We start from the raw sequence: 70383 nt of genomic DNA, 5'->3' as shown, positions 1-70383 counted from the left end.
GGCCATCTGGTTCAATGATATAAATGTGATGCTCGGTTTTCTTCACTAGCCACCTGTCCTTTGGTGTTTAAACTTGGAATGTAGTGAACACTTAGCTTGTCTGAACTTAAAATGTTTCAGCCATACAGTATGTCTAATGGCAGACCGCAGAACCAGAACAAGGAATTAAACTTGTCTTAAAACATGCTTAAAGAGGCCTGAGTTGTGGCTGTTAGCTTAATAATAAGCAGCATTTTGACTGTGTTCAGAACTGCCTACTAACGTACTATCCATTCTAAGTATGACGTCAAAATGAGTGTGTAGTAGGCAGTATTTTCCTTGGTTAATCTCCATGGTGATGGCCCATGGCGCTTTAGGTTAACCGTTCACCTGCACAGTATATTGTAAATCCAACAGCTAAAGATGCTGCGATATAGACTGCATTTTGAATGTGTGGTAAATTTTGAGATTGCGCTGGAATGGAAGTCCAAAACATTCATGGGTGTAGTGCAAACAGGACGATTCCAGCTAGACTAAAAAAGGGCTAAAGTATAACAGTTACCGTTAAGCTAGCAGTAATGGTAGTTAGATTTTGGTGCAAAACCCTGCTGCACAAAGTGACTAATTGAGAATAGAAAGAAGGCTTGTAACTACTTCCAAACTGGGTCCGCTAAAAGACGACAAAGTTGGCGGACAGGAGAGAGCCGAGCAAAGTCAGTGGAGTGTTTGTGGGAAGTCTCACGCCCGGTGTGGAAACTTAACATTGTTTGTGAACATTTGCCGCCATGACTGGGGACAGCGGACTAAAGATACCGGTAGCTGAGACACTTTCTTTCCTGGAGGCATACTGTCTCGTTTTAATTAACATAATTTTGCTCTGCTGGCCTGGTTATTTTTGCTTGTAATGTGTAAAATATAAGGTACTTAATGTATTTTGTTTGTGTTATACTATTGACAGGGTAAACGAAGTTTGACCTTGTCATACTGTCCACAATCTCACATTTTGCACCATGTAGAGGGCCTGCCAGGGCTTGGGCAAATATGCAGTTCATCAATTTCACGTTTATTAGATGTCACATCTTGAGCCTTGTGTTATTTATTTTAACCTGTAATAGTATAGTATAGTATAGTATAATAGCCCCCTGCTGGAATAGCTTATTTGGTTTGAAGTTTAAAGACCTGCAGAATAATTTACTTAGTATGCATTATTTTTATATTACATAGATAGGAGGGGTGTGTAAGTCATGTAATTGATACATGCACTGATGTATTTTGAAGTGAACATAACACTTACTGCGGACTTTATTGGGACCATCATACTAATACTGGGTAGAGCCTCCCTTTACTCTCTCTTTCTGTTTTCTGTTTTTCATTCTGTCAATTTCTTTAGATTTGTCAGCATATACTAAACTTTTTATTTGAGAAGGAAAGAAACTTTGCAGACTAGCCTTGCAATTTTTTAATTTTCATTTGACCATGAATAAATAATAGTCATCCAGCAATTGAGAAACTCAAATATGTGGTCTATGTGAGAGTATTAATTAATTTTCTGAATAATATAAGCAGTGCAACAAATAATTATTTTCATTATTTATTAATCTGCTGATTATTGTCTTGATTTTATCGATAATAATAATAATAACAATTATTATTGTTATTATTATTATTATCATTTAGTCAATAAAATGTAAGAAAATCGTGAAACAAATACCATTTCTAATTTCCCTAAGCCCACGGCCATGTCTTCAGTTTGCTTGTTTTGTCTAACCAACAGCACAGAACCCAAAGATATTCATTTTGTATATGGACAATTGTTATATAGTTTCGGAACTTTTTTAATGTTCGGAAGGGGGAAATTTGTTTCCTCAGTGTGCGCAATGTCTGTGCCTCAAAGACTGAGTCATCACAGTGCACATAGTGCAGGCACCCACATAGACACAGTGTGAACCGATACATAAGATACGCACATTTGAAGATAGAGTTGCTGTAATCAGTTGGGGGTTGTGTTCAGAGTCGCCATGCCAGACGGCCAAGATTTTTACAATAACGTGTAAATTAGGTCTGTACAACTCAAATATTTACCCTCTTCATTGGAAAAGTGCATGACTAAGTCCACATTTTTGGAACCTACTAGATTGTACACTCATGCTTATCTAATATAATATCTAATAAAGTGTGGTGGCTGTCAGCTTAATAAATTTAGATCGGTCTGAAAAGGTTACTTCATGTAGTAGATGCATAGTGACCACGCCAGGGAGTTTTAAGTGACAGGGTAATTGAATTACATTCTGGCAGCAACTCCATTGTAGATCTTCTGGAAATAGGCCCTCCAGCCATTATAGAAATTGTTTGATTTGTGTGCTTTGCTGGGTTTTCTGACTCAGAGGTATTGCTGGCAAAAACTGACATTGTATCAAATTAATAAACTCTCCTGAGGAACATGCTTACTTGATAAGCTTTGGTCTTTGGGCCTGCATGTCCACAGAGTATTTTGTATGATATGAAGATGCTATATCACAAAGATACTAGAAAATGACTCTATAACCACCTTGAAATTCCTCCCACATGAATTAAAACAAGAGTTATAGAAGAAAATTTAGAAGAAAATCCAGAAGAGTTTCTGCAAAGTTTTATTTATATGGTTATAATTGATGCAATGATGCAGTAATCACACATCAGTTCAGTACCAGTGGTTTTGTCAAAAAGTAAGTAGTAGTAAGAGCATTCAGAGGTAATGTTAGAGCTGTGCATCATCCCAGAAACATCACGTGATTATGAGTTTATTATCAACTGGTTGTCAGTTCAGTTAAACAGAATGAATGGTAAAATGTATAAAAATATCAGCGTGTGCAATGCTAATACTCTATGTATGTTATCAGACTCTCAGCTGAGTTTCAGGAAATGTTAAAACATGATCGAGCCCATGCCTCTGATTGATTTTCTATGACAAGCAGGAAATCCCTTATGATGAGCATGACAGGATCAGAGGCAATGAGGGAAAGGCACGTAGCAGAGAGAGCAAAGTTCAAAATAAATGGACTGTGATCTGATAGGGCTGGAAAATCACAGCCCTGTAACCTACCGCATCTGAGATCCATCTTGGATTTATTGTAACTAAATTAGGGCTGCAGCTAACGATAATTTAGTTCACAGAGTGCAAGGTGACATCTTAAAATGTCTTGTTTTGGCCAAACAATAGTCCTAAAAAGACATTACATTTACTGTCACTGAAAACCAAGAAAAGCAGAAAATCCTTGAAATTGAGAAGCAGGAACTACTACGTTTTTTTTTCCCTTATACTCAAAAACAGCTGAATGATCAACTAAATGACTTATTATTTCAGCTCTAAAATAAATGGAAACTAAAAATTGTCATCTTAGTTCTGCCATGAAACGTTTTATAAAGCAGCTTCTGCTGATATATGTCACTCTTTCTTTCTTTTTCTTTTTTTTTCCAGTGGGACAGCAATAGCAGGACAGTGGAAATGCCTTGGAACATTTGCTCTTAATGGGCTGCAATTCAGTCACTATTTCAAACTTGGTCTGTTGTCTGACAACAGAAACATGTCAGTGAGAATTCGGCTGTATTAAGAGAAGAGAAGCAAACAGATGAAGTGCTGGAACGGACGGACACAAATTGGAAAATGCAAACATTTGACACGATGACAACATTCAACTCTCAATTTTGCACATTGACCATAACCAGTCCAGCCATTTACTAGGTTTTGACCTAGTGTTGGATATCTTTTGGTCTGGAATGGTTAGCAAGCAATTGGAATATATCAACTTCGGCTCTGGGAAACTGTGATGAGAATTTGTTTTGTTATTTTGTCACATTTTATACATCAAACTGTTCATAATTGAGAAAATGATTGATAATGAAAATAATTGTTATATGTAGCCCTAGTTCTTAGGATGGTAGCAAATGGGCTAATGGTAGATGATGTTTAGCATTAACAGTGGACACATTAAATGTGAATAGTGTATTGACATTTGTAAAATTCAACCAACAGTTTGTTTATAATAAGCTCATAATTAACAATGTAGTGACTGAAAAATGTAGGAACAAAGATTGTCACAGTGCATAAGTCTAATATCTGCTTTTATTGTTTATGGATCATTTTGCTTTGTTCAGAGGTTGCAGATCAATCTGTGCACTCTGAGGTACACTCAGTAGTTCTACTTGAAGGATAGAAGAGCCTGAGCACGTGTTCTTTATTGCTTCACCGTATCCGACATGCTGATGGGCTGCAGATGACCGCTCTGTACGAGTCAGGCCAGCTGCCCTTGCTGTACACTAAGGAGAAGGCCAAAAGTCAGGGGGCGAGCTGACAGGGAGGGGCAGCTTGTCTCCTATTACTGCAACGGCCGCCAGAACTCAACCAGCCTTGTTATTTCCTTTTGCCAATCACTTTGCTTTCTGTCTAACTACACACCTGCTACACAGCCCCCTGCATACTCTACTCCAAACTTCAGGCCTATAGTTGCACCGGCATGTGCTTTTATCTGGTGTGTGTGCTGTTGCTAGAAAATAATGGCTTTCTCCACCCAACAGCTCCTGTTGGCTAATTTCTAAAATCCCTAACACACTGCTGTTGATAATATCCCTTTCATTTCTGGTGATTTTGAAAATTTGATTGTGTAATAAGTATGAGATTACAATGGCTGGGATCAATAGCTGACTGTTATGTCATACTTGGTAAAAATGTATTGATAAACTAATTAGTCGGTTGACAGAATATCACTATTAATAATCAATTAATTGGTGAAGTAAAAGTGACAAACATTGTGAGGATTTGCTGCTTTAGTTTGTCTTGAATGATCACAGACGTTTGGGTTTTGCATTGTTGTTAAAAAAGGGCACTTGAATATGTCCTATTCAACTCTAGGGAATTTGTTTTTGTGAGAAATTGTGATTTTGTACCATTTTCTGGCATTTTATAGATGAAAGGATTAATTGATTAATTTAGAAAATACTCGGCTGATTAGTTGATGTAATCTGTAAAGAGTTGTAACTGCATGCAAATGTAAGTTTAAAAAAGAAAAAGAAATCATAGCTGTAATTAGAAGAGTACTGGCACAGCCCAAAGACAGAACAACATTTAAGAAACATGTATCTGAACAATATCACACGTACAGACCTGAATTACAGTTACGACTCCCACATTACAGTCACAGTTCCTGCATTACAATTATTGATTTGTTTGATGGTTCTAAACCGTCTCTTTACTTTTTATGTGTATGCATTTTGTTGCTGGATGGTGTCCAGTCCAGGCAGAATCATAAGCACAACAAAACCGACCACATGCTTAGTAGATATTTAGCATTTTGAATGATATATAAGCCTTGCAATGATACACTCAAACTTGCACTGAAACAATAGTAATTACACAGTTGGAGATCGGAATCCTGTCATTTTGTCCGGTGTCATATTTTGGCTGAGTTACTTTGATGGCTCAATTAAACTGCATAAAGATGAAAGGTTGCAGCTTACCCCTTGGTTTTTCATTACTAGTTATGTAATACTAGTGGGTCATATAGCTCATATTTTAGGGCTGTCCCCTGCCAAGGTAACAAAACTTACTGAATGATTTGTTGAATCTCGGAACGATAACTGTCGTATGAAAGTTTTTGTTATATGAGTAGTTGCATGTTTTGTAAAGCTTGCTGTGCTCAAATTTTACAATGTGATGGACGCAGCAACTCAGCTCTATGAAGTGTTTAAATAGCACATTTATGTTTTCAAATCTGCTGTTGCCATGAAATAGGATTAAATGGAATGGAGACCACCTCTGCTCTAGTGTAGGAATATGTCAATAGACCCATGTCTTTATTACAGTAAATTACCACAACATCAGATAGACCTGCTACCCTGTTCTGTAGAGTAAATGTCCTGGATTTTTCCTCTGGCACTGGGGAATAGACAAACTGATTGCTCACAGCACCCACCAGAACCTTGTTTTATAGATATAAACACAGCACAAAGGGAAAACACAAGAGATAACATAATAATACTAAACTTATTCAGCATCACTATCTTATACAAACGCAAACATTTGCAAAGTGTAAAAAAAAAACAAAAACAAATCATCTCAGTGTCTCAGTATAACAAGAATATTTTTGTTGCGTTAACAGGACTTATTTTAAATTATGACAGTATAACAAGTCATTTCATTGGAATGATTTTTTTTTTCTCAGTAAATAAAGATTATGTATTAAACTATGATTGTCTGAGAAGACTAAAAACATTTATTCAGGGAGATGATTGTGGTATAGGAATTGAAGAAATGATTCTGTGACATAACTGGTACACAAGAGGCAGACAAGTAGGCTTACTACATAAGATACTTCACAAGGCTATTTATTCCTCTAACATGTAAAACAAAAGAGAGTCAATAGAAAATTGCAGTGTCAGAAACGTCCGGAGCAATGACAGGAAACAAAGCCATAACACTTATGCAAATTTAGTGTGTATTTTATCAATGTCCTGAAATTGAATCAAGCTTAAAATTAGTTTTAAAACGACTACAGCATTAATAAAGTGATCATCATATTACTTTTAGTTCTGCACATAGTTTACCTAAAAAATAATTACAGTTAAAGATACCAAAATTTTGATGATTCCTGCTGCTTTTTGCAGTGGATGGTGAATTTCTTGAGAAAATGTGATTGTAGTGAAGCCTGAAAAAAATAATCCTAACTATTATTATTCATGTATACTTATTTGTACATTAATACCTCAAGTATGGAGGGGAAATATGAAAGCAATCACAAAACACATCCATTTTATTATTTATTTTTCACAAAAGTAGTTGATTTGTATAAACTGTAGATATAAAAAAAAGTGTCCCTGCCTGTCACCAGCTCATTGCCTGATGCATAAAGAAGCAAGCAGAATTTAAAAGCTGTCTGTGGTGACGCTGATGACCTGCGGCTGCACTCTGTTCCTGTTACAGTTGAAGAGCCAGGCTGCCCTCCTGTGGCGATAGCGCTTAGACAGAAGCACATAGAGCACAGGATTGACACAGGGGTGCAGGTACTGGAGCACAGTGCAGATAAAGTAGAACATCTCCCAAGCCTGTCCATGGCGATACAGCCCCAAGTACACACACAGCTCCAGCACATAACCAGGCAGCCAGCACACTGAGAAGGTAGCGGCAGCCAAGAACACCATGACGGAGGCTCTGCGGGTGTTCCTGGCGCTGGACACCGACATTACAGGGCTCTTGTGGAGGAAAAGAGCCAGACGGACATAGTTGAAGGCGATGACCAGCATTGGAACAAAGTAGTAAAGTACAAACTGGCTTAGGACCACTTGGTAGTGGTGCTCATGAATGGTTGGAAGGCAGAATGTGAAGTTCGCCAAGCTTTGGCCCACACTTTCTTTGGTAGCAAACATTCGCAGTGGCAGGCTGATGAAGAAGCTGAGGGCCCAGACCAGAACAAACATGAGGATGACCAGGTCCATGGTGGGTGGCTGGTATGGGTTAGTGATGATCATAGCACGGGTCATTGACACAGCACATAGTGAATAGGTGCTGGCTGCCAGGCTGAAGGCCAGCAGGAACTGGTAGATCTTGCAGGAGGTGTCCCCCAGAGGCCAGGAGTAGCTGACAGCAGAGTGCAGGGTGAAGGGGATGAGCAGGAGGGTGAGGAAGTCAGCCAGAGTCATGCTGAGTAAGAGGATGTCAAGGCAGTTCTTACGTAATGTGTTGTACTTGGCAAACAGAGAGAAGACCAGCAAGTTGGCACAGAGTCCAATGCCCAGGATCACTCCACAGGTACAGGCAAAGATCAGCCCATAGGTATTGGGAACAGCCATGTTATCACCGGCTTGACATCACCTAAAAGAAAAAATTAATTCATCTTTTGTGTTTTGGATTAGTCAAACAGAAGAATTAATATACAAACATTTTTAGTTGTTTGTGACTGTAATTTTTGCTGGTTGCAGCAAATGCGATAATTTTACGTTTTTCCTTGATGTGGTAAATTTATTGTCTTTCAGTTGTGAATTGTTGGTTGGACAAAAGACATTGGGAGACTTTACCTTGGGCTCTTTTTTTTTCTGACAAAACAATTTGTTAATCTGGAAAATAATCAGCAGATTAATCAGCAATGGATATGATCATTTCTCCTGGTGAAAGAGTAAAGTTATATTTTAGATTGCTAAATGATAAAACACAAAATCACCAAAATATAAGGCATATAACAACAATGTGCTGTCTGCTTAGGAGCAAAATGTCTATTGATTAATATTTTAAGACATAACTGACTGCTGCTGTTAGCTATATTGTCTTAATACATTTCATAGCATTTTAAAATGGTGCCAGATCCATCATTTTCACAAACTCACCATCGTCTTTCCTCAAAGCAGTATCTTCCAGTTCATGTTTGCGATTGAACTATCCTCATCATTTAACCTGGAGTATTCTCTTTTACTGGTGCCCATCCTGTTAAACTGGACTGAAGAAGGGAGAGGTGGTAGCCTCTCGGGACTCATTACAAAGTACGATTACTGATTGTGGAGGGAGGAAAGGCAAACATCACTTGGGTCAAATTGATTCTGGTTGACTGGGTTTAAAGAGGAACGGCCTCTGACCAGCTGCTGTTTTGTTATTATGAGAGGATATATGTGTATCTTTAATATCTTTAGTTTTTGAGTTACTTTTTTTAGTAACAGCTACATCTGACATTTTGAACTTTGTTTGATGTTGATCTAACTTGTTTGTGTATATGAAATCTGTTCTTTTGACTCTGTGAAGTTTAGTAGAAATACTTCACTGGCTGAGGCTGTGTTACTGTTTGTCAAAACTTGAACTGACCTTTCCTGACCTGTAACACCCCCCCCCCCCCCCCCCCCCACCGTGGAGGTGTTTTTGGAAATTTAATTCACACTATATGTATTATGTTTAAAAATCAACACCCGTAACCACCATAAGATGGTCACTCTCAGAAAAAAGTCCAGTCAATTGATTACATTCTGTGTTCCTCCTCGTCTCTGAAGATATTAATGTCTCTCTCCATTGTTTGATTGATTTCTTTAGCGTGAGCTGCAGGCTCCTGACAGCAGCTTTATCAGGCTTTCCACAGCATTTATGACTCTGTGTCAGCTAATGGCCTATGGTGTACACTACTGCTCTTAGCACAGGATATAGCTGACGCTGATGCATTTGCTATCCCCTCCATTACCAGTTTCTGTGCCGTTCAGTCAGCAGCTGTTAAAAATGCCACATGTTCTCAAGTGGGACATTAACAGCTTCACTGTGCTCTGTTCATGCTGAAAAGTCAACAAAAACATTGATGTTTTCACTGTTGAAACCCAAAACCTTTGCAGTAAATTTTTTAAAAATTGACCCGAATCATACACTTTCTTTTCTCTCAGCAGAAAACCTCTCATCTATAGCAAAGGTTAAAGATCATGATGAAATATACAAACCAGTACCACAAAAACTGAGATGAAGCTCTAAGACAGCAGGACAGAAACTTCCTGTCAGGCCCATGTTCATTAAATCCCCCTGTTGCCTTTTTTTCTACCTATTTCCATCTTAAACACTCTAATTCTTCATCAAGATGAGCACACAGGTGTACTCCTTATCCAACTTCAGACTTTATTCATGTTGCAGCTTAATCTGCTCTATAGTGATTCTTGTTGTGTTGCTTTGTAGTGTATAATTTTATGCACAATAAAGCTGAAATAATAAGTTGATTGAACGATTAGTTGAGCAACAAAAAAAACAGTTGCCCAGTATTTTGATCTTTTTTTAAAACTCACTCTCCAAGCAAAAATGCCAAACATTTGCTGGTTCCATCTTCTCAAATGTGAGGACTTGCTTCTTTTCATGTTTACTGGTTGTCTGTTTGGCTGTCCGAAATTCATGAATGCGATATCTTAGGAATGCCTGGAGGCGATTTAATTATATCTCACACAAACGTCCCCTTGGACTGTAGGATGAAATAATTTGAGGTTTTTGGTCAAAGGACAAAGGTCAAAGGTCACTGTGGCCGCACAAAACAAGTTTTTGGCCATAACTGAAGAATTCATATGCTAATTATGACAAAACACAAATGCTCATCAGGATAAAATGATGACGTAATGACAGTTATATCCTAAAGGTCAAAGGTCAACTTCACTGTGACATCGTTTCTGCAAAAACACTTTTCTGGCCATTATTCAACGCTGTAACTCAGGAACAGAAGAAGAGATTGTGACCATATTTCACATTCAGTCAGATACTGAATTGGTGACACGAATCTTAGATGCCCATCTTGAATCTGTAATGATTTTGTGCTTTGTAGATCTTCTGCTCCTGGACTGATATGGATGGAAATTGAAACTTGACTAGTTGGCAGAAGCATACAACCACAAGGCAGTAGTTCTAGTTTTGTCTTGATAAGTAAACTGAATATGTTTGTGTTTTAGAGTGTTAGCGAGACAAAACAAACAATTTGAAGAGGTCAACCTGGTTTGTGGTGTGCATTTTTCTTTACATTTTAAAAGCAAAACAAATAATTGATTAATTGAGAAAATTATAAGCAGCTTATCTATAATGACAATGATCAATAGTTTCAACCCTAGTCCATATCAACTTCAGTTTTTAGAAATAAAATAAATAACTATTTTGCAGATTTGTCTGCTTTGCAATCAGCCTCTTGTGCTGTGTAGTTCATCATTTTATACACATTAAGAACTAACAGAGAACTAGTGTTCAGTGTTCTGTTTTGGCTCAAGGAGGGCTGAGAGGTTCAGTTACGCCTGAGTCCGCCAGTGCTCAAAATATACTTGCAATGCATTCAAGGGACAGACAAGCTTTAGACTAATAACAAATGATAAATGATCTCATTACATTCATTTGACAGATTATTTTGTCCAACACTCATTGGGAACAGTTTGGGGTTCAGTGTCTTGTTCAAGGACACACTGACATCTGGACAGCAGGACCTGGAGATTAAACCATCAGCCCTACCATTAATGATTGATTCTCTTTACCAACAGAGCTACTTAGTATAAATGGCAAAATTCAGTCAGATATGACTGGTGAACAAAGACACCATGAATCAAAAATATTTCTAATGGCTACATTTTTAATGTTTGATTAACTGGAAACATGTACAGTATGTTCTCAGTGCAAGTGAAGAACATTAAGTGAGTCTGACAGCCCCTGGCACAGGCTTGTTCTATAAAAATAAACTATAATGTAAAATGATGAGAGTGGGTTTGATGAAGCATCCAATAAGTTACAAGTCCATGAGGGATCTAAGGTGGGAAAGGAAAGCAGGACCATCAAAAAGAAACATCAAATTAAAACTCAACCACAAAAGAACATTTACAGGATATAACTAAAGTGCATTATGGAATTTAGTCAGCAGCACCATGATACATTCACAAAATAAATACACACTTTCAAAGTGAAATAAATTATGGCAGAACAGTTCGAACAGATGTAATGATTGAACAGTATGTTTGTAACTATAAGTCCATGATAGTCAACACATATAGAGCCAAACAAAAGTAGACCACTCAGCATCCCGATTTTTGTGAAATTACATTATATTTAGGCAATAAATACTTCCTCCTGTGCTCTACTTGTGCACACTGTTTAGAGATGATAACATATGCATTGTTTTGAATTAAATCAGGGTTACAGAGGCAGAAAGATTTTCCAAATAAATATGGACGAAGGTGATGGTGATGAAGCTCCAGGAAGTATGAGATTGTTTTAAAACACAACAATACACACGTAGCAAAATAGTATCATACAAGCACAGCCCCGTGCCCTTGATATAACTGTGACTGAGTCAGCCGTGGTTCAAGTCTGTCAGACCTCAGTCAAGCTGGAACTGTGTCAGTGTCTTAGTGTGGTACCATATAAAGGCTAATAGTAGTGTCTCTCAGCCAGGGTACCGCATCCTTTATGGCTCCTTTGTAGTGACAGACCGTGCCCGCCTCCGCTTCTTGTCATTCTCTCTGCGTCGGCCTAACCTCACCTTTTTTTTCCTCTTGGTGGCCACTTTCAGCGGCTGGTCCTTATAAGCAAGAGCCTTGTTGGTCTCCTGTGGCAGATTAGGGCCCTCTCTGTCCAGCCTGAACCTGTCAGGGAGATTTTTGGTTGCCCCTGGGGGCTTCTGGTGTAGAGCATTCCCACTAAAGGTTTGGCTTGGGGTTCTGCTCTGCACAGGTGGCGCTCGCTCATCAGCTGTGTGCACCTCCTCCAGCAGCTCCTGCAGCCACATGCGACGCTTGAACTCCTGCAAGGAGCGGCCTTTGTCATGCATAAGCTGGGCGTGGCTCACTGACCTCCTCCTTAAAGCAAAACAAGGGAGACAGACTCAATCAGCATGTACTGAAAACAGAGAGTGGAGTAAAAGCTTCTTTTTAGATTTGAAACGAGCTTCCTAAAAAAAGAATCATGTATGATTAGAGCTGTTGGAGTTCATGGTTGACTTTTTCTTAGTCTGTTAGAAATCTGTTTTAATTTCTGTTGTTCTGTCTGATTTCTCTTAGATTTCCACTGAAGCAAGCACATTTCTCTCTTCTTTTACATTTTGTCCCTTGTTGTAATTTCATATGATACTGTGGCGTCCAGTTTATGTGTGGAACAGTTTTAGAAGTGTTGGCAAGTGAAATTCAAGGTCAGGCTCGATGAAACCTCAGTACAGTAGGTGGCAGCATAAACAAGTTTCTGAGAGCCATCACTAGTCTGAGCTGAAGACCCCAAAAACAGAAAACCTCCTCTACCTAAATTTAATCTGTACAGGTAAACTGTGGTTGTGTCTTCTAAATCAGGAAACAGGAATATTTTGTTTCATCATATTTAATTATTAACTAGTCCTTAATTTTCAAAGTTCCATATTGCATAACATTTAATTATTTTTTGTGCTTTTCAAAATCAATGTAAAAAATAACTCACGTTCTGCTACTAAGTGCATCAATTGGTCTCCCATCAAGAGTCACTGGGGAGCACAGCAAGAACACAGCCAGACTCCACTGATGAAGCATGACTATAGAGCACATCCTTAAGCCAAAGATCTGAAGAACACAGGAAATATTATATCAGTCACTTTACTTAATTAAGAAAAACTTTGTTTTATTAATTAATACTAAATTGTTTATCTGCTTTTAAATAATTTATCTGTCTAGCAGATAAATGACAGTTCCTGAGTAGGTAAGATCTCCCAGGTGGCATTACTTGAGCCAAAAAACAGTTTATTAAAGTTAAGAGGAAACTTTAAGACTTACATGATGTGAATTCGTACAATGAAAATCCACAAAAAGGTCAGTCTGCAAGCTCTTTAGAGATGATCTTGTTGCAAAAATTCATTTACCAACCAAAAAAAAATTTTTCTGCCATATACAATTTGGCCAGTTCAAAACGTGTGTCCAGATCCATTGGTGTGAAGGCAGCCTGGGGAAATCCCCCGTCAGTCTGCTCCATTCATTTGCCTCCCAACAGTGTGTGTTGAGCTATTTATTTCTCCCCAGCGTCCCAATTAAAAGAGAGATAAAGATAGAAAGAGCAGCAGCAGCCCATCAGCTGCAGAGCTGCCACTCCACTCGATCCTGTAGTAATTTCATGAAGAGTAACACCGAAGCATCTTCTCTGGTGGCCAGAGGCGAGAGCAGAGCTGAGAGGGTTTTTCAGTCCAGCACTGTGAGTGAGCCTGTGTGAGTCTGCCTGAGAGAGGCACAGAGAGAAAGTCAAACTCCTCTTTGGGTGAAGATGCAGGCACTACCTTAGCCTTTACCCATTAAGTCCAGTCCTAACACCCTCCCCAACGTCTCAACCCTCGCCTCTCTCCCTCCCCCCAGCCCCTCACACACACCTGCTGTGATAAGAAGGTGGCGCCCATGCAGCATCCTAAGAAACATATAACAAAGCATACTTAACATAAGCTTGGAAAAATGTAATTTTTAATCAGTTTCACATTATTTTAGCAGCAGTTTCTAAATTAAGTCTATGAATAACTCCATCATAATGAGGTCAGAAATGACAGGTGTGCACCAATGGAGGTAATCGTGGGTTACCAAGCGGAGAGTGTACAGTATAAGGGGAGGGGCAGGGTTACTCCAAAGTAAACAGCCAGGCCTAACCACTTTCCCAGGGGAGAATGACCATAACCTCAGAGAAACCTAACCCACAGCCTCTCACTGCAGACCTTTCAATTCACCTCCACTCTGCCTCAGCAAACCAGCTCACCACCGAATGGTTACAGTGGGCTGTGAGGTATCTCTGATATTCAGCTAATAAGGAAAGCGGAGAGCTTTGCATTGAGGCAGCCATAGACAATCCCAGGCTCACTGTGTATGTTTAGGCACTGAACATATTAATTTGGCCACATTTTAAATTTTATTGAAAATGTAATAAATGCACGTACTAAGAGGTCAGTAGTCTAATGTAAGAGGTAGCTCTGGGGCTAAAAGTGCATGTATTTTTAGTATCACAGTGACTGACAGAATGCTACATACTCACGTGCAACATGTGCATAGGGGATAGGGGATAGATGATTTTATTTATTTATATATATTGTTGTCATGTAATGCTTTACAGTTGAACATGCTTCATTTTTTAAAAAAAAGTACTTTAATTACTTTATTTGCAGTTTTATACTACATTTCACTCTAATTTGCATTTGATTGGTTTAGAAATAAAATACATTTTTGTTGTAGTAATGTGTAGCTGCAGTTGGACATGTGGAACTTGGTTACTAAGTCATTTAGTAACTTATTGTTACTAGGAAGTAAGTTGTAATGGCTCTTTCACATGATTGGTAATCAACTGATTGGACACCTTTTTAAAATAATCTTTCATAACTTGACCAAGACCAAGAACAAGAAGCTGTTCGTTGGCACAGCAGTGCTTTGAGCGCAAGCTAACATGCTCCCAATGATAATGTTACCATGCTGATGCTGAAGTGTAATGACTACCATGTGCACCCTCTTTGTTAACATGTTCTAACATTTGTAATTAGCACTAAACACAAAGTACAGCTGAGGCTGATACCACAGTGCTGGACAAATTAAGATTTTGAATTGATGAAGGTTCTTGATGGAAAGTTTAGGGATCACCAGAGTCATTACAATTCATCATGAGGGACATGAATGTCTTTAACAAATTTCATGGCAATCAATTCAGTCAGTAATGTTTCTCTCAAAACCACAAATTTCAAACTCATGCTGGTGCCAAGCCAGAGGATTTTCAGGATTCATCTGCTGGGGACTGTGAATGTTTGTACAGAAGTTGGCAATTCATCCAACAGCTGTTAAGATAGTTCAGTCTAGACGAAAGAAGACCAGCCAGTTGACAATGCTATCCCTAGAGCCACACTGCTAACATGTCTTCAAATTGATGTCTTATGTAAGACTCTGCATGTTGTCCCACCTGTGAAATCCTGAGTCACACAGTTGGCTAAGTCTGTCTACAACATTCAAAGTGAGTTGAATGAGTTTGTTCAAAGTGATGTCTGTGTGACATGTAATTGGACTCGAATGAAAGATAACAATTAATATGGTAATGGATATTACTCTATGTGTGTTCAGTGAGTCTCTCAGTTGTGGTTAGTCAGTTCAGGTTTGGCAGCAGACCGCTCTCAACCCAATTAAATGTTCCTGTGATTTATTCTGGGTCATGACCCGTCACTTGAAAAACAGTTGAACAGCCTGTGCTGATAAAGTCAGAGCATTTGTGAATAAATTCGGCCTCTGTACCAGTTACCAGTTTCCTACTTATTATACTTAACGCTTAATCTTCATGATCCATTATTAGCGTTGTGGCTCAATGTCTGCCTGTCACTTGGTCAATCAGTTGGTCCACCACTCAACATATACTGTAGCTCAACAACAACTTGATGGATTGCCATGAAATTTTGTACAAACATTCATGTTCCCCTCAGGATGAACTGTAATCACTGTGTTGATCCCCCTGACTTTACATCTGGCAGCATCATCAGGTCAAAATTTTAATTTGTCCAACATAGTATGACCAAATACCTCAGCTGTTCTGTGTTTGGTGCTAATTAGTGAATGTTAACATTCTGATATACTACACTAAAATGATGAACATGCTAAACATCAGCATGTTAGCATTGTTATTGTTACCATGTTAAGAAATTTCTGTAGTTTTTTGTTTTTCTGAGCGTTTTGCTCAAAGCACCACTGTGCCTATCTACAGCCTCACAGAGATGCTAGCATGGCTGCAGTCCTCAATTTTTTCATTTAGATTTTTTTATCAGCTTTGGAAAACTCAGTATTACATGGTAGAACTCAGGGGCATACCTGCTATATCCCTGCAATTAGCCCACATTACATTATTATAAACATTATTAAACAGTTCTTGTCGTCTCTCTTCTGGTTGTCATAGCGTCCTTATTACAATTTGGCAAAGTCTAACATTTTTCGTAAATATTTTAACAGATAAATGTTTTAAAACAATAATTCTGCAATATTGACTCTTTTTCTGCTATAATGTAGTTACATTTTCCTGCATGGATCAATTTTTCTGATTCTGATTATGAAAACAAAGTGCCTCTTTGCCTATTTTTAGAGACTCATTGTTGAAATTGTTAGTGTGATGATTAACATGAATGCAGCCCATTCAAAATCCTGAGTCATTTCTGTGGATACTGTACCTACTTTCCCTGTATTACTGGATGGAATAACTTGCATTTCTCCTCATGAATAAAACTCATAAATTATTTCTGTAAGCTGTGATGATTAGTAGAATCACTTTAGGCTAGACTGTAGAGCAGTTGGTGGTAAATTACTTAATAGAGGGCTCAGTATTTTATAAGCAGTCATGATTCAATTCAGCAAGGGGTCCAGAAGGGGTTTGGGGCTGGGACAAATATATGGCAGACCCCCTTGCTGTCTCCAAAACTCAGCTTTCTTCTGTTTCCAGTGAGTCTGCCTCAAACTTCCAACACTTTAACATTCGGTAGGGAAAAAATACCTCATTTGATTCCATTCTGCAAAGACTTTACCTGCGAAAAAATATTTAAAAAAATCCCATTTCCTGGCAGACAGCAGCATATGGAACGGGAGCCAGGAAAGCTGCTTTTGATTCATGCTAAATTGCACTCTCAACACAGAACAGTATTCCTGTCCGTTTTTCATCCTTTTCACACTGCACTTACTTCACATTCACACGTACAGTACAGACCATATACACACCCACCCACCCTGGTTTCAAAGAATTTGTACCCTCCTGTTCTCAGCAACCAGCTCATACACACTCTGCATCCAGAGAAACACCCTCATTTCATGTTTGAATTCAGAGTTCAGCATCTATTTTTGGATGTGTTGTACCAATTCCCTATATTGGCCCGCCCTATTATGTCATAAATCCTGGCTTTAGTTGCAGTAACAGTTCCTGCTTTTGTTGTGGAGTTACGTTCAGAGTCACTGTGTACTTGGCATGTGCATTATGATTCTGTTCGTGCCAGTAAATCAGTTTTAATTCCCACACAAGTCACAGTCTGATGCTGTCAGTATCCTCTATTATTATTTTATTGCTATGTCAATACAGCACCACTCCCCTTTAACTCTGAACACTGCTCTAAGTGAATTTTGAGGATTGAAGGAAAGTGAAAAGTTAAGACATGTAGACTAAAAAGTATAAATAATTCTGTGCAGTTTCTGTTGAAGATGACAACTGTCAAATGTCATCTGTAACCATATATTTAGCTGCAAAGAACAGAATCAGAGGTTTTACAGTGTATCTGATAATGGTCTTTTTATGATGCAGTCAGAGCTTTGATCGCTTGGCCATTTGTTCACATGAGAACTTCAGGTTTGTTATCCTGGAAAACCTCAGTTGAAAAATGAGTTTTGCAGAGTTACTTTCCCCCCTTAATGGTTTTTTAACGGCGAGTTACTGTACGGGCCGTTTCAGTTAGTTCATTTGAGGCATGCTTTATAATGTCGTATTGTGGGTAGTTGGAAGAGTGTACTGCTAATCATTCACACCTACCAATCATAACTGTCATCCCAGGAATGCTCTTTATTCGCCCTTACCTTCTTCTGGGTCAGCTATTTTCAACAGCTCAGCTGCTGAGGCAGCATTTTTATATAAAAGCTCAGGAGACGAAATTTAAAATTGATGCACTCTGCTTTCTTTTCAGTTGGTGGTTTACTGGTGCTTAAAATGTGTCACTTTTTCAAGAGCTGGATTTGCTGCATTAAAGCTGGGCGCTCGACAGTGACATGTAGAGGATAGAGAGCTCTTCATCACATTTGGGACACAGCAACATCATGCACTGAAATACAGTAAACATAAATATTTAACTTTGAACTGCTGTTAAAATACTTTGATCCCCAGCTGACGTTATTTATATAGTGATTTATTTGGTTAGATGGCAACCTATGCAAATGGAAATCAGTTGTCTGAGCTTTCCATGAAATCACTGCAAGGCTTTTGTATGTGCTGAGGCTGCAAAGTGCTGTTTATCTGTGGGTTGATATAGACCTGTGATCAAAACATATTTTCAGGTCTTTTAATATATTTTTGATCACCTATCATGTTACTAAAGTTCAATAATTATGGTCACATAATAACGACTGTAAAAACTCTATCTGCCGAGAAAGACTCATATGGGAAAAGCTTTTTGGCTAAACAACACGTTTTCCATTAACTTTTAATTGAATAGTGAATTAATGCAATTATTTGAATGGTTAAATAAAGTCATGATTACATATTCTGTATTTGTGAAGTGTGTAGTTTTGTGCCAAAATGTTTCTTGATTGCTTTGTGCTGTAGTTTGTTACTTAATTCAAATGTAGCATCCAGAATTATGGGAACATGTATGAAAGAGAGTATTAGTCCCCTTATTCTGTTAAAGTGACAATAATCAATATTATTATCTCAGTGTTTCAAATGTAATGTGAAAGTAGTCGCCCATAGTGATGAACTGTCAGAGAATTATCTCTTGAATCTGCAGCTCCCCTCATTTCAGCTCATTGTGTAGCTGTCTGGTCTGTGACTATACTGTGTTGGTTCACTCTCACTGCTCTCATCAGTTCTCATAACATCCCTGTGTCACCTGTGTGTGTTTGTTTGTTTGTCAGATGGATTATACAAAGTGCTCAACCAGTTTGCACCAAATATAGACTTATTCACACTTATACGTTTTCCTTTTTAAAAATAGCGTTTTTAAACGAAAACAATCTCTGTCCAGACAAGCGTTTTAGCTCGGTATCAGAAATGATCTCTGTCCAGACTATCACACCTGAAAACGCACACATACCTGAGCAATCACATACACTGGGTATGCATTAGTCGGTGTAAACAGGAAGCAGATTGTCTACTCTGCAGTTGATAAGTTGCAAAAAATACTCAAACAAGGAACAGCAAAGAAAGCTGCAGTGTTAAAATGCAGAATTTAACTCCTCAACAGCTGCTAGCAAAAACAACAAGTCAGTAACACTTGTTGTTTATTATCCGTGTTGAATTCACCACTGGTATTGGAGGCTGATCAGAACCAATCAGGGAGTGCCCTTGGGTATCTGTGTCATTGTTTCCAATGATTTCTGTTTTCATCTGCACAGAGTACAATGCTACTCTGGAGTTTTCAAACTAAAATGGGGCCAGCAGTGTTTCCAAGTCTCGGTTTTCAGTGCTCAAAAACGGACGGAGTAGTGTGGTTAGGAGGTGAAAACATAGCAAAAGAAATGCATTTTAAAACAAAAACATAGTAGTGTGGACATAGCCTTAGTGGAGGGGTGCCACATGGCCAGGGAAGAACCCTTTAAATTTAGCTGCCGATAAGGGGCAGATATAGGAATTTTTCATCACTTTCCTTAACATTGTGAGATAGGGCTTTTTTTTTTTTTTTTTTTTTTTTTTTTTTTTTTTTTTTTTTTTTTTTTTTTTACAGTTTTCTCAATTTCCCAGGAAAGAATGTAAGAGTCAAAAGTCATATAAATCATATTAATGGTGTTTGAATCTATGACTTTATACAGTTTCGTTTGATCCAGATAATAATCTGGATTGTTTGGCCTTGGCGCAGGTATGTGCTCCACTGAGTGCATTCAGCTATAAAACAGATATTACCTCAGGAGTTGGTAGAGACCAAAAACAGAGATAAAAGAGTGAATATTGGACTTGCACTGATCAGGTCGACACAAACACGTTTCCAAATGAATGATAACTTTGATTCATAACTGGCAGATGTGTAAAAAAAGCAACTGTTTGCTAACAAGTTTACCATATCAACTTAAAAGATGATGATATGTCAGTGCTGTGTTCACAACTTGTTTCTGCTGCTGCCTAGTGGCCGAATAAATCTTGCCAGAACCCGAGTGGGTGTCTTCAGATTTTTTTCTGTCTGAAAGTCGGTCTAAAACCCCATAATGTTCAGTTCACTATAATATATGACAAATAACAGCAGCAAATCATCGCATTTGAGCAGCTGGCTAGTTGTTCCAGGTGTATCATTTTCAAAGAATTCATAAGGAAGATTTTGAAATATTTAATGAGGGCACCAGTAAAAATGTTGCCTCTGTTGGTTCATCAGTGCCCAACCTGGATCCCACTGGTGGATGTAACTGTTATCTATTGAGGGAATGTATTTCTCACACTTAAAACAATAATGTTTAGAACAACATTCTCACTGACACATCCATTGTATTACATAGATGTAAATTTACAGGTTTTAAGTTGATGTTTCCAGCAGTAAATGCAGACTTTTAGGTTCTGAGCCACAATGCACAATGGGCAGTTTAGTCAGGATGTCAGAGAAGGGTCACCGTTCCACACTTTAAGAGGCGTACATCCTGAACATTACCTAATTCCTGCTCAGGGTTACCCAAACATGGCCTCCTTCGTCACGCATTTATTTGATCTGAAAGTAGCTGCAAGATTTGTCTGTTTCTGTTTCTGCTGCTTGATATATGATAATCCTCCTCAGGTAATGCTTTGGAGCTGATTTCTTATTTACAACTATATATTTTTTTAATGTTAACCATAAATGTCAAGCTCTTGGAGACAGTGAGTCGGGGGAGGTCCTACCAGGACAAAAGCATGTTGTCCAGACTCAGTCTAGAGCACAGGTACATTAAATCATTATTTTTCAGACAGGAAATATCTGCCACTGGACATTTTGCCTGTAAAATGTATTTCTAAGATGAAATGATTCCTGCCTGGCACAGCTCTACTCTCATCCGAAATGGAGTGTTTTTACACTCATCTATTCAATGTTAGAGCTTGTTTGTAGTGAAAACCTTAAATGTTGTTCGTCTTATGATTAAACCGTGTGTTTGATCATGCCCTAGATGTGATTCAAAAAGCAGAAAAACAAGTCCAAAGCGTGAGTCTTTGACCTGGCCTTATGAGGCGCCCACCACATTAGCATTTCTCTCCTGGCAGATGTTGTTGGTGGGGTGTCTGACTGTGGCCAGCCTCTCTGCAGTGGCCCTGTGCTCTAGGCTCCTTGCTCCTTACTCGCCCCCCAAACCCAAACCACAAGCTGCCCCATGTCTGATGCCCCCCTCTCACTCTCCTGACCTCAGAGGCAAGACCCCAGGCCAGCTGGACGAATCCTGAAACCCCACACAGTCACCACACAGCCACCACCAATAGCCGCCACCCTCCTGCCCCTGACCTATCACCCAAAACATTACCATAAACTTCTGCCTAGCTGCCAAGCAACACACACAGCAGAGCTTACAGTGAGGCTCTGCACTGCTCGTCCATGTAAAGATAGCTTGTCTGGGGCAGAAAGTGGAGCTGGTGGAGAAGGGTAAGCGCTCTCGGTTATGATGTGCATTTTACACACGACATAAAACCTACTGTGGTGTTTTATGTTTTGTGGCTTGTGGTGATGCCGTGGCATTGCCTGTGGAACAGTCTCCTGCCCGCTGCAACAACTACTGTGCAGTATTTGAGGCTGATGAAAAATGTGTCTGCCGGTGTGTTAACCGTTTTGAAACATGCCACAAGTCTGCGTGCTCCACGTCTCTAACTCACTTGACAAATCGTGCCATTTCGCATTGCCTCAGCCTCGGCGAAAATTGAAGAATCAATAGAGGTCTGATTGAGAAGACCACACACACATGGTGTTACGGTAATGACGGGCTGAGTCTGTTTGTTTGCTCAAGTGAAGAGCAGGCTCAAATCGTTAATGAGTGCTTTGCGTCCAGCGTGCAACCACAGCTAAGCCAGTGGGTCAACAAGGTTGGCCAGACTAACCACTGTGTGTGTGGTGTGGTGTGGTTTGGTGTGGTGTGTGTGTGTGTGTGTGTGTGTGTGTGTGTGTGTGTGTGTGTGTGTGTGTGTGTGTGTGTGTGTGTGTGAGAAAGAGAGAGAGAGAGAGACTCTGTGTACATGTTTCTTCATGTCCTTGAAATGTTAAAAAAATTGTTCACATGAAACTGAAGTAATATTATCAGACTTCTTTGTTTTCCTTGCGAGTCTAAATTTGCTCTTATATCATCTATAAGTACTCGCTGTAATGTTTCTATATTTAACATCATTCTATATTTACTTGCTCCAACACACTGATACTTGTTGATCATTGTTTTCCCAGTGAAAAAATATATCTACAAGACATTTCACTGAATATTTAAACACTGAAAAAAATGCTTCAGTTGAAATTTCCAAATCGTTATAATGCACAGTCTGAGCCAACTGCACTTCACTGACTCAAAGCTGATCCATTTACTGTAAATGAGCTTGTCTCTGTTGGTTTCCTGACCAATTACTGTACAGTGAACTTAGGTCCTCTATTTATTTATCCATAGGTTATTTTAAATGGACTGCACTCAATGCAGAGGTCTTGTTGAGCGGTCTTGTTCTCCCAGCCTGCCCTGGGACATGCTAGCAGCGCTTGGCAGACAGACACGGATGCTGAAGGCAGCCTCTGGACAGCTTTATCCTGCGTCGAGCGAGGCCACCCGCTTCGTGTTCACCAGGGCACAGTGACTGGCACGGCGCTCCCGGCCTCAGTTTTCACCTCTCAATTTTCTGCTTCTCCAAGAAAACTGGAGAACACAGTAGACTTTTTAAAGCTCTGCGACCATGAAAGGATTTTAAGGCCAACCAGAGAATAGGAAGGCTCAAACTTAGTAGAACACATAATAAGCAAGTGTGGCCTTAAAAAAAATAACACACTGAGGGAAAAAAATAAATAAATTATATACATGTAATTTGAGTGTCGGTCTTAAGTAGAACATGAGCAATTTAAATGATAGACAGAAAAGAAACAATTATATTTATTAATGATTTAATATGATATGTGATGATTGGCAGTTTTTCTTTGTCCTATGTAATAGTAAACTGAGTTTTATGTTCACAGATTTCAATTTATAGACCAAATGATATATTTATTAATCAACAAAATTAATATAGTTAATCGATAAAGAAAATAATTTTTAGACATAGCCCTATTGAAGATGCTTATAAGAAGTTTGTTGTGGTACCCTTTGGATAAATCATCATATGGGAGAATCTAATAGAAAAAATGAGAAATGAAAGTGGGTCATTGCAGTGGCAAATGGGATATACAAATGAAATTTTATGGCTGTAGCAAAGCAAATTTGAGAAGGAGAACTTCATTGTCAGAATCACTGGCGCTAAATAATGAAGGGATATGTCATGTTTGATAAGTGATTATTAATTGGTAGGGTTCAGTATGTGGTCTCGTTTAGCCAAACTCTCTTTATAAAAGGAACTGTTAAATCTGCAATATTCAAAGAAAGGATTTGTTATTTTATTGAAAATGCTTTCCAGTTGGTTTATAAAGCTAAAATTGTCAAATGTGGTGAACAGTGACATCATGTCCTTTTATTGAAGGCCACATCTTTCGTTACTGAAGATTTCCCCAAACACAGACAGACAGACAGACAGACAGACATTTAAAATTACATGAGCTCGGTCATCTGAGTATTTTCTCTCTGAGACCCAATAAATGAATCATTATTTATGTCTCTGAAGACCTAAACTAGAGGTCAATGAACTTTCCTAGGAGCAAATAAAAACCGTGTCCACTATTAGTGCATTATAATTTGTGCTGCAAATATCCTCTGTTTATTTTCAATAAACAAGCATTTCTTTTTGATGACACAAATAGCTAAATCTGAAAATAAATACAATAAGATGTTTTTCTTGAAAACAGATGCTAAAACAACAATATAGTTTCTGTGAATGAAAGAAAAACATTTGTTAACCTGTGGCACTGTGCTCAGAGAGGTATTAAGGGGGGAGGGTCAAGGACATGCACAGCGTCACTTAAAGGCAACAAAGTTCTGTCCATTGAACTGAGAAAATGCAACAGCACTGTGATTAGTTTGGAATGATTGAAAACACAGGCCACACAATTACAGATTGGTCCTTTAAAGTTGTTAGTAATGTTCCCTTTAAATCTTTATAAGGCATAGTTTTCAGATTGTTGTGGTCTTGTTGACCTTTGTAGTTGTTGAAACTTGTTCTGTAATTCTATATTTTTAAGAATGGTTCATACAAAGAAAAATATCCCCACCCTCTGAGCAAAACTCCAAAATAACTTTTTCTTACATAAATTGAAAACACGTGCTCGGCCTTGATGATGTAAATGTTCAAAAGTGTTAATTCACTAATGAACAGTGAGACCATTAGACATTCGATTACATACTCTGGGCAGGAGATAAATCAACACAGTGTAATTCAAACATGGGCTCTGGCCAGACGGCTTGTTTTCTGTCCGACTGTGGTTTTCCAACAGTCTAAATCCATGAAGCGGATTTGCTCACAACAGCCAACATATTTCTCCAATCTGCATCCCCTTGTAAAGCAAAGGAAGGAAGGCAGAGCTCACAACTGTTTGTTTTGTGCAGTCCACGGTCTCACAACCCTGTAACATAAGGCCAGGCTTTCATTGCCTCCCCACTGCATGAGCAAAAGGGAATTAGCTTTTAAAAGTTTGTTTTGTAAGAGTTGTAAATAAAGCAGCACTGATTCAGACCTAGATCCCCTTTCTCTCAGATGGGGTATGGCTTGTGTGGGTGGCTTTGGAAATACTGAGGCATGCTGAATATGTTTATATTACACTGTCCCCAAGGAGAGTTGAGCTTTGTGGTGCAGATGGATTACAGGGGGAAAAGAGCTGTTGTAGACCTTTAAAGTTCAGTGTTAATGGTGGGAGTGAAGTGGCTGTGTAAGTGTGATGTGTTCATTTCACAGGTCGCTGGCATTTCTGTTCATGTTGGGGAAAGGGGGATTCCCACACCAGCCCAAAAATAATGTTGTTTTTGCTAAGTTTAAGGATACAGTTTACAGCTACACTAATCAATATTTTATATTAAGTGGATCATATGACTACTTGTATGTAAAAGGAATGGCTCGTAGTGAGGAACCCACAGTTATCACTTGACTCTACAGTTCTCCTCAGCTCTGTGGAGCTTTTTGGGTTCTTTCAGCTCATTGTTTTGGTTTTAAGACCTGCAATTTTACTGTTTTGGTTCAGTCTCGCCGCTGTCATCAGTGTCATTTCTAGCCACAGCGGGCAGCTGTTTTTAGCAAAGAGCTCTAAAAACTGCACACTGCATGACCAGCACCAAACAGCAGACAGACGAATTTAGCAACTAGCTGGTAAATGTAAATGTAAATTGAGGGTTTAGCAGCTGAAAAGTCAGATATTTCCCTTTAAAAATAACAGTTTGACAAATGTATTCTTGCCAACAGTTAGATGAGAAAATTGATACAACTGTCATGTCTAAGAAATATGAAGTTACCGCCAGCAGACAGTGGGAAACGGCTAGCTTGACTCTGTCAGAAAGTAATAAAATCTGCCCGTCAACACGTCACACTAAAGCTCACTAATTAACACTTTATATCTTGTTTGTGTAAGCCAAAATAGTCCAGCACGTAACCCTTGTGTAACCACAGTGTGTCTTTTTAGCTAGGCCACAACAGTAGGGCCAGCCCAATTTTTCGAATGTTATAGAGTTGAGTGATCACCATCATCAATGGTCAGCCGAATGTCACATGACTGAGATGGAGTTTCCCCATTGGTTGTTGGTCTTTCAAAATTAATTGGCATAAACAGTTTCCATTAGGGGGGCCTTAAAGTCTTAAGTGTTGCCAACTTGGTACATTTGTTGCTAAAAACGCACATAATGACAAATCTGGTGACTTTTTGGACAGACTTTGGCTACAAACCATGCCCTGTTTTTGGACAAACCATGCGTCTGCTCTGTTCAGTGAGTGGCAGAGTAGCAGAACAGCAGTTTCTTACCCAGACAGAGGTTGTGCGCTGTGAGAGACAAAATAAGAAAGATATTGTGTCACTTCTAACTTCTCTGAGTGGTCATTTTACAAGTAAATATAGTCAAAATCACAGCACAATCTTTGTCTTTAACATATGTGAAGAGTGATTTTGTCAGACGACGTCGTGGTTATAAAATCGTGATTTTAGCAGCAAAGCAACAGCTTGGAAATGGCTTGGAATGGCTTTTCATTGTCTTCTTTTCATCTTGTTTTTTCTACAGATTAACCAAGATATAACGTTTTAATTAGTGAGCTTTAGAGGTGCTGGCAGAAAGATACTGTTGGATAGTATTTGGACAGAGCCAGGCTAGCTGTTTCATCTGTCTCCAGATGCTAAGATAACTAGCTAACTATAGTCTCATATTTAATGTACAGAGACAAGAGTGGGTATCAATCTTATCATCTAACGCTCAGCTAACAGAAATTAAATAAGATTGAATATTACAGTAACAAGGCCAGAAAAACAACTCTAAATTAATGTTAATGTTGCTCCATGTCTGCTTAATGTCAATCAATTATTTGCTAACAAGAAGCTAACATAAAGCTGTTGTATTTAAGCTTGTTCTGCTGCCCCCAAGTGGCCAAAAAATCATTTAATGCAGTAATGAATACTTTGATGAAACAAAAGCCAGAACAGAAAAAAATCACCGGGGGAGGTAAAAACAGTAAAAGATGTCGATAGATTTATTTTAACACCTCCACAGCTGTAGATATCTGTTCCCAATCAGGACTTTTCGTGTAAGGGCACACCAGCCATCCTCTACAATAATGAACCACAGCAAGAGCAGGCCTGTGCTGTTTGGATGGGAGCGTGTGTGTGTGTGTGTGTGTGTGTGTGTGTGTGTGTGTGTGTGTGTGTGTGTGTATATGTGTGTGGGCGGGCATGCCTGAGGTTGCTGAGCCTCAGCCTTCTCCTCAACATTAATAAGGACTTCCTTCCTACCAGACAGAGTCAAACACCTGATCACTTACCAAGGAGGACATGCCCACGCATCCCTCAAGAGCTGGCAGCCTGCAGCCTCTAATAAGGATCGGCCTGTGTTCTTTAGCTGCCCATCAATCAAAATGTTCACATGTTGGACATCCATACACAAATCATGTTTTCTCTCCGTACTCCACCCGTAATGTGTGTGTTTGTGTGTAAGACTTAGATATCATGGGTGGGAACTATATCCAGAGAGACAGAACAAGAAATAATCCCTCTCATACACACACCACTTTAAAAATTACAACCTTTTCTCCAGTGGCAATAAAGTTTGGCTTCTTTTTTAAAATGTCCAGCCAAGATACACCAGGTGAAATGTGCATTTTTATGATGTGCATAACCCGTTATTTTTCCTCCTTAAATATCAGGTTTTGAAATGGTTTTTCCATAATTGAATTAGAGTAGCTAGTCACAACTGACTCAAGAACACATCAACAGAGTTTTCAGCCAAGATGTTGTCAGAGAATTACTCAAAACAAAGCAATAGATAAGTCGCTGAACATAAAATTGTCCCATCTACAGAGCTCAGGTTTGTGACAGTAATCAGAAGTACTCCAGGGGTTACAACTGAAATATCATAATCAAATGATCACTTTTCACTTGATATGAAAGTGGTGCATGTTATCTCAGGTGTTGGGTCTGCATATGTTGTCATGAAAATTGAGATCAGAGTTTCATGGTTCATATTGTGTCAACATACCTCCCAGGAATGTAGTTCTTTAGCAATAGTCAGTTTGTGCTCAGCATATTGAACAGGGACCAAAATATCCTTCCTATTAAATGGAAACCTAGTGGCGGTCGCTCCTTCAGCCTGGGAGCTTATTACAATGAAATTCAAATATGACTATGACAGACCAAACAACATCATCTGGTCTTTATGTTCTGTACCCAGCAGAATAAACAGATCTAGTACTCACAGTTAAAGTGATTATTTTGTTTTTGTGTTGCGAAATAGACCATGTGTGATGAGACACTGTGATACCAATGGGCATTTCAAGGACAAGCTTTTTTTGTTGTCCTTATGGTAACATGACTGTTGTTGCATTATAAAACGACAGTGGACTTTTACTGAGTAGTGTACATACATATTTGAGATAGTAATACTTTGGGTATTTCCATTTCCTGATTATTTTCTCAAATCTCTTTGTCTATAAGATATCAGAAAAGAGTAGAAAATGCCTGTTAGAATTTCCTTAAAACTCAAGGAGTTCAAATCACTTGTTTGATTTGAGCTACAGCCCAAAAGATATTCAGCATCCTGTTGTATTATTATTAAGAAGCAACAAACAACTTTTATCATTTGAGAAGCTGTAACCAGCTAATGTTATGGTATTTCTGCTTAAAAAATGATTAAAATTATCAATTAATTCTCAAAATAGTTGCCAATTGATTTACTGTTTATCGCCTTATCAATTCATTGTTACAGCTCTAGTATGATTCATTCTATCGATGGCAAATATCCTGATCTCCTGCTTGCTTCAAATCATTTACTTTAGCACAGGGAACAATCAAAGGTGTCATGATAATATTATGTATTGAAGACTTACAGAGCAGTTTGCAGTTAGTGCACCGCAGTCAAAACATTAACTTAACGTCAACTCTCTGTCCACTCTTTTTATACAAAGTCCTTTGTTTCTGTTGTTTATAACTTTTTTTATTAGGCTCAGCAATCATTATTGGGGGCAATAACTTGTTCTTAATAACTTGGGCCGTCCATTCAACCAAAAAACTTATCAAAACCAACACATTGACTAAATCTTTCTCATGTCAGTTAATATGGTTAATACTCAATGTGTGCGTTCATGAACTGTCCCCTTAAAAAAAAATACTACCTCGTTTTCAGTCACGTGCTTCTGCCCAGTCCAACTAACGTTAGTACGCGTTCACTCATAGCGAAGCTGGCTATAAAGATGACATGATCGCAAACAATGAGCCTCATCCTAAGTCCACACTAATTCATTTTGGTTTTAAAACACATCACTTTGGCTACGATTCTGCCTGGCGTCCAAACTTCTCCAGAGTTTTCAAGCCCTTAAAACTGTGACCTTTGGAAATGCTGCTGGTTCTGTTTTTGTTTGAAAACTCAAGGATTGCATTGTACTTACTTTTGGAAACAATGATGTAGACAACTGCTTTGCCTCCTGATTGGGTCTTATGAGTGACGACTACCAGATAGGAGTGAATGCAACATGTATCACTTGGAGCACAATCACTTTGCTGAAAATGGAAAAAAGAGAAGCGACTGATACGTGCCATTAATTGTTCATAATCAAAGTAAAAGTTCAGAATCATAATATTGATTTGAAGTCTTATCGCCCAGCCCTATAATATTTGAATTTTGTTGTTTCTAGTTCCTCTTCTGTCTATTCAGACATGATGTTGCTGTTCCCCAAAACTACTGTAACCAGTTTATCTTGTATTTGTTCCAAATAATCCACTGTTATGTCCTCCAGTAGAACAAACATCACTTCTTCTGGGTGACTAGAACTGTAAAACCTTTTATGAGATATGTCAGAATCATGATTGTATGATATCAGTAAGGGGCAAAATGGCAAACTGGACATTATCGCATGAAAAATTTAATAGAGTACAAATTTAAAGCCATAAAATGCTTAATTTCTATGTCAAATTACGCACATTTTTATCAAGGGGAGGTCACCATTAGGACAGTTGCAGCTCAGGTGGTGAAGCTCATTAATTGTACGGTTTGTGGTTTGATTGCTATCTCTCCTTCCCTCTATGTCAAAGTGTCAGTGAGCAAGACAGTGAAGCAACAACAAAAAAATTTAAGTCACTTTGGACAAAATTGTCCAGCAAATTAATGTAATGTAGACATCCTAAATCTGAAATGTGGGCTGCATTTAGACATTCAGTACCTTTAAAACAACTTTTTTTTTCCACCAACAAGAATGAAGAAATCAAATGTTATAGCGAAATAGAAACTTTATTAACTTTCTCCAGGGACTGACCTCTTAGTCCAGAGAAACATGGGCATTGTTTCACTTTGGAAAGTATTGTGGACAATAAATATGTCACATAATTTGGAGGAGTGAATTTCAAATCATTCCCATTGGCTGCCTAAAGTTGTACATTGCAGTTAGATACTCCTGTTTGCTCCAGATTAGGTATTTGCTCCTCTGCAGCATGCTCAAGCTGAAGCCGCAAAACTCAGTAGCACTATCAAAGACAAACAAAACAAATCTTTATCGAGCTCCATTTCCATAATGCCGTTTCTTTTTGAATATCCCTCTGTGTGGGTTTTCCACAGTACAAGTCTGAACAAATTCAAACCCAGCTATTCTGCAGTGCTAAGGTTCTCAGCTCTGTTTGATTAGGGCAACACACAGGAGGTCCACTGCCACGGTGTTTTCTTTACCTGGGCCCATAACTCTTAAAAACACACAAACACTTGGGTTGTAAATGACCTGTTCATCACACAGTGACAGGAGAGGTGATTCTGGACTCTTGGTGGGCCAGGTGTGCAGATCAGGACAGCTGTGTCGTGCCAAGACCTGTTGGCATGGCGACGCAGGACCATGGAAAGTTCTGGACTCTGTCGCTGCTGGCAGGGCTGAGCTTCTGAGCGGGACCGGTGTTGGCTTTGCCTCCAGCTGTTTCTTTACAGACATGCTGAACGCCAGCAACAGCCAGGGGCCAAGATCAGCCCAGCGAGTCTGGCCACACACAGCCCACTTACACACACGCACACAGTATACACCCACAGTTACACAAGCACAAACAAACAAACACCCAAGCATTTTCTGCAATCAGCCTGTCTCTGCCAGGGCAACAAAATGCAACAAGCCCATGTGTTTTCATACACATCTCTGTTTTCTTCATACTCCAAATATTGTTATCATTATTATTTAATGTATACACATAGAGCTCCTATGATTAGTTGATCGACAGAAAATTATTCTGCAACAGTTCTGCTCATAAGTTAACATATCCCTGATCCATTCCATCCCTTCAAGAAAAACACATTTCTTTTTCTTTTTATGGGGTTCAAATTGAAATATAAGACATCACAGAATAGCACAGTCATTAAACAACCCAGCTATAAAGAATATAATGAGATGGTCCCTGTTCAAGTTTGCATTTGCTTTGCGTAGTTGCCCTGACCCCTGTGTATCGCCCCCCTTAGCATCAATGATGGCTTGCAGTCCTTTGTGATAAATCAGTCATATTTACCAAAAAAAATATGTATGTAAATTTTATGTATTTCAGTAATATTTTTAAATGTTAAATATTAAAATACTCTTTTATGTATTTTAAATATTTGTTTACTGTTTTACTTCACTTTGTCTAACAGACCAATGTTGTGAATTATTCCCATCACAGAGCCTGCACAGACTTTGAATGGATGTAGTTTCTGGTTACGTCAGTGGTGTAAGTCAACTGGGGGAGGTCTATCTCCAGTGACATTTAAGCATTCTCTTTAATTTCTTAATTTATTACAAAAGTGGTTACCTGTGCATATGTCAGAGACTATATACGTTTTCTCCTCTATAGTCAAGCTAACTTTGAGGCTAATAGTGTTCTTCTGGAGTTGTTTTTGCAGAGTAAATTTGATAACTGTGTATAACATGATGTTTAGTACATTTTTATGCCGTCATTCTTGCTAAGGCTATCATTGTTTTAACAGTAGCAGGTGATAATTGAAACTGGTATGTTACTATTGTCTGGCTGTTTGTTTGCTGGTTAGTATTATGTTTATCCATACATGTTGTTTGTTCAACTTTGTTTTAAAGGAGCTATTTTTAATTTTTGCTTTTGGTACATAGCCAGCATTAGCATTAACAGCTGTTTACTTACCAGTAAGGAAGGAATGTTTCGAGTTCAGCATCAAACTTTATTCCTTTACTCATCAAGAGCTGTCTCCAGAGGCGGAAAGCCAATGTTAACTCTTATCTCTATCATGTCTTTTCTAAGTTAGCATGCTAACCAGATAGCCCCCGCCAATCTTGCCACTTTCCGATAGCGACTCAATGTAGCCTCCAATCTTCCCTAGAGACATAGCGCTGCAACAATTACTATCACCCACTCCCAGCAAGTAACCACGTTCAGCATCAGAAAGAACTTACAAATAGCCCCTTAAATTAATATGTTAGAGCACTACTCGTGATATTTATCTATTTTCAGAAACTATCACTAGTGTATATATCTATACAGATACTGTGGATCAAACAACCATCCTGAATCATGTTGATGCTTCCTTGTGTAACTGTGCTCTCTGATAGTAACTCTGTAGTGGTCAATACAAATTATCCAATAGTCTCATAGGGTAAAAAACACAACAGCAAAAACCAATTGCAAAGTGTTGTTAACCTCAGCTCTTCCCTAACACAGCTTAATACCAAACAAGTCCTCAAATAGGTGTATAACATTATCAATGATCCCACACCCTGTACTCTGAGTACTTTGTGCTAAAGCGACCAGGAATGAGTTTTAGATTGCATGCATGTACATAAATTAATTGTATTTTACACAAAGCATTTTTTAACCCAGCTTTCAAAAAGTGCTATAAAAATAAAGTTTTTTGAATCAATTTTTTGTTTACACATAATAAAAATAGCAGACTATTGATGTAGAGATGTAGGTAGTATTTCAGAGGTATGGGAACATGCTAGGGGTTTGCTGCTGTAATAATTTAATTTTACATGATCACATTATGAACAACATGCTTAAAAAAACAACATTAAACAATCTATGTGTGAAATTATACAGTTAAACATCATGTCAATCAGCTTTGCAGCACTAAAACCTTTCTCAGACAAAGACTTTACAAATGTTACTTTTTTTCTATGACAAAATATACAAAAAATGCCTTTCATTTCTTAACTAATTATAATGTGAAAATGTCTTTCACAGTACTGTAGTGTTCCAGCTGTAGCTAAGCACTATCAGTGGTGCTTGAAACCTTTGATTGAGGAACCTTTGAAGGTGGTGTCAGTGAATAATCGCTCTGTTGAAACAGCCCCACCACAGAAAAATAAACGTGCCATCTTTTGTTTTGCTTATGTGGTCGACGGTAATTCATTGAGTAAAGAGAAATGGGAGGGAATTCTTTTGAGGCTTTTGTTTGTTAATTCATTACGTTTTGAAGACTGGGAAAAGTGGCTGCGGAAATTAAAATTTATTGAAATCTATTTCAGTGGTAAAGTTGGCTGTGTTTCTTGGAGAGTCGAGGCCTTTTTTAAACTTTCACAGTGAGTTTTGGTCAGTGAGGGGTTGAACTGCTTTTGTGGCTGTGCTCAGAGGGAGGAAAGTGTAGGTTTGTGGCCGGTGGAAACCTGCAGCTACAGGAACTGGTAGTAATGATATGCAGGAAACAAGGTATAGACTGATCAGCAGTCTTTCATGTTTAAAATGAAAACATTGTGATCCGTATTCTTGCAGATAAGTGGCCAAAAAGTGTCCAACAGAGGATCAGAGATGTTACATCAACATCCAACAATGTTACACAGAGAAATCCAATATAGAGGAAGAAGAGATGCCATTTCTCCACTAGCTGCCACTTCTGTAGTCCATAATGCACCACAGCTACAATACAAAAATGCCTCCTGTCTTTCTTCTCCTGTCTCTCCGAATCAAACCAACAGCAGAATGCTTTACAGAGGAAAGTATTCTGGGAAATGTAGGAAGTACAATTTAATAATAGTAAAGGCAGTTTAAAGCAAACCTGCGTAACTTTTGCAGATACTGCGTTCAATTCCTACCAAATTTACTATAATTACTAGTTTCCGACTTGTAAATCGCGTTCACATCAACATCCAATTTGTGATTATTACTAGGAAACTTGATAAATACGGAAATGCCTGAAAATCAGACAAACATGGATGCCTCATTTTAGCCTAGGTCTGCTGTTCAAAGTAATTAAACCCAGCTTTAATAAATACAGTGCTATCAGTATTTTTAATCCTCACACGACCAACTCTGCAGTCATTCAACCAATGTCCACTGACATAAATGCTGGCAAGATCGCCCCTGGGAAATGAATGCAACATGGTGGAAGGGGAAAAATTAGTCATATATGTATCTATACAGTATATAAGCAATTGATCATACCAAGTAAGGCTGTAGTGGCAAAACTATTGAGTTTAATGAAATGAGCAAGGGTGCGTTTAATGCCATATGAATTAAACTTTTCCTTTCTAAGAGAAAGATTGTGTTATTCTTCTTTTAAAAGTTATATAGGCGTTAAGGGTCTCTTATTACAACAGAGAAGTCCATTAAATCATAATACTTCAAAGCAACTCCTATATACTTTCAAGATCATGGATGGATGGATGGATGGATGGATGGATATGCCTCTAGTGTTGTGTAAAGTGACTGTGTGGATGTGATTGTTGTATTTTGCTAATTATTGTCATTCTATTATTTGTGGTTGTAGAAAAATAAGACAGTCCTGGTGCTGTCTGCATGTTGCTCTCCGCCCATTTGTTCCCCTTTCCTTTTAAAACTACCATTGGCGGATGCCAACGTTTGTCACGTTCTAATTCCTCACGTTGCGGCTTCAATCCAGAAGAGACACTTTTAGCCTGATAATCAGCCTAAATTGCCATTTTCATGTCATCATTCAATCTTACATTGTGTATTGCAGAAGCCAATCTTGACTCCCAGAAATGTATTTTGTATACAACAGCTATGGTTACCTTTTGTAGGAAATGTAATTGTGACTGGATTATATTTTCTGTTTACATAATGAAGATATATTGTTAAATCACATATTTGGCAAGTCATTAATATGTTGATACGAATAAATCAAATGTTTTCCTCCAAAATATCCAATCTTGCAGTACAATATCCACTTGTATTGAAGACAGCATTATTAACCAGTTTTATGGTTATGTTTAGGCACTCGTAGCAGTTGGTTAAGGTCAGGGAAAGTTGGTGGTCTTGTTTAATGCAGAAAAAGTTCAGCTTGTATCACTGTGAACAACTTACCTAAATGTAACCAAAACCATATGCTTTGGATGAAAACCATGGTCTCTGGTGTGACAGTCGAGACCCCGCCATCCACCGAAACCACGTCCTAGCGACTCCACTACCGTTAATACAACACTGATCAACTCTGATCGTAATCCAGCCAGCGATTACATTTCCTAAAAAATGTATTTGAGTTGTAAGCAAAAGTGATTTCTAAGAGACAGGGTTAAACAAGTTGTTATCTTAATTATTTTTCGACAGAAAGTTAACAGTCTGTTGTTTTTTGTCTTTTTTCAGTCACTTTCTTTTCTATATTTTTATTTTAACTTTTTGTTACTTTTCCCCATCGCATTGTGTCACCAGTCGGTCTCAGGTGTGCTAAGTTTCTCCTAAAGCTCTGTCCATCGTGCAGCAGCTCGATAGCCTGCTGAGATGAGGTATGACCTGACTGACTGAAAGGCTTCCTCCTGTCTGTCCCCTCTCACTGGGAACAGAGTGGGTGGATATGGTTAGCAGCAGTCATAACAAGCATTTTTCAAAATGAGCTTCATCTGATGACAAGCTCGGACATATTGAATGCCCGACAGTGTTTTCCAGTCCAAGTCTCTGATGATGCTGTCCAACGAAGACTTTGCTCTCCAGCAGGATAGCGGGAGGATATAGAAAAAAAAGTGTTTTTGGAAATGGAACAGACATCATCCACAAAATCAATGTTTTTAGCATCTTACGCACAGCTGGACATGTACAGCTTCCTCAAGCTCCTACAAATATTTTCACTGAATTCACCCCAAATCATTATGTTGTCACTTCAATTTCAGTCTCACATATGGCATTATACGTCTTAATGCATGTGGTTACTACACTTATTACTTTACCAGAGTGTGTCCATCAACTTGCAAAGCTTCACCAATAAACTAATCTCCATTTACTGTCTGCTGCTGATGTTGTAAGTACATCTTTGCTTTCCATATCCGTGGAGCCTGCCAGCACTCATCCACCCTACCCATCTGGTCTCATTTTGACACCTGATGTTGCCATCCTGTAAGTCAGAAAAAGTAAGAGCTATAGAAAGGTGACAACAGTTTTCCCTCCTAGTTTACCTCCCTGCACCACACTGAGTCTGACAAGCTGCTGAAAAATAGGAGCGGGTCACATTTCAGCCTCAAAAGAATGTGCAGGGGCTGTGAGTAACCCTGTGGTCTGCTTTGGCATGTTTGGTCTGGCTCTTCATAATATCATGTAGTGTGCCATTGAAGACCGGGGGCATGAACACCAAAGAGAAGTGCCGAGGGCGTTTCTACTTTGGACCATAATCGACGCCAAAACCTAATAGTAGCACTGTAATCAGTCTTCCCCCTAATATTAGCACCATGGCTTTTTTCTCCAGGGTGGCGGTTGGTGTGTTTGGCTCAGAACATCCTCTTTGACCTTAAATTCAGTCTTGCGGCTTTGTAAAGCACCTCTTGGCATCATCAGCAGTCAGCACATTAATAAAATACTGCTTTAGCCTTGTATATGATGCTTTTACCTGGATGTTACACAGAAGATAATGATACCAGTGATTTCTAAAACAGCCTCAGTCTCAATACTAATCCTTCTTACCAGAACGGATTACTGAATTGATCCATTATGCTTCTCTGCATGTCAGATGTATTAACTTCTTGAGCTATTTTTGCCATATGGTTTTATCATTGAACACCACTCAGGAAATCTCGTGGAGCTGGTCCCTCCTTTATCAAAACCAGAAGTGCTTGAGATGGCGGGCTAAAGCAGGCACTGAGAAAAGGTCCAGTTACACAGAGAAATACATTATGTGTCCCAGTAGAACTGGACATGAACTTAAAGATAACTTGGTCAGTGCACTTCAAATCATAACTGATATTCAATATCACCCTCACTGGCAATTGTTGCACCTCTTATACCGCAGGGTCACTTTCTAGTGTTGCACCTGTGCTGAATTTGCAGGAAAACTCGTATCATCGCCCCGAAAGAGAAGAGCATGTCAATTAAACTAGAAGCTGATCTCTGGTCAATCAAGCCACCCAGTATGTGCTCTCACTGTGAATTTGAATTAAAATTAAAATTGATATCCCCAGCAAGGCCAATATTTTTTGTTCTGCCCCTAAATGTCGGCGATTTATCATTCAAACATCCGAGGGTTTTGTGTAGGTACTTTTGGACCTCAGGTTCAGTGGGTTTGATGCTCAGCCAGGGACAATATCGAATCCATGCCAAGAGTTCAAGCTGTGAACGCTTGTCTGAGAGTTACCGTAAATCCTTCTGCTCGCACCACTAAGAAGCTCAGAAAGCCACAACCCTGCTATTTGCCACCCCTGTGGTCCTTACAGGTAGCCACTGAGACTCCCCAAATTATGATCTGGGTGTATAGGGGAGCAATACAAGAACAGAGCTCAATGGATAAAGGCATACCTGTTGCCCCTTATTTTCCTCAGTGGATAAGGAGTGGGGCTGTCAGTTTTCCTCTGTGTTGATTAATCTGGCACTTTATTGGATATGATCCTGATGATTAATGGCATATTAACCTGGCCCTCTGATAAAAAACATTCAGATTTCAGTTATTTCCTGGTTGAACCTGATATTTCTGGATGTTATTCCTTAACATGCTAAACTTTTGAATGTGATAAATACATAACTCTGTCTGCTTACTTAACCATTCACACTACCTCTGTTTGACTTTTCTAATGTCCCAGTTGCAGGACAAGAATTTGAATATATAGTACAGCCACCCTCCTGCAGCTCTCCCCTCACAGGCATACGCACATGTTTCAGACACACACGCAACACAACTGCAGCCATAAGCCTTTGGCTACGCTTTGCAGAAGGCTAAACTGTGAGCAACTTTCAACATAGCCACTCATCGGCTGCTTCCATGATAAATGCACCTACACAACCAACCACTGCAACCTGTTTAGATATTACAGGAAAATTACATTAGCAGCCTGTCACCTGTCCAGGAAAAATAAAAGTTCTCTCCATTTCATATTGACACGTATCTATCTGAAGGAACTCGCACACATGCATCTGCATTTGTAGAACAGCCAATAGGAACACGCTCTCTCTCTCTCTGAAAACACCTGTGATTGGCCAATATCTCCCGTCACTGGATACATTTTCTAAAGTCTGAAAAAAAGAACCAAGAGGAGGCGCAGATGTTTAGTTTGCTGTCAGACCACTTGAATTACAATATGCTGCAAGGTGATTATGGAATTATTGCCCATTGATGCCAAAAAATTACTGCCTACCTCCAGCTTTATTGAAATTATATTATTTTCCCTTTTAACTTAATTTTCATTTAGTGACATTTTACCAAGCAAAAAAATCCATAAGACATACGTATAAACTTTTATTTCTACATTTTATTTTCTGATTCCTCCTTGATGATTGAAATGTAAACTTTTTACATCTTGGAAGTCTCTGTCTACAACAGTTCATTGATGGTCAAATGTTTTCCATTACAGCTTGGATCATGGTTCACTCATGTTAGAGATGGTCCGTTCTAATAGATTCCACTTATGTTTTTAGTGTTAAAAAAAAAAAGACTTAGCATAATGTCAGTAAACATTATCATGTCCTTAATTTAGATTTTTTTTTTCCAGATGGAAAACGGTCAGTCAGTGGGGTCCTGGAGGTGAAGTCCAACAGTGCCCCCACCAGGAGTACCCTTCAGGCTTCTGGGATCACACATCAAGGTCTGTCGCTAGCCCACGACCCCTGCCCAGGCCTCTGTGACGGGGAGGGGCCAAGATTGAGTGGGCCAGAGGAGACAACACACCATAGCTGTGTGCAACTGCACAGTGAGTCCTTTTGCTCGTTGCCATGCTGTAGCTGACCGCAGGATTGCAGTGTTTACTTAAGAGCCGGTGCATAAGAGAAAGGCGGACCACCGGCAGTCACCACCCGCCGGGCTCTGGGCAGGACCTGGGGCTCATCTTTGTTGAAAATGGCTCTGGAACCTGCCACCTCCCACCGGGCTGGCCTATATTTAGCAACAAACTGAAAAACCTCTTCATTCTTAAAAATCTGTTTAGGTTTCCATTGAAAAGGGGGTTCAGGGGAGGACGGGTGGTGATGCTGCACTCATGTGGTCTGAGAGGTCCTTCTCTTTGCCCTGGACAAGATATTTATGTTACAACTAAGCTAAGATGGAAGTAGTCTATGTCCAAAGAATGGGGTGAAAATAAGAAGATACTGTAGGTCCTGGGAAATTCAGAGGGAGACATTGTTATGTCACACAGCTACACAGCAGTGTAGGAAGAGGGTGATGAGAACAGTTTGTGAAAAATACCTCAAACATGTGGACACCTGAGCATAAATTGAAATTGATGGTTTCTTCTGATCTTTTGACGTACTCATCATTAACACTGAAAGTGAGCACTGTGTCTGTAAGGGGAGTGTAAAGACAGTCATAATTACATGTCGAACAGCTCTCAATCCAGATCAACAACACAATATCTGATTTAAAAAGTAAAATAAAACTGCACTTTAAATAAGGTGTGTGACACAATTAGTCATTCACAGTGAAAGAAAAATGTCCATACTGCATTTGCATGCTCACCTTAAAACCAGGGAATTCAGAAATTAAAGTGCTAATGAGATAAAAGATAATTTTTCAACAACAGTTACACTTGAATATTTGATTTGTGTCCTTTCTCAAAAGTATTCTTTTAAACATCTGAATGTTTAATACTTGACTATTTTTGCTTTATTTGCTTAAGAAATCTTGCATGTTTCCTTCTCATGAAGATGATTATTTGCTGAGTCTGTCTTTTTTCTGTTTGCATGCTGTTCTACTCTTCCCACTTCTCAACGTCTCATTGAACTCGAGAGGAGGGCAAATCCAAGACAGGACATGCGTATTACATGTTTTCATTTGCCCTTATATATGCCTCAATAGTGAAACAATCCCTCTTTTCATGCCCATGGTTTCATTCAGTGGGTGGCGAGAGAACCACTATGATTGGGGATGAGGGAACTGGGTGATTTTTTCCAAGGTGAGCACCTCATGGGAGATGACTGTTCGCTGCCATTAGTTTAAGTGCAGGAGTGTCAGTTAACCCGACACTGGCACCAGGAATACTTAATGCCAGATGGAGGGAGCTGTCCTTGATGTCTTAACAAGCAGGCGCAGAGAAACAAGCCTTTATTCAGTGTGAGAGAACATTGAAAAAATTGATAACTTAGCAAGGTTACCACAAAGTGTACGTTAAATCCCACATAGGAAAGGGAGGGATAAAGGAGATTGAAGGGGGTGGGGAGGGGCAAAAGTCCAAAGTGGATAAAAACACAGTTTAGATGTTGCTGACTGTAATTTTTTATTGCGTTCAAAATACGCAGGAATATAAAACAAAGCAGTGGTTGTCACGCTAAAGGGTCCAGCTGCTTAAGAGGTGTCAAATTATTGTACCTCAGCTGGATACATCGGTGCTGGAAGCCAGGGGGTGAGAAAAGAGCCAAACCCAGCAGACTTTGGCACATTTGTCCTTTACCGCTGGCACGGATGAGCCACGCTGTGAGGCTTCAGAGCATCGATAGGCCCCCGGTGTTTTACTACCCAAAACTATGAGCTGCTACAAGAGCCGAACCCTCAAGACTGCCTCCTGGAAGGACAGTAAACATGACGACAAGTGCTTTTTCCACATGGTGCACCTCCTAGTCCCCTGACCAAATAGTTCTGATGTAGGTCCAGGTAAAGAGCAGTCCATTCAGGCAGCGAGACAGTGTGAGGCCTAGAAGTTTCAGTTTTCAAGTTTGAATAAATAAGATCATATCAGCTGAAGTACCAGGTTTTTTGGGAATGTGTTCTGGCTGCAGTAGCTGGAGCTGAGAGCTATTACTTAAAATAACTTGACACCAGAAAATACCCCTAAATCGACCAGTAAGGAAATTACAAACACAGTCATGTCATTCTATGGAAGCACCTCATACAAAGGTCCTCAAAGAGGTCTCTTGTTGTCAGCTTTGATAAAACCCACTCCCTTTTCTTTTTTGGTACTTAATTGAAAATTGAGCTTGAGTCCTGCCAACGATTGCAATAATATGCTGAATGCACTGAGTTGTTGGCATGTTCCCTGATCTGGCACTTACAATTATGAGTGCTGCTGAGTCTCTGTTGATTGTCTACTCCTCCTTCATTAGGTACAGTTAATGCTGACGCTCCTGAATGGTGATTCCTTGCTTGAGTGAGGGGCCTGTGAGCTCAGGGCCCAGGCATCCAGCAAAGAGAGGAAACAGTTGAGGGGCATAGCGGTGTCACAACCGACACATCACAGGAGGCTTTTGAGAAGTCTTTGGCTCTTCCTATACTGGTCCGGTACCAGTGTTCAGCCTTGTGGACAGAAAAACTAAGCAGAGGCAGGTCTGTTGAGAGCTTCGGCCAAGTTAAGCACGGAAATATTTCTTTCCTGTTAACTCAAGAGTCTGGCAGTCAACTGTGTGAGGTTGCCCTCTCTTTTTAGTCGCGAGCCACTGGCCGTTCGGTTCCGCCGTGTCAGGCATGTAAGAAAAGGCCTGCCTGGTGATGAACCATGAGTTGAGTCAAATATGTGGTTTCTGAAATCTTAAAAATTGGATGAGTTTTTTGACACTATATTGCACTGCGCTGTCATTGTGTCTTAACTAAGAAAATTTTCACTTTGCTGCTTGTGTTGGCGGAAAGAAATTTCTTCACTTGTTGAAGTACCTGAGTTCCTGAATCACCAGGTCTGTGCTTGGAGACAGTGGATAAATTTCTGTTTGGATAAGGTTGGCTATTGCGTTCGGCGCACAGTAGCTCATTAGCACAGGCTCTACTAAAACCCACATTAACTGTTTTGTTTTGTTTTATTTTTGTTTTTTGGGCCACTTGGGGGCAGCAAAAACAAGCTATAAACACAACATTAACATCACCTTATAAAGTTGATTTGGGGAAATTGTTAGCATGTTGCCCTGTGATGGCCTGGCGGCCTGTCTAGAGTGTACCCCACATTTCACCCAGTGTCAGCTTGGATTGGCAGAAAAACGACTCAAAACTTTGTAGAGCTCAGGGGAACTGCAGGCTCACGTGATAATTCTCTGTGTCGTCACTATTAACATAAATCTAAATATTGATTATAGCAGCTTTAACAATGATCACACTGTCTTTGATATCGTGAATTGTGAAGTGGATAAAATATCTACAGCGGTGAAGCTCCTTTGGATCTTTGTGCATCTGCAGCGGTCACAACAGCTGCTGCAGAAGCGCCACTTTCAGTGGCTCTAACAGATCAAATTTGTGTTGATCCTTTAATGTCAATGAATTACATTTTGAGGAGATGGATGGCCTACATTAAGTTTTCCCCCAAATGATCCAACATGACGTCCAATGGGTGAAATTCTTCATTCACTACATGAAAGTTCACACACAGTAATGTTTGCCTGAAGTTCAGCGAGGACATGAGCAAGTGTGTCTCTGTACTCAATAGCCAAATAAAACAGGAAAAGCTCAAATCATAATGCAGTAGTACCTATGATAGAAATAGGCAGGTGGCCAAATGGGCATCAACAAGGGCCAGAGAGGCAGTCTCATTTTTCCTTCTGACAGAAATGTCTACAGCTAAGTGTGTGTCCTTTAAGTAGAGTTTGGATTGTCAACAGATGAAAATATACTGTGTGAGCACTACTAGATGGCTGTTCCTAGGCCAGGACACACAAATCTCAACTTCTGTGAAATACACTGTTCCTGCTGCCCGCATCCTACCCTCCTTTTTGTACAGGAAACTGCCCAGGACTTGATCTTAATTAGTTTGGCAGTGAGTAATAACATCCTCTGAGGATTAGGGATTGTTGTGCTAGATTAGTGCAGGAAAACAGACCTTGTTTATGCTCTGGTAATGTAGAAATCTTAATGTGTGAATTTTGTAAAACAGATTAAACTTTTATTTAAAAAAAAAAAAAAAAAAAAGATTAAAATAAAATAAACATAGAGCTGACTGTTTGGACCAAGCAACACATGTGCGCCCATGAGATGACAGGGCTATGATCATACAGTGTGCTGAAATTTCATAACGTTGATTAATTTCACAAGTATGTGTTTTGTTGTGTCAGTAGAATTGAATCAGACATTCTCTGGGTGGTAAAGGTTGACTTTTCCTAAGCTACTTCTGTGGTTGGCTCAATTGGGATTTAGAAATACTTAAAATCCAAGATAAACTCGACCAAGGAGTTTGTGTTCAACATTTTTCTAAGTGATCAGAAATCCACTTTTAGAACACAGATGTTTGAGTTTGTGTTCGTTTGAGACTTGTCTTCTTTTCCAAACACCATATAACATTTAACAATTCAATTGTCGACACAACTGTCTTGATGTAAGTCCACACTGGCCTTTATATTCTCATAAACTGTTTTCTGTCTTCCTGCCAGTTGTTACATTTGTTCTCTAGATTTGTTTTACAATAATCTGTCAAGAAAATGTGAATGTTGACGATTAAAGAGCAGCCTTTGATCATTTTTCAGAGGCCATGACTGTTATGCTTAAAGAGGCACTCTCTATGATTCTTGGCCTGAGCCTTATTTTCTGTATAAATTACATACAAAGAAAGCTTAAGAGGTGTTTCTCAAGGGCTCAACATTTTTTACGCTTACACTCCTTTGGCAAATCCACTATGGAAAAGCTGAACTATTCTTCCAGTGCTGTATTTTAGTGTGGTTTGGAGCTGAGGTGGGGATCAATTGCTTGGTTTCTGCAGCAGCATCCCAGAAAGCCCCACAGAAGCAGGTCTGAAGGACAGGTGGGGAGCCACACACTGCCACCTCAAACCACTGTCCCCACGGCAGGAAGGGGGGACACCACAGAGTTAGAGACCAGCATGCCCAGAGATCCAAGAAAGTCAAGACATGGTCACACACTGCCATGTGTGGAGAGCTGTTTCTAGAGATTATATTCATTATTGATTAAATGATTGATTGTTTAGCCTGTAAGATGTCAGTAAATACTGAAATATTAGCCTGCTTCCAGACCTCCAAATTGCTGCCCACATCTCATATTTATTCAGCAATTCAATAATGGCAGTTCACTCTGATTATCAGGCTACAGGCCTCAGTTTCCCACAGCCCAAGCTGATGTCTTGTTTTGTCCAACCAACGGTCCAAATTGTAAAGATATTCAATACGCAATAACGTAAAACGGAGAAAAGCATGTTGTCCTATTAGAGAAGCTAGAACGTATTTCGTCTGTGACTTAGCTAAAAGAAAATGATGATTGCGTCACTTTTTGTCCTTTTTTGTTATTCTTTCTTTTTGTGTCCTATTGATACACAAAAAACCTAAATCAAATCAATATTTGGTGTGACCACCTTTCTTCTTTAAAACCCGTTCTTCTTGGTGCACTTGTGTGCACTTTTTCAAGGTACTTGATAGGTTGTTGTTCCAAGTATTTTGGAGAACTTGTCACAGTTGTTCTGTGGGTTTAGTCTGTGTCAGTGTCTTGTGTTTCTTCATGTGATCCCAGACTGACTCCATGATGTTGACTCTTCTGGGGGGCAGAACATATGCTACAGGACTCCTTGTTTTTCTTGTCTCTGAAGACAGTTCTTTATGACTCTGGCTGTATGTTTGGAGTTGTTGTTGTCATGCTGCAGAATGAATTTAGGAACGATCAGATGCCTCCCTTATGGTATTGCATCATGGTTAATAATCGAAACATCTAAAATGCCTAAAACCTTTACTCAGTATCAGATAACAGTGTGTCTGGCCTGTGATCCCTCAGATTTTCTGTGCTGAGACTTCTGCCACATTTAACTAATGGTGATTGTACTGATGCTGTCATTGCTCTTCAACTCTTGAACAGCCAAATTAGTGCTAATTTCAAAAAATCATCTTAAAACTCATTTGTATTCTTTATGTTACTTCTTCTTTTGCCTCTTTTATACTCCTCTTTCCCATTTTCTTCTTTCTGTGAAGAACTATGTTGTAACTTCTGTGTTTTATTGCCTTATATTAAGTTTGTTTTCTTGTTGACTAGATATTGAGCAACATGAAACCCCAAATAAGACAACCCCATGTTTCTTTTGAATTATTAGGATTTTTGAAATGTAAGACTTAAATACCACATAGAAAGCAATTTGATTTAATTTAATATAATGTCTCCTGACAGCCTGCAAACACATACAGAAACCATGGCAAGATAAACATCCAGCAACATTATGTTGTTGGGTCCCTATTGACCCCCATCGTACATGCCAGCTTCGTTTTTTACCCAGAAACCAGCCAGTATTCTAAAGCTTTAATGATTAGTAGATTAATTGAATAGTTGATGGGCGGATAAAATGAATTGGCAACAATTTTGATATTTAATTAAACCTTTGGGACATTTTTAGCAAAAATACCAAAGCTTCTCAAAAGTCAATATTTGCCAGTTTTCCCTGTTTTCTATGATAGTAAGCACATAATCTTTGTTGGCCAGACAAAAACAGCAATTTAAATATGTTAGTATGTTTGTTTTTCACTATTTTCTGGCATTTTTACACACTAAACAATCAATTGATTAATAAAGAAAGTAAGTGTCAGATGTATGTATAATAAAAATTGTTATAGTTGCAGCCCGACAATACTCCTGTGATAAAATTTTCTGTGTTAATTATTTGACACAGACGAAATGGAAGAAATTTGATAAAACACAACATTAAAAAATTAGCAAAAAATGAACTAAAACAGTGAGACCAGAGCCACAAGTTAGAGGATGGAGAACCTGTCATTGTTGATATTGTACTTACACTGGTGCAAATTTCTATGAAATCTGTGATTAATCTAATTATGCAAACCCAAATGATATGGAGTAAACCTGGAGATTTGTGGGGCCTCAGGGCAGTTCCCCACTTTTCCCAGTTGGTAATCCAGCCTTCACAGAAACATTTTAGAACTAATATGAATGCCTTAAGCAGGGATGAGAAAATATTTGAGAGTTTTGTAAATTAAATTTAAGACATTTTAATACCCTTGAAGGCCTTTTTTGTGAGGAAACTAAATTCAGTGCTTTATAAGACTCCTCAAGTCACCCTATAATGTGGCTCTTGCTGCCCTCTTCTGTTACATGAACAGATTTCATCTTAATGGTCTTAAAGTTTCCATACATATTATGTAATATGAAAACGAAGAGTCTAGTAGTGAGGGGAATGGTGGAACTAAGTACCCAAGGCCCCAACATAGGGAAGGCCCTAAAACCCTGGAATCAATAGTTGTTGTTGTTTTTTATCTGCAATTTTTAAATGTTACATTATTAGTATTATAAAAAATCTACAATGTCAAATATCAAGTTATAACTTGTGAAGTCTGATACTACAATTACAAGATAGATACCCATAGAAGGTTACTCAGGCCATGACTGAAGTTATTGTTATGAAGTGCGAACTGTTATTAACCATTTAGGATTAGACCAAATTCATGCCATAAACATGCTTCACAAACTGAAAGTGATCTGTATAAACGCAGGGACCAGTCAGTGCCATTAAACCGCCATTAACATTGGCCTCTCATCACTTAATGCAACTCGAATGACATGTTTAAACCCGCTTTTGTCTACTTATTAAACATAAAAATGCATAAAACGCCGCTAAACTGAGACAATAGTGTAAATGTGTGGCGGATTTGTGTAAAGCCGTTATCTAAAACACACAGCCTGCGGTTTCTTTGTGGCGGCGGCGGCCTACGACTGTTCCATTCATAGCCGGCCAATCAGAGTGCAGCGTACTGCGGGGTTCCATCCAATAGCGGCGCAGCTTGTTGTGTGGCCTTGTTGCGACCGCGGACAGACAGAGGCAAGTGGACCGGTTTGAAGCTAAGCTAATTCAGTTACATTACATCCGGTGAGTTTTGATTTTTGCATCAACTCCATTTGCAGCACACGCGTGTATCTGCTTTCGAAAAATCAAAGCTACCTGTCAATATTTTAAATATTAGGCTAAGAGGCAGAACTGGACGTTTATTTTAATAAACCACTTCTCTCCCGCTAGCTGAATTGGCAGCGGGTAGGCGCCAGTCGTGTTTGACAACAGCGCCGTTCGGTCACGTTCCCGCTGTTGTTGATGTTGTTTCTAGCTGCCGACTGAAGCGGCAAAAAAGAAAAAGAGACCTCACATCGGTTGAAGAGAAAACTGAAGCATGGCAGAATTCCTCGAAGATCCGTCGATTCTCACGAAAGATAAGCTGAAGAATGAGCTCACTGCCAACAATGTGCCACTTCCCAGCGGAGAGCATAAAAAAGAAGTGTATGTGCAGCTGTATCTGAAAAACTTAACCGTAATGAACAGCAAGAAGAGCCCACCTGCAGACACCTTCTCCAGCGACGAGGAGTTACCTGCTCCCGTGGTGTCCAACAAAAGTCGATCCGGAAGAGTAAGTTTTAGTTTGTCATAATAGATTGTAGTTGGATTTGATTTGTGGATAACTCTGATGTGAAACTGTGGTCGTCTGTATAGATTGGTGTGAACTATGGCTTGTATGATATATACAACTTATTTTTTTTCTGCAGAAAGCTACTAAAAAGACAGACAAGCCTCGCATAGAGGAAATGGAAGTGACAGACCTGACTGATGATGATTTAAAACAACAGCTGGCAAAGCATGGTGTGGACTCGGGACCTATTGTTGGTGAGTTGGCATGTCTTAGATTTTAGTTATTCAAAGACACAAAAAACTTGAAATATTTATTAATTTAATTAATTTAATTTAGCGCGTATGAAAACATAGTAACAAAGCAATTTTTGTGAACATGAACTAAAACACGTATTTTGTCTTTGTTTCAACTAGTTCATCAAACTTAACTGTTTTCTAAAAAAAAAAAAAAGACAAAGAAGGTATAAAAAAATTTTTAAAAATTCACATAAGTGTTAAATGTTTTATTTCTTTACGTGTAAAATGTTTGTGATTTTAGCAAAAACTGACAGGGAAATCCCCAGCACTATTGTTCCAGACCTGGCTTTGACTTTATATTATCATATGAGGAACTTAGTTAATTAAGTATTTTTTAATGGGTTAATCCATCCATCCATTCTTCTGTCTATTTGCTTATAACTAGTAAATAGGCCTTTATCATCCCTACTGGTCTTCACTTTTCATACTGTGGACATTATGATTATGAAACTGGGCTCACATTTGAATACTGAAATAAGGTTTTACACAAAAATATAATACACATATCACGGCATGCATCAGTAAGGTTATTTATTTCAACAAAAAATGTATCCATCCGGCTGAAGTGAAAGAACAATGTGTTACATTTTATTTACCCCTTTTCATTCCTTTGTCACATCCATTCAGCCACAACCCGCAAGTTGTATGAGAAGAAGCTGCAGAAGCTTTTGGACCAGCCTCCAGCTGAACCTGAAGTTCCTACAGATGTCACAGCTCTCCCCAAGGTGGACAGTAACCAGAATGGCAACACAAATTCTGACCAGTACAGTGACAAGGAAGATGGTGAGTTCTGACAGCACACTGCTCATGATTTTGTAAAATTCATTCTACTTGCCATAACGAATAACATAAATAACCAGCCTCTTGCTGGTTTATCAAGGTTTAGCAGGTTTGATGTTGAAAAAACACTGATTTCTGTACTGACATGACCATGTTACACTGTTGTGTTTACATTGCCTGTGTTTTTTCAGAAGAGATCACTGCCCCTGAACCAGAGCCAGTTCCTGTGGTAGAGAAGCCTGTGAGGAGCAGAGGGAAGGCTCCAGTTACCGCCAGGACCAGCAGTAGACGACAAACCAAGGTGAGGTACAATTTGTTATTCCAGAGCTTGGCGATAAGAATGTTATTTCTATTTTTATGAACATGTTTTTATATTACACTGACAGGTGGTGGTGGAGGAAATTATTATTGAAGAGACCCCAAAGAAAGCCAGTGAGAGTGTTGTTGAAGATATCCTTGCCAATGAAATAAGCACACCAACAGGCATCAGGTAACAATTGATTTTGATTTTTTTGGACTTGCACATAAATCACATACTACCAAACATCAATGTATTGTGGAAAATAGATAACCAAAATGTTAACCTAAAAATTGACCTTGGAACAATAGTTTGATCCTAAGTCAAGGTTCACTTACTAGCTTTTTCCACAGTTCCCAACCTTATTTCAGTCTTGTTCACTTGTTGGAGCTTGTTCAGTTTTCATGAAGACAGCTGTCACATCTGAAGCCAAAGACCAACCCCAAACAGAGATGGGGGCCACAACTTTACCCCATACACTTTGGGGTGGTCAGTTGGGACAGCTGTCTCAATACCACCTGAGCAAACGTCACCTGCTGAGGAAGATTGTGAGATGTGGTTGGAAGCTTGGGAAGAAGCTAGTACATTGGACCTTTAGTTAAGTGTTTTTGGTAGTTAATTAGCACTAAACATTGATTTTATTGTTTCTCTGATTAGTGCAACCTGCAGGCGCCCAATCCGAGGGGCTGCTGGTCGACCTGTAAAACCAAGTGAGTACTGGCTGGATGAGTCCCGCGTGCAGCACAGCGTCCACACTGAGAGCCGCTCTTACTCAGAGTCTTTCTCTCGACCGGGCAGCACCATCTCTTCGAGCAAACCCGCAGCCCGACGAGGCTTCCTGTCCATGTTGCTCAAACTCCTGCTCCTTGTTGTGGTGGGTGGTTCTCTCTACTATGCCTACCAGAACCTGGATGAGGATCAGATCAACACCCTGAAAGGCCTCCTGGACAGGGTCATTGTCCCACTCCAGGGCGCTGTGGACAACGCAGCCACTTACCTGGGCATCAGCAGCAGCGGTGCTGCAGAGAGCGGTGGGAAGTAAAGACCCTCAGCAGTCCCTCGCCATGCCCACACCACCTCCCTGCCACCTGCCACAGCACACCATAACTCAAGCAGAAAACTTGGCTCACCTCTTACCTTTTCCTACATGGTTGGACAAAGGACATAGATTTAATTGGAATGATAAACTTTTTCCTCTCTGGAGTCCAGCTTTCCTCCCACCACAAGAGGGAGGTATAACTCAAACAGTAGCTTCTGGATAACCATTTTTTTGTGGCAGTCAGAAGAGACTAATTTTAATGTTGATTTTAATCTGTGAATTGTTTGTGTCTTTGTGTGTATTTAACCCTTGTCTGTAGAAACAAGTGCAGAATGGAGAGGCGAGTTTATTCATGCATGGTTATAGTTTTTGAAGGTCATACTGTAGTTTCTAAAGCTGTGCCAGGTGTTTTTCTGATGGTGAAGTGCCTGGACACTGTTAGCACTTAGTGCCCTCCCATTTTTCAAGCACAAAGCAGCGCTACTACTAATACCAGAATGTCTACATGTGTTTCTATATAAATTTCAAAATTTTCTCTGTAGCTGTAGAATTAGGTAGAGTGATTCATTATTTCTATGGTGCTCAGGTCAATTCAGCTCAACCTTTTTATTGTGGTCTGTGCTGGGAGGAGACACGTGGTGTAATCAGGTCACATCACTGCATGAAGAAAATCAGCCCACGTTCATGTTGAAGTAAAAACAAACTTTTTTTTCCCTCCAGTGGCTGATCACTGCTTGAGTCATCATATATGGGGCTCTATGTTTATGACTAAACTGATAATTCTGGTCAGTCTGTATTGTAATCATGATTTTTACTGTCATTGAATTGTAAGACAGAAGGAAATGTACTGTACATTTGGCTCTTGTATCATCCTCATCAATTTTCAAACAGAAAATCTTAAATGAAACAGCTATTAACAGCTGATAATCTACCATTTATCTGACCAGTACTCCTTGAGGAAACTGAAATTGCAGTGTTTGATCATAGATTATTGATTTTCCAGCCCTGCCGGTGTGCCCATATGAGTTTACATGCTTTGGGTTTTAGTGCTCTGTTGTGCTTTCTTTTATTTTGTTTTTGTTGGATTTCTGATCCTTCAGTCTTAAATGCAGGACTGGCTGTTGCAGTGCACCCACATAGCCCACCTCACTGACTGCATGTGTCCAGACATTGCAGATCTGGAGAAAGTAAATCTTTTTTGGGACAGTTAATCAGTATATTCTCTTCAGAACTCTTGATTACCTCTGCCTGTGCAAATTACCATAATTAACACGCTGTAGTTAATGAGGTGCAAGGATTTATTCATTGGAAGGTGATGTTGAGGCTGGGAAGATTTCTGGGGGATCTTTGTTTCTATTTTGATATTTTTCTAAAGCGGTGTGTTCAACTTTTTTATAGCACATTTTAAGGTAACATTTGAAAGCAATATGTAATACATGCAAGTGATACTGTATCTTAATCTGAACCTTGCTGATTTAACACAATGGATTCATCATCAGGCAGCTCTCCCACAATGGACAGAAATGACAGGGGTTATGTGGGTAAGGATTTTTAATCTGTTTATTTATGATAATGTAGGCGGTGTATCATAAAATAAACTTGGTTGTTACCAGAGATTTTTTTCTTTTGTCTTCTTTAGGTCTGCCTGGACATCAGTCAAAGACAAAACCAGTGATTTTTGTCACAGCATATGCGTAATTTGAAAAAAAATGCAGCAGGAGTCTTTAAGGAAACAGTTTAAATTCCTTCTATTTAGCATTTATAAACAGCATATAAACGTATTTAACAACTATAGCTCATGCAGACACCGGGAAGTTGAGGCTGCTGTACAAACAGATAATGAAATACATTACAGTAACAAAATTTGACTTCATGCCATAAATTATAATTGCTTGCAAATACTGTATGTTAAAACCTAAATATGTCCGTAGAGCTGCTCACAACATTATAGTGTGTTACAAACCATTCAAGAGATGTTAATATCCTGCTTATAAATACTAAATAGGGCCACTTTAAATTGTTAACCGTCTTTCACGTTACTCACAGACCAGCTGAGGTGTGCACTAAATCCGGCCACCGCGACGGTCCCGGCGGGCGGGGCCCTCAATCTGGACGGATTACGGTTCAAAAAGAACAAAACCAGCGAGAGGGGTGTAAGGAATCGAACATCTCCTTTTCTTGGGATTAAAAAAAAACGGTTAAACCAACGTTGCTTCTTTACTTCGGTAAGAACGGCGGTAATAATGTTAGTTTGTTAAATACAACTTAATGTGACCTGATTAATTGAACTCAATGGAGGGTTTGATACAACAATACTTTCACTTTAAACGCGGCAACCGTTTGTCTATTAAACCGACACTGGAGGGAAGGGGTTAACATATTTTAGCTTTACCCAACTATATAAATGTTACAACGGCTAGCTAACCTTAAGCTAGCCATGAGTGGAGTCATCGAAGATGCTTTGCCAAACAAGTAACGTTTTCTTACCGTGTTCATTTTCCTTCTGTTTTCGTGGCCTCTATACACCTGACATGTAGCTACCATTATCCCTTGAAATGTTACAGCTTGACCTGCTGTGTCCCATCAGGATGTTGATGTCCTCCCTGTGGAAGCAGCCCTCATTAGCAGCTGCTGGGTGTGTATTAATACCTCTCTGTTTCTTCTGTTTATGGTGAACTTAAAGTTGACAACACTGCTAACCTTTTTTACCATCCTAAAGTGCCCTGCAGACTTCCTACAGATTTAATTTAGCCTGTAAATAACCTTTAAATATGCGAATATTTTTATTAATCAACACAAGTGCCAGTTGTTACATCTATCTCATACTTTGCTGTGTTTCAGTGTAGTGCACAGGTTTCCTTTGCAGACTTGCTTTCTCTCTGTCCAGTGAGTCCCCCCAGATGCTGAGCAAAGAAGAGTGGCCTTATTGCTCTGTGAAGGCCATTTAGGTGTTGTGTACACAGAATAGAGCACATAGTAGATTTACATTATGGATGAACAGGAATTATATAGAGATTGTAAACATATATAAAGGAACATGATCCAGGATGTCGAGCGACTTCTAGGTGCCATTAGGACATGAGCAACATGACCTCCTCTCCACCATGGACAGGTATATTTGTAGGTACTAAAAAGTGCCCACCCCTGGGATTTTGAAGATTTTTTTAATGAAAGATGCAAATGTAGTCTTTGCATTTTAACACAATACAATTATAGTTTTCTGTATTTTACTTTGACCATTGGACACTAAATTGAGACACATCTTAATTATATTATTTCTAGAGGGTTGTCGGCTCTTGAGTGTAGCCAATTCTACTGGAGTTTCTAGAGAAACAAAAGCAAATTTCAAATAAGTGTAAATGAAAAAAATGTTAGTAAGGAACTTTTCCATAACTGAGGTGGACAACATCTCTGGCTGATTGTTAGTAAATACTAATAACCTGTTTGTATTTAATATAAGACTAACAGCAATCTTGAGTGTAGCTGCTCTTCACAGCTAATCAGTTATCTGTCTTGTATAGTCATGTTTGTGTCTTTAACTGCATTGGTCGTGCTCTAAGATCGTTTCAAGTGCAGGTGTCATTTTAATGTGAAACAATCTTCTCAGCCAAAACACTGCAGTGGTCCTTCACTGGACCTTAACTAGTTTTTAGCATAATAATATGATAATAAACAGTTATCATAATTGTGATTTATGTTATTAATATGTTATTAACAACCTTTTTCAATGTGGTATGTGGACCAGTTTTCTAACCGTCTCTGTTTTTCTTTACTCTCTGTCTTCTGAATCTTGTACCAGCTGACTGAGGTGACCGTTGTGGTGCCAAACTGAGACTTTGAAGGGGATGGAGAGGCTTAGTCAATTAAATCCAGTAGGCTGCAGCCTGACAGCACAGCAGGAAGAGGAGCAGGCGCACAGCACAACACTCGCAAGGGTGAGTCCTATTGTAGCATTGGAGAAACGACAAGAATTTGTATACAAAGTAGCCGGACCCTCAAGACAACAGGTGAACAGCCATGTTTTTATATTGTGTAGATTTGAAAAATCTGATGGAAGCAGGCGGATCTAGACTGAGTTTGAATTTGTTTCTTTGAGGGGGATTATATTTATCTACATTTATGCTGAACTTGTCTTTTTGTGGAAAAAGTTTTGTAATTTTGTAACAACTGAACATGCTCAGCTCAGATCAGCCCATATAGAACTGCAAGTAGCATTTATTTTTGCAATCTGTTTATCAACAGTATATACATGGGTCTGTTGACAGTTGTTTTTACAGATGTTTATTTATCTCCAGATGCACTGACAGAATCATCATCTGCATCACTGAAAGGATACTGTCTTTCTATACTATAAAGAACAACAAATTGAAAATTAAAACATTAATACCATAGCCATTCAGGTATAGCATGTGTTGGTTTCTTTTGAAAGAGGGGGGCAGGTTGTTTCTTTGAGATGTATTTTTCTCTGGAACTTTGTGGCTCATCAAATAATTACCTATAAAACCTAAAAAAATAAGCCAAAGTTACAATTTTTACACAATTTACTGTATTGTGCCTATAGTATGAATCTTTTTAAAATGTAACATAGGAATTTAGAATTATTAAATGTTTATAGATTACACTACAGGTTAATGTCCAGCTTTATCAGTAAGTATACCAGCTTGCCTCAGTTATATAATTATCTTTGCACCGTATTCAAACAGTCGAACTCCGACTGTCTGTGTTCAAGTTCAAGTGCGACATAAGCTTCTCTGTCACATACGAACATTCGACAGGTCCCTACACAGCTGTCTTTTCTACAACATTTACATAAAACCCAATGATCTGATGATACTCCTGTTGTTTGATCATTCAGGTACCAAGCATACATTTATAATAATGATAAGTCAGGAAAACCATTGTCCCCCTGTGACCTTGCAGGCTAAGCCACCTCATTAACCGCTCATGTTTACATGCATGGAGTGCACGGTGCTTTCTCTTGGTAATCCAGTTTCATGGGGCTAATGAATGGACAGTTTTCCCCAATGCACTTTCAATGGGTCTTTATACACTGAGTCTTTTACCTCATTTATAGATGGGTTAATTATCCAGATGTCTTAGTATCAGTACCATATGCTTTTCACTTACGATGTGCAGCATCCTGTATCAAACCATTCCCAAATGTATAATACAGCAAAATATTCATTGGCCACTAAATCATATATAATTCAGATTCTGTTTCTGGATATCACTATTTAACAATGGTATCATTATAGTTGTAATAATAGCTAATGCATTACACTGTGCTTATCTCAGAGGGAGAATTGGGGAAACATTAATTATTAAATATATTCATAATAATAGAAAATAGAAATCAATTGTTATTGTTCTTTAGAGACATCCTATTAGATACAAGGTTAATGTTCATCTGTTGTGCAGGTGCAGCAGATGGAGGCAGCGTTAAGGGATTACACTAACTCCTTTAACAGTCTGCAGTCAGTCAGTCAAGTTTGGCATCCGATTATAGTGCTCCATCCTCCATTTGGGGAGGAGGGTGGAGGGAGAGGACAGGGGAGGAGTGGAGCTCTGTGCAGCTCTCAGCTCACAGCTCCCCGGTCTGGCCCTGAGTCACATGTGCTCTGTGCTATTGCTGCAGCTGACCGGATACCTGCCTCGACTGTCTGGATTGTACAAACAGTGACTGTGGGAGGTGTTGTGGATGCAGGGGGTACGCAGCTCTGTGGAAACACACCTTAGGTATTCATTCAGTTTGCCATGCTGATTACATGGTGGTATTTATACCTTGCAGCTCGGAGCATCGCCCAACAATGCAAGTATTGCTGCTGTTTTTGTGTCTGGCTACGTGTCTTTTGAAGGTGAACTCTGCAGAAGGATAATGTGGAGGACAGAGCTCAGTCAATGTGTTTTCTTTTTTCTTGTGAGGGATCTAGATGTCAGAAAAGTGATGCTTCCATTGGTGCTACTGAGATAAATGTCAGGCTTAATTTGTAATCCCTCAACACTCTTGACTATAACATGCTACATCCTGAATGCAGTATTTATGAAGTTTGAGCACGAAGCTGGCTTTCTGGTTGCAGGACTGTTTGCCTCGGGTGTGTCTGTCTGAAATGTTTATCACTTATTAACAACTAACATACACTGTATGTCTGACCAGGAATACTCTTCTCTTGTTTTCTTCCATTTCTTCTTTCATTTACATTCCTCAGCATTTAAAATGGCCTCAATCCTGCAGAAGCTGATCACCCCGCTGTTCAGTGGTCCCCCTGAGCCCCCCAAGAATAAAGTGACAGTAGTGGGTGTGGGCCAGGTTGGCATGGCCTGTGCTATCAGCATACTGCTCAGGGTAAGAGCCCTGCCCCTGTTCTGCTTCTGCTCAGATTACCTTGCTTCCTGCTGGTGTGACAGGATGGGGTAATACCCAGGATCCTCCGAGACTGATTACTGATCTCTTGGTGTCTGATCTGGGTGTTATCCCTGCACTGTCCTTGTGAAGGTGTGGTGACAATAGCAGAGAAACATATGTGTCATCAAAAGGCAAAACATACAGTTATTTCCTACAAAAGCAGTTCAGCCTGGCTGTTCTTGAGCTGAAATTGGGCAACATCTTCTTCTGTACCTAGTTTAGTGTATTACATTTTAGACACTAGCTAATTTCCACATTTCAATATAACTAATGCAATTAATACAAATACAAGTTCAAAAAACGGTGAACCCTAATTTAAATCACAGATCATAGATTCAATACTCAGTGATAAATCCCTTTACCTACATTTCAACACTCATTACATGTATATCTATGTAAAGCAGGTCACTACTTGCATAGTAGCTAGGTACAAGGTTAGGTAAGCAAGTAACTATGTAGTTATGATCTGATGTTGCTGAATGAGTTTATTGTGAGGTGAATGCTGTGTCCCGGATGTGTGCAGGAGCTGGCTGATGAGCTGGCCCTGGTGGACGTGATGGAGGACAAGCTGAAAGGAGAGATGATGGATCTGCAGCACGGCAGTCTCTTCCTCAAAACCCCAAAAATCGTGGCAGACAAAGGCAAGTTCATAGACATGCCATGAAAGGAAATCTTAGCAATCTTAGTCTGATAAAACACAGTTCAGGTGTTTGCAGAGTGCAGCTGGCCGGCAAGCACTGACCGCTTTTTTTTCCCTGTAAAAATGAAACAACGGTCTGGTTTTTATCCATCAAACATGATTCACTGATCATCTATAGGTACAAACCCCTGTACCTTTAGATGATCAGTGAATCATGTTTGATTTGATGGATTGGAACCTGAAAGTGAAGACAGAGCTTTTACCTTCTTTACCATTACAACAAATTACCTCCTTCCTTTTTCTCTTTCAGATTACTCTGTGACAGCAAACTCACGCATTGTAGTGGTGACAGCTGGAGTGCGTCAGCAGGAGGGGGAGAGCAGACTGAACCTCGTCCAGAGAAACGTCAACATCTTTAAGCACATCGTCCCTCAGATCGTCAAATACAGCCCAGACTGCATCATCATTGTGGTTTCCAACCCAGGTGCTGCCTTACACATTTCTTCACTCTCTGTCTTTTGTCTCTCACACAAAGACAACAGTGCTAACAAGTCTCTTCAACAGTGGATGTGCTGACTTATGTGACCTGGAAACTGAGCGGCCTTCCAAAGCACCGCGTCATCGGCAGCGGCACCAACCTGGACTCAGCCCGCTTCCGCTTCCTGATAGCCGACAAACTGGGAATCCACCCCAGCAGCTTCAACGGATGGATCCTGGGAGAACATGGAGACACCAGCGGTGAGGATTTGTGGCATTTGTGTTTTTTCAGCCTTCTGAACTTACAGCCTGGGAGCAAGCACAAAGAAAGTAGCACTATCATGTTTGAAGTTTATAAAAGGAGGGTGATGGTTTCAACGTGTGTTTTAGTGCCTGTGTGGAGTGGAACAAACGTAGCTGGAGTCAACCTGCAGACATTAAACCCGGACATTGGCACTGACTGTGATGAAGAGAACTGGAGGGAGACCCACAAAATGGTGGTGGACAGGTAGACCATAATTCACTTGAGTTGTTCACATTTCCTTGATTAACAATGTAATCATATTTTGGCCAAATACTCATATCTAGATATTTTGGTTAACTGTTTTAGTGTCTAAATGAATGATAATATCACAATGAACTCAAGATTTAATCAAAACTTAGACCTTAAATAATCATAATTGTAAATCTGTATAATTTTTAGCATTTTTTAAAATACCTTACTCCAGTAAAATAGTGAAAATAATTTGTCTCAGTGGAATTACACATTAATTAAACTTTATATGATCTGATTCTTTGAATAATAATAGTCACATCAAAACAGAGGGAAAATGAAAATGTAACAATTTAATTGGATCCATATTTCCCTCCTCTGTCATGTATATGAACTAGCATTATATTGGTATGAAAATAATACTTTTTTTCTGGAAACTAGATTTGAAATGTGAGATCATCTGATATTCAAGGTTCAGACATAAATTACATATTCATCTCTCCTGCTGTTGTAGAGGACAACAGCACCAGTCACAAGGCAAAATCTGCTTCTTAGAGTGTTGAGTTTATTTTTAACACCTCAAATCATTTCTTTATTACTGTTCACATCAACTAACAGGAGGAAGTCCCAACATTAAACAGACCTAAGTCCAAACACAGTTTTTGGTGTTTTACGTTGTGTCCGTGTGTCTCTCAGTGCTTATGACGTGATCAAACTGAAAGGTTACACCAACTGGGCAATTGGTCTGAGTGTAGCTGACCTGACAGAGAGCCTCATGAGGAACATGAACAGGATTCATCCTGTTTCCACCATGGTGAAGGTAAAAGATGTTCACACACACACATTCATCCTTCTAAAACATTTGCACACACATGGCTGTTTTTAACAAAAGCCAGGCTATAGCTTTTCCTTTGAAAGCTTTCATGAACTTACATCAAATAATGTTTGTAATTGTAATTTTAATGTAAAAAGACTAGTAACAGCAAAGATTGTTCTTTAATGCATACATTTAAAATGTTTGTGCTCATAAACAAAACAAAATCCTATTATTATACATTTATTATGATGGCTTGAATATGAAAACTGACTTTTTTTTTCCTCTGAGTTCAGGTTTAGTTTTCATAAATCAAGTTCTTAGTAGCAAACCTCTGGGCACGATCATTTTATTTCCACAAGTAACACATTTAAAATTTATGTTGAGTAATAATCACACTTAATTCATGCCTTAAATAACAGATTGTCCTTCCTTTTTTCACTCATTTTGAATATGGGCATAATAAATTTTTGCATCTCTGGTTTTATAGATGTTTATATTCTCATACAGACAGTGTTTTGTGTCCATCAACAGGGCATGTATGGAATTAGCGATGAGGTGTATCTGAGTCTGCCCTGCGTGCTGAACAACGGGGGTGTGGCTAGTGTGGTCAACATGACCCTGACAGATGAGGAGGTGGCCCAACTGCAGTCCAGTGCCAACACGCTTTGGGACATCCAGAAGGACCTGCAGGACGTCTAACTGACCAGCAGGGTGCGACATAGCTTCACCTTCATGACTGCTTATTGCCTACTATAACTCTGCAGTCACTAAAACCAGACAGCTCCACCTTCCACACCTTCAACCCACTGTCCTCTGTAGAGTCACAGGCGTACGTACAGAGATTTAGTCCTGTCAGATTTAGCTGTAGATGTCAGAGTGTTTTCACTTCTGCTCGCTGGAGACCAAATGTGAGATCAGCTGAGTTAAATGTTGCTCTGACTCATTTGTCCTCGACTGTGCTGCAGTGTGGGACCAAGTGTCACTTGTGTTGCTTTGATGTGTAATAAAACAAGTTTGTTGATGCTTGAATTAGAAGTGCATGTGTTCAGTTATTAAGTGGTGAAGTCAAAATCCACTGTAAAATAGAATTTATACATAGACTCAGTTCTTTGTGACATGGATTCTTTGAGATTCTGGTCCATGTTGGTCCATGTTGATATGATTGCATCAGACCAGGCTACGTTTTTCCAGCTGTCCAGTGTTTGGGTGAGTCTGCGCCCACTGCAGCCTCAGATTTCTGTTCTTGGCTGACAGGAGTGGGACCTGATGTGGTCTTCTGGTGTTGTAGCTCATCCACCTCAAGGCTCAAGGTGTTGTTCATTCTGATGCTTTTCTTCTCACCACAGTTTGTAAAGAGTGGTTATCTGAGTTACTGTAGCCTTCCTGTCAGCTCCAACCAGTCTGGCAATTCTCCTCTGACCTCTCTCATCAACTGAGTTGCCGCTCACTGGATGTTTTTTGTTTTTCACACCATTCTGAGTGAAAACTCTAGAAACTGTTGTGTGAAAATCCCAGGAGATCAGCAGTTTCAGAAACATTCATTCGCCTGCACAGTGGAAGTTACTGAGATTTAGGGGGATCCTTGTGTTTTCGGTAGATTAGAATAAGCTCTTCATATCTACATAGAAAGGGGCTGTAGGGAACGCCTTTCTTGTGTTTACGATACATACAACCACCGTAGTTTCTTTTACACACTTCAGGGTGAGGGGAGGGATATTCACTTGGTTACGATCTGCAACCTCACCAACACTAAATAATACACACTGGACCTTTAATGTCCTTATATGGGAAGAGACGGTGATCATGATTAAAGCAGTGAAGGGTTTGATTCAACCGTTTCTCCAGTGATATGTAATCTCTGTCCTCACCTCTGAGCCAAAACGTGCATATGGTTTGCAGGAAAATGCTGATGTCAGTTATATTTAGGGAAAACACCATTATAGATTTCAGATATCCTGGCATTGGTTTAATAGGTATGATGGATGATTTTGCATTGTATGAGGGCATTTCTTGTACAAATGGAAAGGTTATGAACACGATGCAAAATATAAGACTATAGGTTGATATTTCCTCTCCTAAACTTTCATCCCACTGTTGAGGGGTTTGACGTTTCCTGTCACTTTTATTGTGAACAAATGGAAAATATCCTGCAATACTTTATTGTACAAGATCTTTTGAATGACACAATTGTAAAAACCTCCAAACCTCCAGTCAGTAATTATCATATGACGAACATCTTTCAAAATTAAATAGTTGCTTCTTACATAAACACATGTACTATATTCAGCTTCATGTCGATCTAAAAAGCAGGATTAAACCCTCGACTCCTCTACATGTCAGCTGCTGACCTGTGTTTGATCCAGTCACAGCTGGGTCAAGCTGCCATTCCCAATAAAACTCACTGGGCCACCTCTTTCAATGAGCCCAGTGCGGACAGTGTGATGACATCCGACTGGTTGGTGTTTAGCCTGGTGTTAATCACTGTGTGGTGAGAATGACTTATTGTTGCTCCAAGCTGAAAGACTTTTTTCCCGATAATTGCTTAACAAGTTTTACCAATGTAAAAGGAAATCCCCTCCATGCTGAGCACATGCTGTAAGCTGCAAGCTGCTCATTAAGGAGGAGAAAATGTAAACACTTCCGTCCAGGAATACATTAAACATATGGTTCAGCATTTAACAGTAACAGCTCACAGGCAAGGCAAGTTTACTTCTATAGCACATTTAATTACAAGTAAACACAAACAGCAACTAGTAACATATAGAAAGTCATAATGAATACAAGAAAATGCAACAATATAAGAAAAAGGAGGAAGTTGTAGAAGTTTTCTTGGACAACACTTCACAAATAGTTCAAATTCAGCTCTTGTTCATCAGGGTAATTTCGCAAAGTGCCTCCACCTGAGGTAGAAAATACATATAGAAAGATCTGGAAAATAAAATCTTATATCACAGATGAGGTTCAGGCACAGTGTCGGTGATGACTTTCAGGGGTTTTACCTTTTACCGCAGCTCGCTGCAGAAGCTCCAGAAGGACGGATGAAGCCAAAGAAAACCCCAGTCCACCACTGCTCTGGTCTGGAGTCACTGCGGAGACGCAGAACAAGACATTTGAAAAAGAAACATGAAATTGTCCTGGAAACCCAGATGTTGTCCTCAATAAACTGATCTAAAAAGGATTGGTAAATCATTAAGTAAGCATTGATAAAGTCATTACTTATAACTTATAAACCCTTTATGATGTCACTTATTAGAAAGTGATAGAGGCTTTTAAGAGTCAAATTTAATCCTGCTTGTCTGATGGTGAAACTGAAATTTAACATATTTTTTTTCAATATTTTAAATCATATTATAGCTGAAGCACATATTAGACCGACCTAAATGTACAGTGTCATCTTCCTCTCTGCTGGTGCGCTCCAACACTGAGCGGTGTCCCTCTGGAAAAGATCGACATACAACACTGTTTCCTCTGAATGTGACAAGACAAGCCAGTTCTTCACTGCTCTGAATGTGTTCTTACGTGCTCCTTTCAGGTATAGCATCGCCTGAGGAGTCCAGTTTCTCCGCTGAAAAATGACACAAACGATACAGGTTTATGTCACACTGATGTTTCTACACATTCATGATTAAATCCAAAGAAAAATTAGCTTTCACTAACCTGTGGCGCTGTCCAGCACTGGGTAACCAATGTCATCACAAACAACGTGACTATAAGAGACATTGTTGAACTCTGCAATCACATTCAGTTTCATTAAAAGTGGTGGGTGGACATTTCCTTACAAAATTATATTGTGATATTTTATGTATTTACTCAAAGGATCATTTAATATTATTACAGTTGTGTTTATGTCTTTTCACCCCAGCCTCCACTTAAGGGGACCAATAGGAGTTAAAGTTAAACAAATACATAAAAAAATGATTTCTGCCTTCAACATCATAGTGTGTTATAAACCATTTTTAAAAATGTTTTTATATAAATACTAAATGATGAAAAACACACACCTCACCACATTTTTAAAAATCTTAATCAACTTCACAAAACACACAAAAACACAGCAGGTGTTGCACTACACACAGTTACACCCACCCACCTTTCAGGAAAGCACATTATTAATAATAATACTTCCTGCTATATATAACAATATTCCAATTACCTTTGCATTATGATTATTTTTGGCACTGTCAGCTTCAACTGACATAAGAACATCTAATTATTAATTAAACATTTACATACTGCTTGTAAATGCTGAATAGTTGGAGTTAAAGTATTACCATTTAAACTCTCCTCGGTTAATTAAATGTAATTTAAAAATTGGCATATATTCATGCAAGTTTTCCAAAGGAAAAAGACATTTTATTGAATTAGAGAAGATTTTTTTCCCAAAATCTTACAAGAAAAAACACTAACAAAAACAACAACTACTAATAATAACAATAATGATAATAATGATAATAATGATAACGTAATTATGAGATTTAGTAATAGCTTACCGTTAATTGTATTTTCCCCTGCAGGCTGCAGTTTGTGTTTAAATGCTTGATTTGTGATTCGTCCTTGTCACTGCTCCTACATTATAAACAAAAAAGCAAACCACCTCATTATCAGCGTCAGTGATGAGGCTGATCGGTAGCTTAATGACATCACACATAATATTTCAATTGACGAGAGTGACAGGTGCTGTTAAAACTGTCACTGCTCATTAATCACAGACACAGGAAAGAGATCTAAACTTTTCAGACTCATGATCAGCAGCAGGAGAGTCTCCTAACCAGGTCACCACATGATGACGAGACTGGTGAGGTTTTATGAATGAAGCTGATGTGATGACAGCTTGTATGTGGGTGTAGACACATGCAGGAGGCCTGAGGCTGAGGAATGTGTAAAAGCTGCAAATGTTGGTGAACATGTTGATGATTTCTATAAAAAGCTGCACCTGTCATTACGTGTCATAAAGTAACCAGTGAACACTTTAAGATACAGCCCACACTTATCATAAGACAATGGGCCTGTTAATGCCTCCTACTTACAGCAAGAGCAAGACACCTGGATAAAAAGATTTCAGACTTAACCATCAATGAGTAATGCAGTTCCAGCACTGAAGGGTTTAGACTGGCTGTTCAGTGGGAACCTAACACTAGTGGTGTTTTGCAGAAATACTGTAGGTGTGTTGGATCAGCAGTTGAATAGAAAAGCTGCTGAGGCAGAAAAACCATCAAAACTGTGTTTGAAAAGAGACGTTATGTGAAAAAACTACATCACTGAAATTAAAATGCCAGACGCTGTTCTGTTTGACTTCACAACATCAGAGCAAAGAAATGACTTGATTGAAAAGAAGAGAATGGACGTTTCCAGTTTTCCTGGCAGGCAAGTTTTAAACAAATCCCTGATTTAACCCAAATATCTGAACCAGTCGTTAGGATTTTAGAGCGGTGACATGAATTGTAAAGCTGTGTGTGCACACATTCGCTGTGCTGCAAATTCAATATAAAATGACCATAACGAGAAGTAAAACAACAGCTTTGATTGTGTTTCGTTATAGTTTGTTTTGTGTCTCTTTGTGGTTGTTTAGTCTATTTGTAATAATTTAGTGTCTTGTAGGTGTTTTGCGTCTCTTTGTAGCTGGTCTGTCTCTTTCAGTGACATTTTCCAGGTGCGTTGGCCCCTTCATTCACTTATTGTTGTAAATGTACAGTGAAACAGAAGAAGACCATGAAGAACAATGGAGTAACAAATGGATATTTCATTGGAAATATGAAACAAATGAAACTCTCAAGTATTGTTTTTAAACACTGGGCACAGCGCTGGGAAACAGAAAGTTTGTGAAATAAATACATACCTTTGTTCAAACTGTTTAATTAAAGGGTAGAAAGGGGAAAACAGTCGCACATTAATTACAGCCCACTGGAATTAATTATCCTAGGTGACATATTCAAAACTTCAATCCCTGCAGCAAAAATATACAACAAATGTATAAAAGACACACTTTATTTCAAGTATGCACGTACAAAAGTTACAGTAAAACATCTCCATGACAAGCTTCTTAAACCTTTTCCACAACACAACAGTTCAGGTTTCTTTGCCTAAGTAACATTTAGCTCAACCTTCTTTATTTTGATGTACAAAATTCCAGTAACACTTCATAGAGGAACTCAAAGATGCTCTCAGTGACTGTTGAGGCACACAATCTGAAGGAGTGGAGGCTATAAAAGGTCCCTGCCACCCCGAGGAGTTGATCCAGTGGTCCCAAATTATTAGTCCATAAATATCAGACTGGAATGATACAAAAGAAGGAGACCTGCTTCCAGCCTTTAAAATAAAAAAATCTCTTGGTAACTTTGTCCAGTGGCACTTACATACAAAACAATTTCCTTCTGACAGAGGAAACTTCATGTCAGTCAAATGTCCACAAATAAACTTGTGTCTTATGTGCAGATGTTTGGGTTCACAGTTCTGGAGTGGCAATGACCAAAATGTACAGTAACTATAAGAAGCTATGATAAATACTGAAACTCTCCTCCAATACAAAAACAGCCCACTCTTATACCATAGTGTTGCTCTCGCCAATTTTGTCCACCAGCTGAAAATGAGAAAGAAAAGAATCCAGGGTTATTTATGAGCTGAAAGTTTTACAACTTATACAGAGCCACATAAAAAATATTCAATGCAAGGTTCAAAGCTCAGAGGAAAATATCTGTGAGGAGTGAAAATAGAAATGTTATGCAGACCTCTGTATGCATTAATTTTCTGATCGATATTGTATCTGTGTCTTCACTACAAACACTTCTGACTACGATTATTCAAGCATCTTTTTAGGAGAAAATTAACTACAAATTTCTCAGCGCCATATTTGTAAAATGTTAAGTGTGCTGAATACAGTACAGTAAATACAGTGCACCGTATACACCAGAGAACTGATCCCGAATACTGACTGTCTTTATGAACCTATGAAGGCCTCACAGACAACATCCCATGAGGCTGAGTTCAGTACAACAGAGACACTGTTCTTTCGTGACACAAGAGGGAGACTGTCAGAGCTCAAATTTCAGTAAAAGCCTTTGCATCATATTTTACACCCAGTTTTTCTAAAGTCCTTTAACTGCTTTCACACACTTTAGAAGTGGCTAAATATTATTAGTGATGAATTATCCATCTCAAACATGTTTTATGTCTAATAATTTAAATGCATGTTCAGTTTGCACGGTTTAATGGTCGACATGATACTTACAGTGCTGATCCCTGGTAAACTGAGCAAAGACCCGAGCACAGGTACTCGTCTGATGAAGCCGACTGCCACTGGGAAGAATCCCCTGTTAAAGAGAATGAGGTGAGACCAAAATCAATTCACATTTTTTTCAAGGATCTGATGACAAAGTGCTTGTGTTCCTTCTGTTTTAGCTAACCTGAATAAGAGGAAGAAACCGTAGATCTCCAGAACGACTCCAATGATCGGCCAGCCAATCAAAACCACAAAAACTCCCCCCAGGAAGAAACTGGTGGCTTTTACTTTGTGTTTCTGGAAGAAAAATCTGAACGTACGCTCCAGGCCGATGACAAAGGACAGACCGGAGACAAACAGAATCTGTATGACAAGCACAGACACAAAACATCACAAGTCTGACATCTTTCAGAGGATAAAAGGGACATTTTTCAAAGTGCGGTGACATCACTGATCAACTCACATTTCCAATGGCGAGTAGTGCTTTATCGAAAAACAGCATCATTCCAAAAAAGAGGAAAAACACGCCGAACCCTGTCAGCCCCATCCCAATTTCTGTATATTTTAAGAGACAAAGGAGATGTTAGTATGTGCACGGGTTATATCACACATCGTCATACACTATTACTGGAATAATGTTTTAATATCCATGGAGAAACTGACTCTAATGAGGTAAAACAAACAGCACAACAAAGGTATTCAAAATATCAATTACACTACTGTGTGCAAAATATGGAGTGCAAAATCAGTCGTTGTCCAACTTAACAAGGAAATAACTATAAGGACATAAGGATGTCTTCAAATTGCTTAATTTGTCCAACAAACAGTCCGAAATAAAAATTAAAAAAAGACATTCAATTTACAATAAAATAAAATAAAAAACAAGCAGAAAATCTTCACATTTGAAAAACTGAAACCAAAAGATGAAGTTGTTTAAATAAAATACTGGCCTACACAACAAATAATGAAGAAAAATGTAACATAAAATATAAAAATATTACCACTTTATTTTAAATACTTTGCAATGACGTATTGATGCGTGACGTAACGTTGCTCTCGGCCAATAGTGTTTGAGCTTTCAGCTTCACACGTTCAGCTGAACCGGCCTCTACACAGAAACGGTAATGTTACAAAGACAAAGAACAGCAAGGAAACACAAGCTGGACTTACTTTGTGAATCCGTGAGTGAGATCATTTTGGCGGGAGCAGGAGAGTTTAATAAAATCACACGATGCTCGTAACGAATCAGACCCGCTGCTTTTGATGTTGGCGCTAACCAAACTGTTGATACTACAGCAGCGGTGAAGGCAAAGCTAGCGGCTTGTTACGCCACGTCCTCCCGAGCCACGTAAACACGTATTTCACCAAAGATCGTCTATGGAACCGAGTTTGGTCTACAATTTACGCCTAATCAAACACAAACTGTCTTTCTACTGGCCTGACACTCCTATTGTTTTCTACGTTTATCATACAGCTTTAGATACATGTTGTTTTGATGGTTAAGATGTTATAGGCAGGGCGTTGAGCCTGTCACACCACCATATGCATCACCATGTGTTATTAAAATTCCATAGTAAATTACTTCCTGAGGCCTCTGGCATGTTTATGTCCGTGTTAATCCAGATCCAAGTATGAGTGAATGGAGCGTTTCTTTTTGACAGAAAACTCTGTTGTGAAATAATTTATTGGTGTGGTGCAAAAACAGCAGTGAGTGCTTTGGAGGTGCTGCCCAGAATGAGCAGTGTAGAGCCATTTAACTGCTCTATCTGCCTCTGTGAGGTATCCGGTAAATCGGGCAGAGTGAGCGCTCTTCAACTTTTTAAGACTTTAAGATTTACGCATGCACTTTCGAACGTCTGTGCGTCACAATTGCGCAGTGATTACGTTGGAAACTCGTTAATTTAGGCAATTTGTTCGTTTTTTTTCTTAGATATTACACTAACATTTAGTAATACTAATATATGTAATTTATTCGTAATGTTGTTTTAGATACGGAGAACGTTAAGGACACTGCGTACCCTTTTCCGTGATGTCACAGATGAACTACAACTCCCATCAGCGCCGGGAGTAAGGAAGAGCGCAATCTAAGATTCAGACGTGTTCAACTGAAACAGGAGTTTGTGTCGAAGAAAAGAGACCTTCTCTAAACTCAAACCACTGCTCCTTTGCAAATATGTATCGATCAGAAACATAGAGTGAAACATTTTCTGCAGAGTTTTTTTCAGCTGTAAATCATCATGGGGACAGTTTTTGCCATTTTTCTTGTTTTTGTCGGATGTTGTAGCAATGTGGTGTCTCTGGAGCTGCTTGTAAGGTCAGTGACAAACTTCATAATGTTAATGTGCTAGGTCCACGTTACTGCATAAAAGTTCTCACAGCTGTTACATCATTTTGTTTTGACGTCCCTCTGCAGCAGCATGTGTTACTGTATCTTAGTACCAAGTGTAGTTACTGTGGTTTGATGCATTAGCATGTTTTCAGATGTGGAAAGTGATAGTTTTAGGGCTAATGTAGCTCTTATTAAGTAGCTCGGTAGCTCACATATTTGTTTTGTTTTTGTTTTAGTGATGTTCATGAAGTGTTCTCCTGAAGTGACTGTGTGAAGGCAAAAGTTACAGACAAGCCACAGTTATCACACAACACAAACAAGGAGGAGGCATTAAAGTGTGTTTAAAAGCCATTTTCCTCCTAATGCTTTGTGTTGAGGTTTCCCTGATGAAACAAAATAGAGCAGAGGATAAGTTATCCTAAAGGTCATTCTTGTTCCCAAAGTGCTCAATATACATAGAAAAATAATAAGTTGGCATATATAGTATGTGTATACATATAGAGCTGTAATGATTACTCAATCAAAAGTAAATTACCCTGCAGCTGTTCTGATAATTGATCTTTTTTTTTTTTTTTTAAAGCAAAAATGCCAAAAATAATCTGGTTCCTTCTTCTACTGTGTGAAAATTTGCTAATTTTCTCAGTGTTATGTCAGTGTTAATTGAACATATTTTTGTTTTGGACACACACAAGTAATCTGATGATGTCATTAAGACAATGCGCTGGTCATTTTTCACTGTTTTCTTACATTTTATAGACCAATTGAGTAATCAAATAATTGAGAAATTAATCCGTAAATTGATCAATAATGAAAATAATACATACACACTGAAATAAAATAAAACAAAATAGAAGTAAAAAGTATGATAAAAGTTGTGATTTACAATATTTAAAAATACCACAGACAAGAGAATAAATAAACATGAACATATTGTCAGTAGTCATCTGTTTTTATCTTCATGCCTCTCTTAAGAGAGTTTCCAGGATGCGGCAACATCGTCACCTTCGCTCAGTTTGTATTCATCGCATTAGAGGGATTCATCTTTGAAACAAACTTTGGGAGGAAGAAACCAGCAATCCCTATCAGGTAATGAAAACACTCAACTCACTGATGGAGCCTAAATTTCCTGATGCAGAATAGAACAGACACTAAAACAAACCCCCTTGTGCCTCTTTTTCCCAGTAACTATGTGATCATGGTGACGATGTTCTTCACAGTCAGTGTGATCAACAATTACGCTCTCAACTTCAACATCGCCATGCCGCTGCACATGATCTTCAGATCGGTACGACTTCCTACTTTTCACCTTCACTTTCAAATGTTTCCTGTTGTCAAACAACCTCCACCCATCCCCTCCATCTCCATGGTTTAACCTGCTGCTTGTGTCTTTGCAGGGATCACTAATCGCTAACATGATCCTGGGAATAATCATCCTGAAGAAAAGGTATCTCTGCCTCCTCTGACAGCTCAAAACATCTCCGTCTAACAAACATTTCATCCCTTTTCTAGTCTGCACCATCACAGTACGTCCACGTGCAGAATTAATACAGTTGTTTGTATCCCACCTTCTCTCTCGGCAGGTACTCAGCCAGTAAATATCTGTCTATAGCTTTAGTGTCAGCTGGTATCTTCATCTGCACCATCATGTCTGCCAAACAAGTGGTGAGTCTTCTGCAGAACAAGTCACATTTTCCACACATTGTTGCTGGTCGTTATGCAACAATATAATCCTTCAGTTCAAGACAATTTTCTCTCTGAACATACACAGTCTTGACCTTGATATATAATGTTTTTTATGCTTTTTGTCATTTGTCGTTTTGTCTCTGCAGAATGTGGCAAATGATGGATCAGAAGAACAAGGATTTTATACTTTCATGCATTGGCTTATGGGTGAGTTTCCAGTCCCACACTCTTTGTTCTAGGGCTGCAACCTTGATTATTTTCATTATCTATTGAAGGGTCGATGTGTATTGTTGTTTTTGATAACCCAGTTAATCGCTCAGTCAGTAAATTTCCAGAAAATGTTGAAAATGTCCATCATAATTTACCAGATTTTGGATTTAATGTGTCATAAAAGAGAGAAAATTCAATGAATGTGCACAATAT

General features: G+C 39.1%; 7 protein-coding genes across 12 annotated transcripts in view; 3 read left to right on the top strand and 4 right to left on the bottom strand.

Annotated features, from left to right (window-relative positions):
- Positions 1 to 6745: 6745 nt before the first annotated feature.
- On the bottom strand, positions 6746 to 7866 carry LOC111670876 (galanin receptor 2a). The gene has a single exon (XM_023427807.2). It carries the CDS (start codon positions 7798 to 7800, stop codon positions 6877 to 6879), a length of 924 nt encoding a protein of 307 aa, XP_023283575.1. The 5' UTR covers positions 7801 to 7866; the 3' UTR covers positions 6746 to 6876.
- A 3174-nt stretch (positions 7867 to 11040) lies between these two features.
- Positions 11041 to 13671, bottom strand: LOC111670850 (parathyroid hormone-related protein-like). The gene is made up of 3 exons (XM_023427768.2): positions 13216 to 13671; positions 12887 to 13005; positions 11041 to 12279 (listed from the first exon to the last, which is right to left on the bottom strand). The coding sequence occupies exons 2-3, from the start codon at positions 12988 to 12990 to the stop codon at positions 11889 to 11891; spliced, it is 495 nt and encodes a 164-aa protein (XP_023283536.1). The 5' UTR covers positions 12991 to 13005; positions 13216 to 13671; the 3' UTR covers positions 11041 to 11888.
- A 33212-nt stretch (positions 13672 to 46883) lies between these two features.
- On the top strand, positions 46884 to 51516 carry tmpob (thymopoietin b). Its single transcript, XM_023427798.2, has 7 exons — positions 46884 to 46960; positions 47108 to 47489; positions 47626 to 47743; positions 48413 to 48568; positions 48757 to 48866; positions 48952 to 49055; positions 49521 to 51516. The coding sequence occupies exons 2-7, from the start codon at positions 47256 to 47258 to the stop codon at positions 49903 to 49905; spliced, it is 1107 nt and encodes a 368-aa protein (XP_023283566.1). The 5' UTR covers positions 46884 to 46960; positions 47108 to 47255; the 3' UTR covers positions 49906 to 51516.
- Positions 51517 to 52031: 515 nt separating this feature from the next.
- On the top strand, positions 52032 to 59761 carry ldhbb (lactate dehydrogenase Bb). 6 transcript variants are annotated; one of them, XM_087179740.1, is made up of 9 exons: positions 52032 to 52127; positions 52467 to 52537; positions 53702 to 53837; positions 56829 to 56946; positions 57256 to 57429; positions 57510 to 57683; positions 57813 to 57930; positions 58612 to 58735; positions 59264 to 59761. In XM_087179740.1, the coding sequence occupies exons 3-9, from the start codon at positions 53748 to 53750 to the stop codon at positions 59429 to 59431; spliced, it is 966 nt and encodes a 321-aa protein (XP_087035866.1). In that variant the 5' UTR covers positions 52032 to 52127; positions 52467 to 52537; positions 53702 to 53747; the 3' UTR covers positions 59432 to 59761. The 6 variants fall into 6 exon arrangements, with proteins under 6 accessions (XP_087035866.1, XP_087035867.1, XP_087035865.1 ...); XM_087179741.1 differs by lacking the exon at positions 52032 to 52127 and having other exon boundaries at positions 52173 to 52537; XM_087179739.1 differs by lacking the exons at positions 52032 to 52127; positions 52467 to 52537 and adding an exon at positions 56109 to 56245 and having other exon boundaries at positions 53707 to 53837.
- A 1812-nt stretch (positions 59762 to 61573) lies between these two features.
- LOC147817885 (spexin prohormone 1-like) lies at positions 61574 to 62454 on the bottom strand. Its single transcript, XM_087179744.1, has 5 exons — positions 62390 to 62454; positions 62252 to 62297; positions 62109 to 62168; positions 61732 to 61818; positions 61574 to 61632 (listed from the first exon to the last, which is right to left on the bottom strand). The coding sequence occupies exons 1-5, from the start codon at positions 62450 to 62452 to the stop codon at positions 61574 to 61576; spliced, it is 315 nt and encodes a 104-aa protein (XP_087035870.1). The 5' UTR covers positions 62453 to 62454.
- Positions 62455 to 64701: 2247 nt separating this feature from the next.
- golt1bb (golgi transport 1Bb) lies at positions 64702 to 67275 on the bottom strand. Its single transcript, XM_023427767.2, has 5 exons — positions 67119 to 67275; positions 66412 to 66503; positions 66133 to 66311; positions 65958 to 66039; positions 64702 to 65309 (listed from the first exon to the last, which is right to left on the bottom strand). Exons 1-5 carry the CDS (start codon positions 67141 to 67143, stop codon positions 65271 to 65273), a joined length of 417 nt encoding a protein of 138 aa, XP_023283535.1. The 5' UTR covers positions 67144 to 67275; the 3' UTR covers positions 64702 to 65270.
- The window catches only part of slc35b4 (solute carrier family 35 member B4), an 8144-nt gene continuing 4861 nt past the window's right edge, over positions 67101 to 70383 (top strand). The window contains exons 1-7 of the mRNA XM_023427759.2: positions 67101 to 67129; positions 67938 to 68262; positions 69250 to 69363; positions 69460 to 69562; positions 69672 to 69721; positions 69858 to 69939; positions 70107 to 70167. Coding sequence (XP_023283527.1) covers positions 68186 to 68262; positions 69250 to 69363; positions 69460 to 69562; positions 69672 to 69721; positions 69858 to 69939; positions 70107 to 70167 — 487 coding nt within the window. The 5' untranslated portion in view covers positions 67101 to 67129; positions 67938 to 68185. The remainder of the gene's footprint in view (positions 67130 to 67937; positions 68263 to 69249; positions 69364 to 69459; positions 69563 to 69671; positions 69722 to 69857; positions 69940 to 70106; positions 70168 to 70383) is intronic.

This window comes from Seriola lalandi, unplaced genomic scaffold (assembly GCF_002814215.2).
Source record: "Seriola lalandi dorsalis isolate HSWRI2012SDOR001 ecotype SW California unplaced genomic scaffold, Sedor1 jcf7180002054862, whole genome shotgun sequence".
Taxonomy (NCBI): Eukaryota; Metazoa; Chordata; class Actinopteri; order Carangiformes; family Carangidae; genus Seriola; species Seriola lalandi.
This window is presented reverse-complemented; position numbering and strand designations above follow the sequence as displayed.

What these genes read in the sequence shown, in the direction of transcription:
- LOC111670876 (XM_023427807.2), bottom strand. Translation starts at nt 7,800, where the DNA reads ATGGCTGTTCCCAATACCTATGGGCTGATCTTTGCCTGTACCTGTGGA.
- LOC111670850 (XM_023427768.2), bottom strand. Translation starts at nt 12,990, where the DNA reads ATGTGCTCTATAGTCATGCTTCATCAGTGGAGTCTGGCTGTGTTCTTG. An exon ending in GATGCACTTAGTAGCAGAAC is followed by an intron (nt 12,280 to 12,886) that starts GTGAGTTATTTT and finishes TTTTGCTTTAAG; the next exon opens with GAGGAGGTCAGTGAGCCACG.
- tmpob (XM_023427798.2), top strand. Translation starts at nt 47,256, where the DNA reads ATGGCAGAATTCCTCGAAGATCCGTCGATTCTCACGAAAGATAAGCTG. An exon ending in GGACTCGGGACCTATTGTTG is followed by an intron (nt 47,744 to 48,412) that starts GTGAGTTGGCAT and finishes ACATCCATTCAG; the next exon opens with CCACAACCCGCAAGTTGTAT. An exon ending in GTACAGTGACAAGGAAGATG is followed by an intron (nt 48,569 to 48,756) that starts GTGAGTTCTGAC and finishes GTGTTTTTTCAG; the next exon opens with AAGAGATCACTGCCCCTGAA.
- ldhbb (XM_023427754.2), top strand. Translation starts at nt 55,657, where the DNA reads ATGCTGATTACATGGTGGTATTTATACCTTGCAGCTCGGAGCATCGCC. An exon ending in TCGGAGCATCGCCCAACAAT is followed by an intron (nt 55,712 to 56,108) that starts GCAAGTATTGCT and finishes TACATTCCTCAG; the next exon opens with CATTTAAAATGGCCTCAATC. An exon ending in CTGTTTCCACCATGGTGAAG is followed by an intron (nt 58,736 to 59,263) that starts GTAAAAGATGTT and finishes GTCCATCAACAG; the next exon opens with GGCATGTATGGAATTAGCGA.
- LOC147817885 (XM_087179744.1), bottom strand. Translation starts at nt 62,452, where the DNA reads ATGTCTCTTATAGTCACGTTGTTTGTGATGACATTGGTTACCCAGTGC. An exon ending in AGTGCTGGACAGCGCCACAG is followed by an intron (nt 62,298 to 62,389) that starts GTTAGTGAAAGC and finishes GTCATTTTTCAG; the next exon opens with CGGAGAAACTGGACTCCTCA. An exon ending in AGATGACACTGTACATTTAG is followed by an intron (nt 61,819 to 62,108) that starts GTCGGTCTAATA and finishes GCGTCTCCGCAG; the next exon opens with TGACTCCAGACCAGAGCAGT.
- golt1bb (XM_023427767.2), bottom strand. Translation starts at nt 67,143, where the DNA reads ATGATCTCACTCACGGATTCACAAA. An exon ending in CACTACTCGCCATTGGAAAT is followed by an intron (nt 66,312 to 66,411) that starts GTGAGTTGATCA and finishes CTTGTCATACAG; the next exon opens with ATTCTGTTTGTCTCCGGTCT. An exon ending in GTTTACCAGGGATCAGCACT is followed by an intron (nt 65,310 to 65,957) that starts GTAAGTATCATG and finishes TCTCATTTTCAG; the next exon opens with CTGGTGGACAAAATTGGCGA.